Source organism: Balaenoptera musculus, chromosome 3, assembly GCF_009873245.2.
Source record: "Balaenoptera musculus isolate JJ_BM4_2016_0621 chromosome 3, mBalMus1.pri.v3, whole genome shotgun sequence".
NCBI classification, from domain to species: Eukaryota; Metazoa; Chordata; class Mammalia; order Artiodactyla; family Balaenopteridae; genus Balaenoptera; species Balaenoptera musculus.
In genome coordinates, this window is record NC_045787.1 from 167614239 (window position 1) to 167684913 (window position 70675).

The following is a 70675-nucleotide window of genomic DNA, read 5'->3' on the forward strand; positions in this document are numbered from 1 at the left end:
AGTTGTTAAAGAAATTTTTAATAAGTATATTTCAACATAATGGACTTCCCTGTAACCTCCTATATTGGGCTTGATGCATCTAACAAATGGTATTTTTTTTTAATTGAAGTATCGTTGATTTACAATGTCATGTTAGTTTCAGGTGTACAGCAAACTGATTCAGTTTTATATATATATATATATTTTTTTTTCAGATCCTTTTCCATTATAGGTTATTACAGGATATTGAATATAGTTCCCTGTGCTATACAGTAGGACTTTGTTGGTTATCTATTTTATTATTATTATTATTTTTTTTTTTTAAATAAGTTTTTTTTTTTTTTTTTTTTTTAATTTTATTTATTTATTTATTTATTTTTGGCTGTGTTGGGTCTTCGTTTCTGTGCGAGGGCTTTCTCCAGTTGCGGCAAGTGGGGGCCACTCTTCATCGCGGTGCGCGGGCCTCTCACTGTCGCAGCCTCCAGACGCGCAGGCTCAGTAGTTGTGGCTCACGGGCCTAGTTGCTCCGCGGCATGTGGGATCTTCCCAGACCAGGGCTCGAACCTGTGTCCCCTGCATTGGCAGGCAGACTCTTAACCACTGCGCCACCAGGGAAGCCCCTATTTTATTATTTTTAAAAATATTTATTTTGCTCCTCCAGATCTTAGTTGCGGCACACGGGATCTTCATCACCACGTGCAGGATCTTTCGTTGCAGCATGTGGGATCTAATTCCCAGACCAGGGATCGAACCGGGGTCCCCTGCATTGGGAGCACGGAGTCTTAGCAACTGGACCACCAGGGAAGACCTGGCCATCTATTTTATATATAGTAGTGTGTATCTGTTAACCCCAGACTCCTAATTTATCCCTCCCCCCACCCCCTTCCCTTTTGGTAACCAGAAGTTTGTTTGCTATAGCAAATGGTATTTTGACAAGAGGTTCCGGGTGACAAAGGGGCCCAACCAAAGGTATATTATTTATGGCTTTTGTGGGCCTCTTCCTCAACTAAAAAAAAAATTAAATTACATTTTACAACTGTGTTGGTATAAAGACACACATAATTCAGGCTGGATTATATTCATTTTCCTTTTTTTTTTTTTTCCTTTCTGATTTTAAGAGAAATGAAAACATTTTCTTGGGTCCCAGAAGTATGACGGGCTCTGAGCACCGTGATTTAACTATGCCCAATAGATATGTAAGCCCTGGGTTCAGGACCCCTGTGAATTTTATTTTATATATATTTTTATTTTTTAGTTACAGGCTTTAGTTAGTTCTGCTCCCTGTGAATTTTAAAACGTCATGTTTGCAGCTTCAAGATATGCCATCTTGGGAATTCCCTCGCGGTCCAGTGATTAGGACTCCGTGCTTTCACTGCGGAGGGCCCAGGTTCAATCCCTGGTGGGGGAACTAAGATCCTGCAAGCTGCACTGCGCGGCCAGAAAGGTATGCCATCTTACTGTCCCTTTTCCAACCACATGGGCGTCCCCAAATCCCTCCAGGGTGGCCATGATTCCCACCCCCGTCCCACCCAATTATCCCATCCCCTCTGTTCGGTGTCCTGGAAAACATTAATTACTAATTGAGATTAATTTAAACACTGTAGTTCTTTCTCACTAGACGGTGGGCTCCCGAGGGCTGTTGTCACCCTTGACCCCCGTTGTGGTCCCCAGCGCCCGGGCACCCCGGAGGTGCCAAAACGTCCCCTAAGTGGCAGCCGGCGGAGGGACAGAGGGCGTCGCTCGGGGCGTCTCAGGGACTTTCCCGGTCCCGCTCGGAAAGCGTGATCTCACCTCCTTCCTCCCTCCCCTCCGGACGCGGAAGGGGCGGTCGGAGGCCGTGCGCCTGGAGCCACCAGCGCGCCCTTCGCGCTCTGCCATCCCCTGGCACCGCCACTAGGCCGTCCGGCCACCAGCCCCAGCCCCGAGGACACGAGCGGCGCGGCCAGCCGCCCCCGGATCCCTGGTAGGTGAGGAAGGGGCGAGGGCCGGCTGGGGAGGGGCAGGGGACCCCCGCAGGCCTGCAGGGGGCCCGGCTGCCCGCGCCCCTCGCCAGGGTTCGAAGCCAGCTGCCCCGCACTGGGTGCTTTGGACGTCCTTGCGCCGCGTGTTCAGTGCTCACCGCCCCCCAATGCTCCAACTCCCCTCCCTGACCCAAGTCCTCCCCACCCCCCCAACTCTTCCCCAACACCCTGAATCCTCCCCAACATGACGTACTACCTTCCAATACCGCTTTCCTCCTCCGAGTTTCTGATTTCTTCCCCAAACGGGGCGCTCTCTCTGCCCCAGCCCCTGTTCTTCCTTCCCGGTGATCGCCACCCCCCACTGCCGCTCCCCCAGCTCCTCCAGGGCCCCGAATCCCCACTTTATCCAGGGGCTTCCGTGACCCCCCTCCCACTGGGGGAGCGCTCTTCCCTCAGCGGGTCCCATCCATCAGCTGAGATGGGTCTCGGGGAATCTTCAACCCCCCCCCCCCGCTCCCCACCCCTTCCCGTGGGGAACGGGGTTGGTTGGTACCTGCCCAGGAGCCGATCCAAGTCTGCCCAGGCCGATGGCACCACTCGGCTGGGCCCAGGACTTCTTCAGGGTACCTGTGCTCCTTTCCTCTCCTTGCGGCTGAAGCAGGGGTTTGGGGGAGGGGACACCACAGTGTGACCCAGGCAGGCTGAGGTCTGGGTTCCAGAGTTTGGAGGAGGGTTGGTAGGTGCCCCAGGCTCCAGAACCTGCCTGGGCCTCTGTGTCCTCCTCCGAATAAGGGCCATTCATTCATTCTTCAACAAACATTTATGGAGCACCTGCTGTGTGCCAGGAGACACTGTTCAGTACGCTGGGCACACAGTAGGGGCCAAATAGTGTCCTCATGGAGCAACAGGGAGCAAAAGTGTGACCTGTCACAGTAATGTGTGCCAAATGCAGAGGGTAGCTATCCGGTACCTTGGCCAGGCTTGAGGATACCTCAGATCCAGGCATGGGAGGGGTACTGCACATAGTAGGTGCTCAGTGAATAAAGGCAGGGGCCCTGCAGCCACGCTGCCTGGTTTACATTACTGCCCCTTTACTTTCTACCCGGGCAAGTCACTCTACCTTTCTGTGCCTCCCTTTTCTACTGGTAAACAGGCAGTCAAAATAGTCTTAACTCGCAGCGTTGTCCTTTGCTTTGCACAGTGCCCGGCACATAGTAGGTGCTCAGTAAACACTTATTTTTTAAAAAATATTTATTTGGCTGCCCTGGGTCTTAGTTGCAGCACGTGGGATCTTTGTTGCGGCGTGCGGGATCTTTAGTTGTGGCATGAGAACTGTTAGTTGTGGCATGCATGTGGGATCTAGTTCCCTGACTAGGGATGGAACCTGGGCCCCCTGCGTTGGGAGCGTGGCGTCTCAGCCACTGGACCACCAGGGAAGTCCCCTGCAACATTTCTTAATTAACCGAAAGGAGTGAAGTGTGCCCCTACTATGTGCCAGTCCTGGTAGGAGCCGATTAGGCTGTCTTCTTGGGGAGGGAGGATTCAAACAGAAAACATTTATTGGGTGCCTACTGTGTGCCAGGCACTGCTCTGTCCACTCACTGATTTATTCAGCCAATAAGTATTTATTTATAAGGTATACTTATTTATTTATGTAAGTATACCTACTGTGTGCTGGTCTCCAGAGATCCTTCCTGGAGATCACCACCTGGTCTGGATTCCATCATTGCTTGCTTGAGCCAATGGTCACCTCCACCCATGTCCCCTCCCCACCCTCTCTCCTGCCCTCACCACCCCACCCCTGAATCTGTCCTCGCTGAAGTAGCCAGAGGGCACCTGTGAGCACCTGAGTTAGGTCCCCTCCCAGCTCTGCATGTAGCTCTCCAGGGCTCCCTCCTCCATCTCACAAGGCCCTGCCCGACCTGCCCCGTCCCCTCCCTGCCTTCCCCTCCTCCCTCTCTCCCCCTCGCTCACTCTGCTCCAGACACGTGCCTCCTCGCTGTTCCTCCAACACATCAGGTCCAGTCCCGCCCCAGGACCTTTGGACATGCTGTGCCCACGGCCGGAAACTCTCTTCCCCCAGATCTGCACCTGAGTTGCTCCCTCACCTCCTTCAGGTCTCAGCTCCCGTGTGTCACTTCCTCCCAGAGGTCTCCCTTGATCTCCAGTTCTTGGCAGCCTTTCCCCCAGTCCTTGCCTTCCTCCCCAACCCTGGCTCATTTTCTTTTTTTTTTAAATTTATTTATTTATTTATTTATGGTTGTGTTGGGTCTTCGTTGCTGTGCGAGGGCTTTCTCTAGTTGCGGCAAGCGGGGGCCACTCTTCATCGCGGTGCGCGGGCCTCTCACTATCGCGGCCTCTCTTGTTGCGGAGCACAGGCTCCAGACGCGCAGGCTCGGTAGTTGTGGCTCATGGGCCCAGTTGCTCCGCGGCATGTGGGATCTTCCCAGACCAGGGCTCGAACCCGTGTCCCCTGCATTGGCAGGCAGATTCTCAACCACTGCGCCACCAGGGAATCCCCGGCTCATTTTCTTTTTTTTTTTTTTTAAACATCTTTATTGAAGTATAATTGCCTTACAATGGTGTGTTAGCTTCTGCTTTATAACAAAGTTAATCAGTTATACATATACAATATGTTCCCATATCTCTTCCCTCTTGCATCTCCCTCCCTCCCACCCTCCCCATCCCACCCCTCTAGGTGGTCACAAAGCACCGAGCTGATCTCCCTGTGCTATGCGGCTGCTTCCCACTAGCTATCTATTTTACATTTGGTAGTGTATCTATGTCCATGACACTCTCTCACCCTGTCACATCTCACCCCACCCCCTCCCCATATCCTCAAGTCCATTCTCTAGTAGGTCTGTGTCTTTATTCCCGTCTTGCCACTAGGTTCTTCATGGCCTTTTTTTTTTTTTTTTTTTTTCCTTAGATTCCGTATATATGTGTTAGCATACTGTATTTGTTTTTCTCTTTCTGACTTACTTCACTCTGTATGACAGACTCTAACTCCATCCACCTCATTACAAATACCTCCATTTCATTTCTTTTTATGGCTGAGTAATATTCCATTGTATATATGTGCCACATCTTCTTTATCCATTCATCTGTCGATGGACATTTAGGTTGCTTCCATGTCCTGGCTATTGTAAATAGAGCTGCAATGAACATTTTGGTACATGACTCTTTTTGAACTATGGTTTTCTCAGGGTATATGCCCAGTAGTGGGATTGCTGGATCGTATGGTAGTTCTATTTGTAGTTTTTTAAGGAACCTCCATACTGTTCTCCATAGTGGCTGTATCAATTTACATTCCCACCAACAGTGCAAGAGAGTTCCCTTTCCTCCACACCCTCTCCAGCATTTATTGTTTCTAGATTTTTTGATGATGGCCATTCTGACCGGTGTGAGATGATATCTCATTGTAGTTTTGATTTGCATTTCTCTAATGATTAATGATGTTGAGCATTTTTTCATGTGTCTGTAGGCCATCTGTATATCTTCTTTGGAGAAATGTCTATTTAGGTCTTCTGCCCATTTTTGGATTGGGTTGTTCGTTTTTTTGTTATTGAGCTGCATGAGCTGCTTGTAAATCTTGGAGATTAATCCTTTGTCAGTTGCTTCATTCGCAAATATTTTCTCCCATTCTGATGGTTGTCTTTTGGTCTTGTTTATGGTTTCCTTTGCTGTGCAAAAGCTTTTAAGTTTCATTAGGTCCCATTTGTTTATTTGTGTTCTTATTTCCATTGCTCTGGGAGCTGGGTCAAAAAGAATCTTGCTGTGATGTATGTCATAGAGTGTTCTGCCTATGTTTTCCTCTAAGAGTTTGATAGTGTCTGGTCTTACACTTAGGTCTTTAATCCATTTTGAGTTTATTTTTGTGCATGGTGTCAGGGAGTGTTCTAATTTCATACTTTTACATGTACCTGTCCAATTTTCCCAGCACCACTTATTGAAGAGGCTGTCTTTTCTCCACTGTATATGCTTGCCTCCTTTATCAAAGATAAGGTGACCATATGTGCGTGGGTTTATCTCTGGGCTTTCTATCCTGTTCCATTGATCTATATTTCTGTTTTTGTGCCAGTACCAAACTGTCTTGATTACTGTAGCTTTGTAATATAGTCTGAAGTCAGGGAGCCTGATTCCCCCAGCTCCATCCGGCTCATTTTCTTGATGGCTCTTTCCGTTCTCTGCAATGAACTACTTTCTCATTCATCCCGGGTCTCCCCCAACTAGACTGTGAGCTCCAAGAGGGCCGGGGGTCTGCAGCAGCACCTACAATAACTCTTGGCACACAGTAGGTGCTCAATTAATATTCCCTCTGTGCGTGAAGAGATTGCCCAAGAGTGTAGACAGGAGAGGAGGGGGCAGGCAGATTCCAGATTTGGTGAACAAATAAGAAAGAAGAGAAAAAAGAGATTCTGCCAGTATTTAGTTCTGATTTGTACGGTTTCTTATATTGTTATCCTGAACTCTCGCTCCGGACGAGGGCCACTCTCCTGCTGGTTTTACACACGAGGAAACAGACTGAGAAGACAGGCTCCACCAGCTGAGAGGTGGCAGAGCCGGGTCCCTTACCCCGGTGGGTGCTCCCCCGCCCCCACCCCGCCGTCCCTGGCACCCACTGTCAGGTGCAGAGTGGACTTTGCCCTGGAGGCTGTGGAAGGTGGGCAGAATGGAAGCCAGGTTTCCGGAAGGTTGGGGTGGCCGCTGGGCAGGGCAGATGGAGTGGACGGGGGACATGCCAGGGCACAGTGTCTGGGGAGGGGGCGCTGCGTTGGGGGCTCAGGCTGGTGGGCAGGGAGATGGAGCAGAAACACGGTGTGACTTTAGGCAATTTGGCAGGAGTGCAGGCAGGGGAGGGCCTGCCTGGCTGGTTCTTTTTTTCGTTTAATGTTTCTTTACGTGGCTGCGCTGGGTCTCAGCTGCGGCACGCAGGATCTTTAGTTGCAGCACGCAGATCTAGTTCCGTGACCAGGGATCGAACCTGGGCCCCCTGCATTGGGAGCGTATTTTTTTTTTAATTTTTATTTATTTATTTAATTTATTTATTTATTTATGGCTGCGTTGGGTCTTTGTTGCTGCGCGCAGGCTTTCTGTAGCTGCGGTGAGCAGGGGCTACTCTTTGTTGCGGTGCTCAGGCTTCTTATTGCGGTGGCTTCTCGTTGCAGAGCACGGGCTCTAGGTACACAGGCTTAGTTGCTCTGCAATATGTGGGTTCTTCCCAGACCAGGGCTGGAACCCGTGTCCCCTGCGTCGGCAGGCAGGTTATTAACCACTGCGCCACCCGGGAAGTCCCCGGGAGTCCACTGGACCACCAGGGAAGTCCCTGCTTGGCTGATTCTGAGTCTGGCTGTGAGATTTTCCACAAGCGCAGCCCTGAACCTCTGCTGCGGGGGCCTCCAGCTCGGGTGCTGCCGGGGGCAGACAGCCGTCAGGTACCCTAAGGCTCATGGAGCACTGAGGGTGTGCCAGGCACTGCTCTGTACCATTTCTACACGGATTAACTCATTCGGCCTACGGCAGTCCTCGCAGGAAGAGCTCATCCTTGTACCCAGTCCACAAAGGAGGAGACTGAGGCACCAATGTGCTTGTGGCCTATCCAAGATCACAGCCTGCAAGGCATACGGCTGAGATTTGAACCCCAAGCGCATGCTCCCACCCACTGCTCTCTCTTGCCCTGTAGCTGACTCATTTCGGGTGGGTGCCCCATAAAGGGGGCAGGCTGTGGCCAAGGGCAGGACAAGGGCAGCTGCCACTCTGTTCTTGCTGACCGTCTGGATTCCAAGAGAACCCAGAGCACCAGAGTTTTCACACAGCACCGCCTCTGTTCAGCGTTGGCAGCTAATTCAAATTTTCTTCTCACACTGCTGCCCGTGGTGTAGTTGCAGGAGTTGGTGAACTTTTCTTCCTTTTACCATTTTATTGACCTAGAACCTGAATTCAGAATAGGACACAGATCCTAAGTACTGAACTTGAATTTTCAGAGTGAACAGTGCGTGATGCAGAACTTAACGTCTGGCCCCGTTCATGCCCGTCCTTCACACTTTATCAGTTGTGCCCTTTATTCGTTAAAAATTGGAGGGTGCATGTCACCATGTGATTGATTTTCTCTCTTTTTTTAATTGGAGTATAGTTGCTTTACAATGTTGTGTTAGTTTCTGCTGTGCAGCAAAGTGAATCAGCTCTCCGTATACATATATCCCTTCCTTTTTGGATTTCCTTCCCATTTAGGTCACCACAGAGCATTGAGTAGAGTTCCCTGTGCTATACAGTAGGTTCTCGTTATTTATCTATTTCTTTTAACTTTATTTTTTTTGGCTGCGACATGTGGCATGCGGGATCTTAGTTCCCCGACCAGGGATCGAACCCGGGCCCCCTGCAGTAGGAGCGTGGAGTCTTAACCACTGGACCACCAGGGAAGTCCCCTTAGTTATCTATTTTATACATAGTAGTGTATGTATGTCAGTCCCAATCTCCCAATTTATCCCACCTGCCCTGCCCCCCGGGTGTCCATACGTTTATTCTCTACATCTGTGTCTCTATTTCTGCTTTGCAAATAGGTTCATCTGTACCATTTTTCTAGATTCCACATATATGTGTTAATATACATGTGTCTTTGTCTCTCTGACTTACCTCACTCTGTATGACAGTCTCTAGGTCCATCCATCTTTCTTTTTTTAATTAATTTTTATTGGAGTATAGTTGATTTACAATGTTGTGTTAGTTTCTGCTGTACAGGAAAGTGAATCAGTTATACATATACATATATCCACTCTTTTTTCAGATTCTGTTCCCATATAGGTCATTACAGAGCACTGAGTAGAGTTCCCAGTGATTTTTTTTCTTTTTAAGTTACTATACACGCAGCTGTTCCCAGGAGCCACTGAGAGGTGGAAAGAACAGTTGATCCGAGGGTCATTGCTGTAGAGGGAGATATCTGATACTTCAGGGAGTTTTGATATTTCAGTAAGTTTTGGCTGACTTGTGGTCCCACCTGATCTTCATCGATTTTATCCCATTTTGTTGCCGACAGCAAGTTCACATCAGAGATAGGAGAAACTATACACTTTGCCTTTCTCTTATTTTTTTTTAAATTAATTTATTTTATTTTTATTATTTATTGTTTGGCAGCGTTGGGTCTTCGTTGCTGTGCGAGGGCTTTCTCTAGTTGCGGAGAGTGGGGGCTACTCTTTGTTGCAGTGCACGGGCTTCTCACTGCGGTGGCTTCTCTTGTTGCGGAGCACAGGCTCCAGACGCGCAGGCTCAGTAGTTGTGGCTCACGGGCCCAGTTGCTCCGCGGCATGTGAGATCTTCCCAGACCAGGGCTCGAACCCGTGTCCCCTGCATTAGCAGGCAGATTCTCAACCACTGTGCCACCAGGGAAGCCCTACATACCTTTTCTCGTACTAATGCTTCAAGATCTGGTGTGTATTTTTTCAGATCTCAATTCAGATACTACATTTTTAACAGTTTAAGTGAAATCTGATCCTACCAAAACAAAGTTGTTTTTTTTTTTTTAAAGAGATAATAGTACTTACAGAATTTATTTTTTAATACATACAATTATATAAATGCATTGTACTTTACACACGGTAAAGCCTTGATAATTATTTTTTTTAAAATATCTATTTATTTATTTGGTTGCACCAGGTCTTAGTTGTGGAAGGCGGGCTCCTTAGTTGCAGCATGTGAACTCTTAGTTGCGGCATGCATGTGGGATCTGGTTCCCTGACCAGGGATCGAACCTGGGCCTCCTGCATTGGGAGTGTGGAGACTTATCCACTGTGCCACCAGGGAAGTCCCCAAAGTTGGGTTTAATGGGGGAACATTTTTTTTTTTTACACTGCCCCAGTTTTTCCATTTTAATGAATTAAATATGAATAAAATTTAATATTTACTTTCTCCCCGGTAGCTGTAGCCAAATTTCCAGTACTCAGTAGCCACACGGAGCTGGGGCTGCCATAACAAAGTCCCACAGGCTGGGGGGCTTAAAAACCAGAAATTTATTGCCTGACAGTCTGGAGGCTGGAAGTCCAAGATCAAAGTGTCGGCAGGGTTGGTTCCTTCTGAGGCCTCTCTCCTTGGCTTGCAGACAGCTGTCTTCTCCCTGTGTCCTCACATGATCCTCCCTCTGTGGGTGTCTGTGTCCTAGTCTCCCCTTCTTATAAGGACACCAGTCTTATTGGATTAGGACCCCACCCTTATGACCTCATTTTAACTTGATTACCTCTGTAAAGACCGCATCTCCAAATGTAGTCACATCCTGAGGTCCTGGGGGTTAGGGTTTTAACATCTGAACTTGGTGAGGGGGGAACCCAGTTGAACCAATAACAGCCAGTTATGCCCCGTAATAATTATATGGGCCGGAGAGACAGGCATCTGGTCTTAGGGTTACAAACATTGGTGCCATAGGGCTGTTCTGCCCGTCGTTAGCTGTGCAGTCTAAGTTTGCCCCTCTATGGAATGGGGGAAAAAAAAAAATCATATGCCTGTTTCGTAGCCCAGGTGTTGGCAAACTTTTCTCTGGAAAGGACCAGAGAGTGAATATTTTCATCTTTATGGGCTACGTGGTGTCTGTGGCAGCTACTCAGCTCTGCCATTGTAGCCTCAAAGCAGCCATGGACCCTGTGTAAATGAGTGAGCGTATCTGTGTTCCAAGAAAACTTTATTTACTAAAACAGCCCATGGGCCATACTTTGTGACCCCTTCCTAGGGAGTTGTGCACAGTGTCATCAGGGCAGGCTTGACCAAAAATCTGAAGGAAGGTAGGGAGTGAGCTGTGGGGATACATGGGGGAAACAGTGTTCCAGGCAGAAGGAGAAGCCAGTGCAAACGCCCTGAGGCAGGACTGTGCCTGGCAAGTTTGAAGGATAGCGGGAAGGCCAGTGGGGCAATTAAGAGATATGATATACTAGGTTGTATATTATATATACGTATACCCACTTTGTTGCCGTAAGTTGCCATATATTGATATCTGTTTTTGAAAGAAGCAAAAAAGTTTATGAAAAGAAAAAAGGAACTCTTCTCTGCAGTAATATATGGCTCATATTTAGTCTTTCTTTGTGGAAAAATAATTCAGGAACTAAGGAAGCACTTAAGCAATAATTATCTTCCTTCTTTTTATAGTTACGACTTTAGTACTGACTCTTTACAAATGAAACATGGAAATGTCAAGCTTCACTGTAGTGGATGGAATTTGTTTTGTTGCTTTGCTTTTGCCATATATTATATATAATAATATTATATTGTATACAATTTATATACCCATGGGACTGTCAGCTCCAAGAGGGAAGAGTATTCCTGTTTTAGTCTTCTCTCTGTCCTGATACATTCAGTGTCCAAGACATGGCAGATGCTGGAAAATTACTTCTTGAATGAATGAATGAATGCTGTATATGTATAACTTTCGCCTCTTCACACACTTCCTTTATTTATTATTTGCAACAAATATGTTCAGAGTTTTTACTCTGTGGATGGCACATTGGCTTTTTTTTTTTTTCTTTTAAGCTCACAAGGTCTCTTTAAAACATTTGAATCGATTGCTAACTTGACACAACTGAGCAGATTCCTGAAAATCTGCGTTTCTGGCTTCTCTTGAAAAGTTAGCAGATGTGGTCCCACTGAGCCCATTTTCCTTCTTGGCAGCACACATGAGGCAAGACCACGGCATTTAGACAGGTCGAGGTGGTTCTAGGTTTTCAGGTAAAAGCCCAAGTGCCCCCCTTTCCCCCTACTCAGGCCCACAAGTTCCTGCACGACCTGCCCTGTCCCCTCCCTGCCCTCCCCTCCTCCCTCTCTCCCCCTCGCTCACTCTGCTCCAGACACACAGGCCTTCTCGCTGTTCCTCCAACACACCAGGCATGGTCCTGCCCCAGGGCCTTTGCACGGGCTGTTTCCTCTGCCTGGATCTCTCTTCCTTCAGATGTCCCCGCTCTCTCCCCACGTTTATGTCCTGTCGAAATCTCTCTTGTCATCAAGACCTTCCTAAACTATGTTGTTTAAAACTGCACACAGGGACTTCCCTGGTGGCACAGTGGCTGGGACTCCACACTCCCAGTGCAGGGGGGCCCGGGGTTCCATCCCTGGTCAGGGAACTAGATCCCACATGCATGCCGCAACTGGAAGTTCACGTGCCACAACTGAGGAGCCCACGTGCCGTAACTAAGACCCGGCACAACCAAATAAATAAACAAAACAAAAAAAAACCCCAAAAAACTGCACCCCTCCCCCCCCATTCTTGGAGTTCATGACTCTCCTTCCCTCCTTGTTTCTCCGCGGCATTTATACTGTGATATACCATGAATTTCACTCATGTATCCGCCGATCATTTGTCCCCCCATATTAGGAAGTCAGCTCCATTCTGGGGTCTCTGCTATTTCCCCGTCCCTATCAGCATTTCAGTACGTCAGGCCGCTTCCATTTTCGAAACCGCCTGACAGCCGCTCATCTCCTTGCGTCCTTCCTCCGCGCCCCCCGCTCTGCCCCCACCCCCGCCACCCGCCCGGCACCACCTCTCTCTCTGACGCTTCTCGGCCACTTCTCTTCTGCCCACTCTGCTCGGTCACATCCCCGTCACACCTCTGGAACCTTCGACCTTGGTCCTGGGCCATTTGACATCCGCTCAGAATAAATTAAAAAAAAAAAAAAGCTGAGTCATTTGTACAGTGACGTCTGTGATTTATCAGCAAGGGGGGTTGATGGATGAATCAGCTCTTCATCTAGACCAGGGATCCTCAACGTCAGCGCTTAGCAACATCTGGGGCTGGGTCATTCTCTTGGAGGGCTGTCCTGGGCACTGTGGGATGTTGAGCTGCATCCTGGACCCCACCCACTCCATGCCAGGAGCACTTTTCCACGCAGTCGTGACAACAGAAATGTCCCCAGATGTCGCCATGTGTCCCCTGGGGGGATAGAGTTGTCCGTGGTGCAGATGCACTGTTCTTGTCTTGGGGGTTTGGCGGGTCCCAACGTGGGCACCAGCGGGGAACAGGCAGTAGGCCTAGATGAGGGGCAGAGAAAGTGTTCTTGGCCCCTTGGACTGGACGTGAGGCTATGCTTTTTCTAAGTCTGAATGTGACATAAATTGAGCGCCTGGGGATTTAAATTCAGGGGTTTGGGACGCTCTCCATGGTGTCTTTGTTCTGTGTCCTTGGGAAAGACCTTTTCTCTGTGTGTGTTTTCTTTCTTTCTTTTAAATTTTTATTGGAGTAGAGTTGATTTACAATATTGTGTTAGTTTGTGCTGTACAGCAAAGTGAATCAGTTATACATATACATATATCCACTCTTTTTAAGATTCTTTCCCCATATAGGTCATTACAAAGTACCGAGTAGAGTTCCCTGTGCTATACAGTAGGTCCTGATTAGTTACCTATTTTATATATAGTAGTGTGTATATGTCAATCCCAGTATCCCAATTTATCCCTCCCCGCCTTTCCCCCCGATAACCATAAGATTGTTTTCTACATCTGTAACTCTATTTCTGTTTTGTAAATAAGTTCATTTGTACCATTTTTTTAGATTCCACGTATAAGTGATATGATATGGTATTTGTCCTTCTCTGTTTGACTTACTTCACTCACTATGACAATCTCTGGGTCCATCCATGTTGCTGCAGATGGCATTATTTCATTCTTTTTTATGGCTGAGTAATAGTCCGTTATATATATATGTACCACATCTTTATCCATTCCTCTGTTGATGGACATTTAGGTTGCTTCCATGTCCTAGCTATTGTAAGCAGTGCTGCAATGAATATTGGGGTGCATGTGTCTTTTCAAATTATGGTTTTCTCCAGGTATATGCTCAGGAGTGGAATTACTGGATCATATGGTAGCTCTCTTTTTAGTTTTTAAAGAACGTCCATACTGTTCTCCATAGTGGCTGTACCAATTTACATTCCCACCAACAGTGTAGGAGGGTTCCCTTCTTCTCCACACCTTCTCCAGCATTTATTGTTTGTAGATTTTTTGATGATGGCCATTCTGACTGGTGTGAGGTGATACTTCATTGTAGTTTTGATTTGCATTTCTCTAGTAATTAGTGATGTTGAGCATCTTTTCATGTGCTTTTTGGCCATCTGTATGTCTTCTTTGGAGAAATGTCTATTTAGATCTTCCGCCCATTTTTTGGATTGGATTGTTTGTTTTTTTTGTTATTGAGCTGCATGAGCTGTTTGTATATTTTGGAGATTAATCCCTTGTGGGTTGCTTCGTTTGCAAATATTTTCTCCCATTCTGTGGGTTGTCTTTTGGTTTTGTTTATGGTTTCCTTTGCTGTGCAAAAGCTTTTGAGTTTAGTTAGGTCCCTTTTGTTTATTTTTGTTTTTATTTTCATTACTCTAGGAAGTGGATCAAAAAAGATCTTGCTGCGATTTATGTCAAAGAGTGTTCTGCCTGTGTTTTCCTCTAAGAGTTTTATAGTGTGCGGCCTTACATTTAGGTCTTTAATCCATTTTGAGTTTATTTTATTTTATTTTTTTAAGGGATTGGGTTTTTTTGTTTGTTTGTTTTAATTTAGTTAGTTATTTTTGGCTGGGTTGAATCATCGTTGCTGTGCGTGGGCTTTCTCTAGTTGCGGCGAGCGGGGGCTACTCTTCATTGCAGTGGGTGGGCTTCTCATTGCAGTGGCTTCTCTTGTTGTGGAGCATGGGCTTCAGGCATGTGGGCTTCAGTAGTTGTGGCATGCAGGCTCAGTAGTTGTGGCTCATGGGCTCTCTAGAGCTCAGGCTCCATAGTTTTGGCACACGGGCTTAGCTGCTCCACGGCATGTGGGATCTTCCCGGACCAGGGCTCGAACCCATGTCCCCTGCATTGGCAGGTGGATCCTTAACCACTGCGCCACCAGGGAAGTCCCCTAATTTCATTCTTTTACATGTAGCTGTCCAGTTTTCCCAGCACCACTTATTGAAGAGCCTGTCTTTTCTCCATTGTATAGTCTTACCTCCTTTGTCATGGATTAGTTGACCATAGGTGCGTGGGTTTATCTCTGGGCTTTCTATCCTGTTCCATTGATATCTATTTCAGTTTTTGTGCTAGTACCATACTGTTTTGATGATTGTAGCTTTGTAGTATAGTCTGAAGTCAGGGAGCCTGATTCCTCCAGCTCCATTTTTCTTCCTCAAGATTGCTTTGGCTATTTGGGGTCTTTTGTGTCTATACAAATTGTAAAATTTTTTGTTCTAATTCTGTGAAAAATGCCATTGGTAATTTGACAGAGATTGCATTGAATCTGTAGACTGCTTTGAGTAGTATAGTCATTTTGATAATATTGATTCTTCCAGTCCAAGAACATGGTGTATATCTCTCCATCTGTTTGTGTCATCTTTGATTTCTTTCATCAGTATCTTATAGTTTTCTGAGTACAGGTCTTTTGTCTCATTAGGTAGATTTATTCCTAGGTATTTTATTTTTTTGATGTGATTGTAAAAGGGATTGTTTCCTTTATTTCTCTTTCTGATATTTCGTTGTTAGTGTATAGGAATGAAACATTTCTGTGTATTAATTTCATATCCTGCAACTTTACTGAATTCATTGATGAGCTCTAGTAGTTTTCTGGTAGCATCTTTAGGATTTTCTATGTATAGTATCATGTCAGCTGCAAACAGTGACAGTTTTACTTCTTCTTTTCCAATTTGGATTCCTTTTATTTCTTTTTCTTCTCTGATTACCGTGGCTAGGACTTCCAAAACTATGTTGAATAAAAGTGGCGAGAGTGGACATCCTTGTTCCTGTTTTCTTTTTTTTTTTAAGCATTTTTAAAAATTTTTATTTATTTAATTTATTTATTTTTGGCTGTGTTGGGTCTTTGTTGCTGCACACGGGCTTTCTCTAGTTGTGGCGAGCGGGGGCTACTCTTCATTGTGGTGCGCAGGCTTCTCATTGTGGCGGCTTCTCTTGTTGCGGAGCACAGGCTCTAGGCACGCGGGCTTCAGTAATTGTGGCACGCGGCTCAGTAGTTGTGGCTCGTGGGCTCTAGAGGTCAGGCTCAGTAGTTGTGGCGCACGGGCTTAGTTGCTCCGCGGCATGTGGGACCTTCCCAGACCAGGGCTCAAACCCGTGTCCCCTGCATTGGCAGGCGGATTCTTAACCACTGTGCTACCAGAGAAGCCCTGTGCCTGTTTTCTTATCGACAGTATTGGAAGGAAATATTGCTGGCCCTATTCATACATTGATTCATTCATTCAACAAGTATTTGTTAGGTACCTGCTGTGTGGTTCCACAAACCCTCACCCTTTGATGCCCCCGGTGACTGGGAGGCAGACAGATGTGGAAGGTTTAACACACAGGAAAAGGTCACCCAGTGGCCAATTCTGTTGTGGGGGTACATGGAGAGATAGACTGGGATAGAGAACCGGGGTGAGCATGGAGGGCTCCCTGAGGTTGCACCATTGTACCTGGGGGCTAAGGATGAGCTTCAGGTCACCCAGGCAAAGGTCTAGGGTAAGGTGCTCCAAGCAGAGGGAACAGTGCATGCAAAGATCCTGAAGTGGGAACCAGCTTGGCATTTTTCAAGAAATGGAGAGAAGAGGAAAGAGCCTCCAAAGGGCTTAGCAGCAGTGTTAGGCATAGATCTGGCCCTCGCTCATGGTTAACTCATCATAGTAATAACGCGACCTGTATCAGTTAGCTATTGCTGCGGAACAAATTACCCCAGAACTTCGTGGCTTCAAAACAACAAACATTTATTATCTCATATAGTTTCTGAACATCAGGAATCTGGTGGCAGATGAGCTGGGTGGTTCTGGCTCTAGGTCTCTGATGAGGCTGCAGTTAGGCTGTCTGCCGGGGCTGCCTCATCTGAAGGCTTAACTGGGGCTGGAGTCTGAGATTGGCGCCCCCATGTGGCTGGAGGTGGGAAGCCTCAGTTCCTCCCCTCGTGGGCCTTTCCAGAGGGCTATTCACATCATGGTTTACCCCCGACAGAGTGACAGAGAGAGTGACTAAGAAGGAAGCCAGTGTCTTTTATAACCTAATGTCACAGGTGACACCCTATCACTTCTGCCATATTCTATCGATCTCACAGAACTCTGGGACAACGTTGGAAGGACCACCCAAGGCTTGAATACCAGGATGTGGCGTCACTGGGGGCCATCTAGGAGGCTGACCCTTCCTGAGTGACTTCCAGTCATTGGGCTCAGAGCTTTCCATACGTTAACGCAACTCAGCTCCCTGAAACAATCCCATAAGTGGGCTTATTATCATCCTTATAGGCAGTATAGTCTTGTGGTTACGCACATAGCCTCAGCCTCTAGAGCCAGACAGCTTGGGCTCAAATCCCAGCTCTGGGAATTCCCTGGCGGTCCAGTGGTTAGGACTCTATGCTTCCACTGCAGGGGGTGCAGGTTTGATCCCTGGTTGGGGAACTAAGATCCCGCATGCCTTTTGGACAAAGCAAACAAACAAACAAACAAATCCCAGATCTATCACCGGCTGTGTGACTTGGGGCAAATGACTTCACTTCTCTGGCTCACCTTCTTCCTCTGTGAATGGGGAAAATAGTAGCAGCTACCCGCTGGGTGACAGCAGGCAGGCGCCTCTGCTGTCCTCTTGCAGAGGAGGAGAGGGAAGGTGGTGGAGGTGAGAAGTCTTGCCCAAGGTCAAGGTCTGGTGATAGGTCTGGTGGGTTTTGAAGGCATGGGGTGGGGGGTTGTCTGGGCCGCCTCCCAGAGCCCCCTTTTTGGTGATAACCATATCTTTCTGCTTCACAGGTCTGCTCTGCAGCCCCCAGGGGACCTAGTACCCGTGAGCAGGTAGGGACACCGGGCCTGCAGCGCGGGGGGGCGGCGTGTGGAACATGACTTCATCACCCAGTGTTTCTCACGCCGCCGGAGGCCACACCCACCTGCGCCCATGGCCAGCACAGGCCCGTCCCTTTCTGGCGCCTTTGACATTCTAGGCGCGGCGGGCCAGGATAAGCTCTTGTATCTTAAGCACAAACTGAAGACCCTGCGGCCAGGCTGCCGGGGGGCGGACCTCCTGCATGCCATGGTGCTCCTAAAGCTGGGCCAGGAGACCGAGGCCAGGATCTCCCTGGAGGCCCTGAAGGCAGACGCTGTGGCGAAGCTGGTGGCCCGCCAGTGGGCTGGTGTGGACAGCACTGAGGCCCCAGAGGAGCCCCCAGACGTGTCCCGGGCCGTTGCCAGGCTGTACCACCTTCTTGCCGAGGAGAGGCTGTGTCCAGCGCCAATGCGGGAGGAGGCCTACCGCGCAGCCATCCGTGCTTTCAGGTCCAGGGACGACCCCCAGCTGGGGGAGCTCCAGGAAGAGGCACGAGACCGGTGCGGATGGGAGGTCCTTAGGGACCTGGAGGGCATCCAAACTCTCCACTCCGATCTGGGGTGCCTCCTGCCGTCCTCGGCATCACCCTCCGGGACCCGCAGCCATCCGCGGCCCATCGAGGACCTTTCGGACTGGAGCAGAGGGCATTCCCTGAGATCCACCGGCAGCCCCGCCTCCCTGGCCAGCAACTTGGAAATTAGCCAGTCGCCCACCATGGCCCTCCTCAGCAGTCACCACAGCCCCCACGGGCCCAGCAAGCTGTGTGACAAGCCCCGGCCCAGCCCAGTGCCCGAGCCTGCCCCTATGGGCTGCCAGGAGCCCGAGGAGATGAGCTGGCCCCCATCAGTGGAGGCTGCCAGGCCCCCGGCGCGGCCAAACAGCCCAGCCCCCAGGCTTCCCGAGGTGGCCGCAGATGCATGCCCCACCAGCCTGCACGACCCCCCGGAAGCTCCGAAAACCAGCACTCGCCACCCGGTGGAGTGCACGGATGTGCCAGCAGCTCCCAAATCTCTCCCCTCGCCTTCCAGAAACGCCTGCCCTGTCGCGGATCAGTCGCCAATCCAACTTTCAGAGGAAGACACCACTTACCCGTCGGCTCAGCCACGCCCACCGACTCCATCGACCCCCAAAACGTCCCCTCCCTTTTCGTCTCCATCGACCCCTCCTAAGGCTCACCCTACCGTCTCGAAGCCGGGGCCCCCTCCTCCTGAGCTGGAGTCGCCAGAGCAGAAATTCTATAACTTTGTGGTGCTGCACGCTGGCGCTGACGAGCACATCGCGCTGCGCGTGCGCGAGAGGCTGGAGGCCCTGGGCGTGCGCGACGGCGCCACGTTCTGCGAAGATTTCCAGGTGCCAGGGCGCGGCGAGCTGCACTGCCTGCAGGACGCCTTAGACCACTCGGCCTTCACCATCCTGTTGCTCACCTCCAACTTCGACTGCCGGCTGAGCCAGCACCAGGCGAACCAGTCTCTGATGAGCAGCCTCACGCGGCACGGGTGGCAGGATTGCGTGATCCCCTTCCTGCCCCTGGAGAGTTCCCTGACCCAGCTCAGCCCCAGCACGACCAGCCTGCTCAACGCCCTGGTGTGGCTGGACGAGCACTCCCCGATCTTCGCGAAGAGGGTGGCCAACACCTTCAAGTCCCAGAAGCTGCGGGCCCGCAAGGCCAAGTGGAGGAAGGAACAGGATATCCGGGCCCTGCAGGAGCAGAGCAAACACCTGGAGGGTGAGTGGCAGCAGGCAGCCGCGTGGAGTGCCGCGCACTCGGCTTACCTCCATAACTACCTGTCGTACCAGACGCAGATGGAGAAGCTCCAGGTAGCTTTCGGGAACTACATGCCATTTGAGACTCAGCTGCCTTCTGTGCCTCAGATGCCCTTTGGGGGACCGGGGACCCTGGGAGCCCCACCACCACCCTTTCCCACGCGGCCGGGCCATCAGCCGCCGCTCCTGCCTCCTTGGCTGGCGGGCATGCCCCCACCGGCCTTCCCGCAGCCCCCGGTGGCTTTCCCGCAGCCCCAGGCCTTCCCGCAGCCCCCGGACTTCCCACAGACTTCACCCGTGCACTCTCAGGGGCTGCAGCCCCTCATCATACACCATGCGCAGATGGTACAACTGGGACTCAACAACCACATGTGGAACCAGAGAGGGATGCAGGCGCCCGAGGACAAGACGCCGGAAACGGAATGACCAAGTGACTGGACTTGATGACCTCGGCCTTGATTCCCCATCTCCAGGGGTCAGTGGAACATGAGGTCGTTTGCTACTTTCAGGACACTGCCGGGAAAATTGACCACATGACTTTCTGGCCCTCGAGGTAGCCAGAATTGGATGTGTTTACAAATTCTCAGTCAATCCCTCCCTCTCTCTGGACCGTGGTGGTGGGCAATGGGTTGGAGGTATGGGTATGGTGTTTTAATTGTAATAAATATTTATTGAATGCTTTGACAGCGCCATTGTCCTCTGGGAGACGTCTGCCTGGCCATTTGTCAGGATAAAAACGTGGCTGCTATTACCATAAAAGGGACGGGAGCCAAAAGTTGTGCACGTTTGCTTTCATTTCATTGGTCAGGATGTAGTCACATGGTCCATCTCCGGCTGCAAGGGAAGCTGGGAAATGTAGTCTTCTGATGGGTCACGTGCTTTGCCAAAAGTGTTGGTTCTAATGCCAGAGAAGGTGGAGAGAAAAGACATTGTGAGTACATTTAGCTGTTTCTGTTGCAGCCCTTTTTGGGGGAAGCGGGGGTCTGCCTTGATGCTCCCACCAAGGCTGGGCTCTGATCACACTGTGTAATCTTCAGCAAATGCCTTCACCTCTCTGAGCCTCTGCTTTCTTATCTGAGAAATGGGTTTATGAGGCCATTGTTCCAAGGTCATCAGCAGATCGTGTGCGATAACAGTGAAATACCAGGGACAGTGTAAGTGCTCATTAACTTTGTGCCCGGTATGAAGGGGATTAATCTTTTTCAGGGTCTCAGACCTTTTGAGAGTAAGAATAGAATTAATATTTGTTGAGTACTCACCGTTTATCCGTCTTGGAGGCTTTAAATCTAAACCTTTTTTTTTTTTTTTTTTTAATTTTTGGACTCACTGCATGGTATGCGGAATCTCCCTGACCAGGGATCTCCCCAACCAGGGAATCGAACCCGCGCCTCCTGCAGTGGAAGCGCAGTCTTAACCAGTGGACCACCAGGGAAGTCCCATCTAAACGTATTTTAATCCTCAAAAATGACCCCCCCACGGTAGAAGCTTCTGTTGCTGGTCCCCATTTTACAGATGGGGAAAACCGAGGCAGAGAGAGGTGAATTCTGGTCCCCAAAGTCACACAGATCAGAAGTGGGGAGATTGCAGTGAAGTAGTCGGATTTCCAAGGGAGGGAATGAAGGCCAGCCCAGGAAGGGCGTATGTGGGCCAGGTGAGCCGGGAAGCTGCAGGCCTCCTCTCGCCCAACAGCGTGATTTGAACACTGACTTAACATGTCCTTTCCTCCTCCACCAGCCACCCCAAAGGGCGGGCCTGGTGTGAGTCACCCAGACTGTCACGCACCGCTTACTATTTTAGTCACTGACTCAGATTTTGTCGAAGGTCTGCTTCCGGCTTCCCTGCCATGACATGAAACTTGGGGAGATTGGATTCTCCGGGTGGGGTTGTGGAAACAGACAGTTTCTTTTCTTTTCTTTTTGGCCACTCTGGCGTGGCTTGCAGGATCTTATTTCCCCGACCAGGGAACGAGCCTGGGCCACGGCAGTCTCAACCATTGGACCACCAGGGAATTCCCAAACAGACGGTTTTAGATCACTAAGGCTAGAGTCAGCTGCAGTTAACAGGCCATTTTTGCAGTTGACCAATATTTATTGAGCTCCTACTGTGTGCCAGGATTGTCCCAGACACTGGGGTGCAGTGGGGGCGAAGACAGATGTGAACAGTCCCCTGCTCTCTTTTCAATCGCAGGTAGAGGCGGAGGGACGGGAGCGGTGAATGAATCATCAAATGAGGAAGCAAGATAATTTCAGAAACTGAGGAGACTTCAGAAGAAATAAACTGGGCATGCACAGTGATGGGGGTGCCTCAGGAGGAAGAACTTTGGCCCAGGTGGCCAGGAGGGCCTCTCTGAGGAGGTGGCATTAGAGCCAAGACCTGGAGGAAGAGCTTGGGAAGGAAGGGTTAGATCTTCTGGGCAGAGGAAACAGGCAGTGCAAAGGCCCTGGGGCAGGACCGTGCCTGCATTGTTGCATGAACAGCAGCAAGGATGGGCAGAGTGAGTGAGGAGGAGAGAGGGAGGTGAGGGCCGGGAGGGGATGGAGCAGTTCGTGCAGGACCTTGTGGGTCTCAGGGAGGACTTGGGCTTTTACCCCCAGGGAGGTGGAGCCCTGGAGGACTGTGGGCAGAGGAGGGGCGGGGCCTGACTCAGGTGTTCATGGGCGCCCTCTGGCTGGGGCGGGGAGGGCAGACTGGGGAGCAAGGGTGGAAGCTGGGGGCCCAGAGGGGACTGGTCCAGGCCAGTGAGGATGGGGGCTGGACCGGGTGGAGGCAGAGGAGGGAGAAGTGGGCCCATTCAGAATGTGTGCCCCTATTTCATCCCTGAGATGTTGTGAGTGGCAAGTCACAGCCCTTTTCTGGGCCTCATCTTTCTCACCTGTACCATGGACGTAGTGACGTCCAGTCTGGAACTCCAGTACCTACATGTCCCTGTGTCAACCCAGTATATTTATTTATTTTTATAAATTTATTTATTTATTTATTTTTAATTTTTGGCTACATTGGGTCTTCGTTGCTGCGCGTGGGCTTTCTCTAGTTGCGGCGAGCGGGGGCTACTCTTCGTTGCGGTGCACAGGCTTCTCATTGTGGTGGCTTCTCTTGTTGCAGAGCATAGGCTCTAGGCGTTCAGTAGTTGTGGCTTGTGGGCTCTAGAGCACAGGCTCAGTAGTTGTGGCACACGGGCTTAGTTGCTCCGCGGCATGTGGGAACTTCCTGGACCAGGGTTCGAACCCGCGTCCCCTGCATTGGCAGGCGTATTCTTTCTTAACCACTGTGCCACCAGAGAAGTCCCCAACCCCGTATATTTAAAGGATGATCATTTTGAAAGCCCTGGGCTGAGGGCTTTACATGCTGGATGAACACACTTAATCCTCTCAACAGCCCCAGGAGCTAGACACAATGTTCCCAATTTACAGATGAGGAAACTGAGGCCAGGAGGGGTGACATCATTTATCCAAGGTCACACAGCTTATATAAGTAGCCTTCTGGGGCAGAAGGAGCCAGGCATCTCTCTACTGGATTCTAGCCCATACGGAGACTCTGCAGCCTGTTAATTTATGACCTCCATTTTTTATTTTTATTTTTATTTTATTTTATTTTTTGGCTGTGCTGCACAGCATGTGGGATCTTAGTTCCCCAACCAGGGATCGAACTGGTGCCCCCTGCACTGGAAGTGCAGAGTCTTAACCACTGGACTGCCAGGGAAGTCCCTAGATTTTTAAAATTCTTTGAAATATTCCCGTTCATTTTGTTACTTGTTAATTTGTGGCTCCTCCACTACACCCTGCCCACCCTGAGAGAGCTGGGGGCCCATGTGTCTTGGTCACTGCAGTATTTTCAGAACCCAGCACAGGATGTGGCACACAATAACTGTTCAGTAAAGTGAATCCTTCTGACAAATTATTAGTGAGCACCTACTGTGTGCAGACCATGCTGGGTGCCCTGGACACAGACCTGGTCCCTGTCCCCATGGAGCTCACTGAGCAGTGAGTGGAGAGGACATGGATTCCTCCATCCATTTAGCCAACCAACATTTATTGAGCTTCTACTGTGTGCAGGCCCTTGGGCACAGGGATGACTGAGTAGTCACCCTCTCAGGTGACCTGAGACACCCCCATTCTGTCCTCTCAGGGCTCACTGTCCAGTGCCAGAGACAGAGTTACGGGGAGATCAGGCCTGTGATGAAGTGTAGGGGGTTGTGGAGGCCCAAAGTGGACCTTTGACCAGCCTGGGGGGAATTAAGAGAATCTTCTGCAAGGAGGAAGTAAGCTGACACCCGAGGCCTAAGTCGGAATGAGCCATTGGTGGGGAAGAGTGTCCCTGGGGGTGGGCACAACATGGGCAAAGGCCTGGAGGGGAGACCACGTAGGGAAGGGCTTCACACACGGCCACAATTCCTGCTGCCCCAGCGCCCCCTGGTGGCAGCACCACCTCGGAGGCCAGCCTGCCCCACATGGCCCCGTGGGCCTGGGGTATTTCCTGGAGAAGTCTCATGTCCCCTCTTGGCCAAACAGCCTTAAAGAAAAATAGGGGAAAATGTTTTGAAAAGTTTCCCCTTTTTTCTTTGTATATTTTAGATGTGTGACTTTTTTTTTCTTGGCCACGCTGCATGGCACGTGGGATCTTAATTCCCTGAACAGGGATGGAACCCGGGCCCTTGGCAATGGGAGCACAGAGTTCCTACCACTAGACCACCAAGGAATTCCCTAAAATCCGTTTTAAATTGCACTTCTCTAATCCTCTCCTCTGCTCTGACTTACTTTATATAAGATAATAATAATAACAAGCACAAACACTTCGAGAAAACTTACTATGGGCCAAGGATCGCTCTAAGAGCTTTAGTGTAATCCTTACCACATCCTTACAATACCCTTAAGAGGTGGACTTCATTATTCCCATTTTACAGATGAGGAAACAGGCTCAGAGAGGTTAAGTAATCTGGCCAAGGTCACACAGCCTATAAGGAACAGAGATTCTAATGAAAAATATAACATGAATTTTTTTTTGGTTATGAGAATTATGTTATTTTTTAAGTGTACACTTCAGTGGTTTTTGGTATATTTCACTATATTGTGTAATCATCACCACTATGTAATTCCAGAACATTCTCGTCACTCCAAAAAGAAGCCAAGTCCCCATTAGCAGTCACTGGGCATTCCCCTCCTCAGCCCCTGGCAATCACAAATCTGCTTTCTGTCTCTGTGGATTTGCCTATTCTGGATGTTTCATATAAATGGGATCACACACTATGTGGCCTTTGGCGTCTGGCTTCTTTTATTCAGCAGAACATAAACTTGCATTCCTAGGCCACCCCCATTATCAGGAGCACTGGTCACCACTCTGTATGTCATTCTTTTTCATGGCTGCATAGTATTCCACCTCCAGAGAGCCCCTTCATAACCAGTATGAGAAACACCCTTGGAACCTTCATTGCTAGAGCAGAGGGGTGCCTAGGGGTCAGTTAGGCAATCCACTGCAAAGCAGAACAAAACTATGAGAAATCCTACTTTTATTTTTATTTTCTGGTTGCACCATATATACCCGGTGTGCCCAGGCTCTCGGGTCAGTGAGATTATCAATCAACAAACACACATCTGGGCAGAGTTATTTGCCAGGGTGCTGGTGTGGAGGTTTGCAGATGGCCCGCGATGAGGCAGTAAGCGTCTGTTTATTCTCTTTCTTCTAGAAGCATCTGCTTCCTGCCAGGGCCTGGTGCTTGTGCTGGGCCTTTGCCAGGGGTCGTTGTGACACTGGAGCTCAAGGTTACCCTCACCCAGACCCCGGCCAGGCAGGGCCTCGGGAAACTGAAAGTCCAGTGGAGGCAGAAGGAGGAAGTTTCTGCAGGCTCTGCAGCCAACACCCACCTCCATGCCCCACTCCTCTGCCCATGCTAATAAAGGGCCTTCTGGAAGGTAGGGTCACCCCTGAGAAGGGCCAGGGTGGGATTTTTCCTGCAGTGTTTGCTCCAGTATCACCCCTCTTTCCTCCCAAGGCTGCAGAAACTGCCCTGGTCAAGGTCATGGGTACCTTTGAGTTGTTAAGTCCAGCGGTCACTTCTCTGTCCTCCTCCCCCTCTCGGAGGCGTCTGACCGGGCCAGTCGGCCTCCTTCTAAGAACTGCATTCTCACATGGTCCCTGGGCCCCATACCCCCCCCCCCCCCCCCCCCCCGCCCCGCTCTCCCTCCCACCCACTTACCCACCCACCCACCCACCTCTCCTGAACCCCCTCGGGCTTCTCCCCTCCCCCACCCCACCCCTCCCCTCCCTGGCGGCCTCGTCTATGCCCTCAGCCCTGTCTCCAGCTCGGACCTCCTCTGAGCTCCAGACTCAGGGTGCAGCTGCCCCTCTATGTCTCCACTTGGGGGGTTCACGGGGGTCTCACACTCAACACCGCCACGTGGTGTCTGACCATCCTCGCTAACCTGCTCCTCCCACGTCTCATCTTTGCTGACGGAAGCTCTGTCCTGGCAGTTGCTCAGTGAGAACCTGGGAGTCACCCTAGACTGACCTGTCAGCCAGTCCTCCTGCTTCTGCTTTCAAAAAACTGTGCAGAATCCACCCACTTCTCTCCCCTCCTCTGCCCCTACCTGGACCAGCGCGGTCAGCTGCACCCTGGTCCCTGGACTCCCATCCTCGTCCTCACAGTCTGTCCTACCTGCAGCAGCCACCAGAGGGCGCCCGTGAGCACCTGAGTCTGGCTCCGCCCCCTCCTCTGCCCACGGCCCTCCAGGGCTCCCACCTCTTTTGCGGTAAAAGCCCAAGTCATCCCTGTGGCCCACAAGGCCCTGCACGACCGGTCCCGTCCCCTCCCTGCCCTCCCCTCCTCCCTCTCTCCCCCTCGCTCACTCTGCTCCAGACACACGGGCCTCCTCGCTGTTCTTCCAACACTCCAGGCGTGGTTCTGCCTCAGGGCCTTTGCACGTGCTGTTCCCGCTGCATGGTGTCTTTCCTCCAGATTCCTCCATAGCTCCCTCTCTCACTTCCTCCAGATCTTTGCTCAAATGTCATTCTCTCAATGGAGGCTTCTTTGAGCCCCCCATTTAAAATTCATTTACAGTAGCACCCACCAATCCCCCTGATTCTGCTCTATTTTTTTTTTAAGATTCTTTTATTTATTTGTTTCATTGGTTGGTTGCTCTGGGTCTTAGTTGCGGCACGTGGGTTCCTTTGTTGTGGCAGGTGGGCTCCTTAGTTGCAGCATGCAAACTCTTAGTTGTGGCATGCATGTGGGATCTAGTTCCCTGACCAGGGATCAAACCCAGGCTCCCTGCATTCGGACTGCGGAGTCTTATCCACTGTGCCACCAGGGAAGTCCTGCTCTATTTTTTCATAACACTTAGCACTTTTGGACAAATATAAGTCACTTATTCATTGCACACTTTGTTATTGGCCTTCTTCGCGAGGACACGAATTTTGTCTGACTTCACTGCTGGATCTTGGGACTGGCACACAGTAGGCGCTCAATAAATGAACAGGCATACCTTGTTGTATTGTGTTTCACTTTACTGCCCTCTGCAGATATTGCGTTTTTTCCAAATTGAAGGTCTGTGGCAACTCTGCGTCAAGCAAGTCTATCGGCGCCATTTTTCCAACAGCATTTGCTGCCTTCGTATCTCTGTGTCACATTTTGGTAATCCTTGCAAAATTTCAAACATTGTCATTGTGAGTATATTTGTTATGATGATCTGTGATCAGTGATCTTTGACATTACTATTGTAATTGTTTTGGGGCACCAATTACTATTGTAATTGTTTGGGGCAGATGGTGAACTTAATTGATAAATGTGGTGTGTTCTGACTGCCCCACCCACTGGGTGTTCCCCCATCTCTCCCCCTCTCCTTGGGCCTCCTTATCCCCTGAGACACAACCATACTGAAATTAGATCAGCTAGTAACCCTACAATGGCCTCTAGGTATTCCAGTGAAAGGAAGAATCACACGTCTCTTTAAATCAAAAGCTAGAAATGAGGGACTTCCCTGGTGATGCAGTGGTTAAGAATCTGCCTGCCAGTGCAGGGGACATGGGTTCGATCCCTGGTCCGGGAAGATCCCACATGCCGCAGAGCAACTAAGCCCGTGCGCCACAACTACTGAGCTCGTGAACCACAACTACTGAAGCCCACGTGCCTAGGACCCGCGCACCGCAGTGAAGAGTAGCCCCCGCTCGCCGCAGCTAGAGAAAGCCCGCGTGCAGCAATGAAGACCCAAAATAAATAAATAAATAAAATTTTAAAAAGAGCTAGAAATGATTAATCTTAGTGAGGAAGGCATGTCAAAAGCTGAGACAGGCCAACAGCTGGGCCTCTTGCTACAAATAATTAGCCAAGCTGTGAATGTAAAGGAGAAGTTCTTGAAGGAAATTAAAAGTGCTACTCCAGTGAACACATGAATGATAACAGAGTGAAAGAGCCTCCCTGCTGATAGGGTAGAGGTTTTCGTGGTCTGGATAGAAGATCAAACCAGCCAGAACATTCCCTTAAGCCAAAGCCTCATCCAGGGCAAAGCCCTAACTCTCTTTGATTCTATGAAAGCTGAGAGAGGTGAGGAAGCTGCAGAAAAACGTGTGAGGCCGGCCGAGGTGGGTTCATGAGGTTTAAGGAAAGAAGCCGTTGCCATGACATCAAAGTGCAAGGGGAAGCAGCAAGTGCTGGTGTAGAAGCTGCAGCAAGTTCTCCAGAAGATCTAGTTAAGACCATTCAGGAAGGTGGCTACGCTAAGCAGATGTCCAGTGTAGATGAAACAGCCTTCTATTATTGGAAGAAGATGACATCTAGGACTTTCATAGCCAGAGAGGAGAAGTCAATGCCTGGCTTCCAAGCTTCAAAGGTCAGGCTGACTCTCTTGTTAGGGATGTCAGCTAGCAAGCTGCAGCTGGTGACTTTCAGTTGAAGCCAATGCTCATTTACCATTCCCCAAATCCTAGGGCCCTTCGGAATTATGCTCAATCTACTCTACCTGTGCTCTGTAAATGGAACAACAAAGCCAGATGACAGGACATCTGTTGACAACACGGTTTACTGAGTATTTTAAGCCAACTGTTTTAAGCCCCTGTGGTCCCTCCCCCCCACTCCCCGCCATGTCCTCAGCCTGCCTTTGTCTGTGGAAAAACTTTAGCCAAAGAATAAGCTTATTCAGAGAAGTGAGAAAATGCAGAAACAAAGGAAAACAGTCCAACAAGACTAACTAATAATAGTCATTAAGCATAGTTAAGGACTTTTAGTTCCTTCTCAAGGGCTATAGATAATATTTTGAGCCCTATCCCGTGAGCTGTCTTGTAGAGACTGAAACCTCCACCAGGTGGAAGAAGTTAACTACATGATGACCAGACTGTGGCCATGACATAAGCTGCCACAATTCCAAGAACTGGCCTCAAGGAAATGGGAGAAAAACGACCCTGGAACTGAAGATTAACTGTACTTAAAGTAATCAAGATGATGCAGATCAGACCACCGCACGATCAATTTCAAGATGACTGTCAGAGCTGCCTGTGCTGTTTCTGCATGTAGCACCCTCCCTCCATCTATAAAAGCTCTTGCCCACTGATTGTCAGTGGGGGGCGAGTTGGCCTTTGGACAGTCGCCCCCCGCACCGTGGTTGCCAGTATCCGAAATAAAGCAAACTTTCCTCTCCACCAAACGTGCCTCTTTATTGGCTTTTGAGCTGCAAGCAGCCATATCCCATTTTTGGTTACACTACGGCTCATAGAAAAGGGTTCCTTTCAAAATATTACTGCTCATTGACAATGCACCTGGTCACCCAAGAGCTCCGACGGTGATGGACAATGAGATTCATGTTGTTTTCATGCTTGCTAACACAATATAGGGAAGAAACTTTGTATTCTATTACAAGTTAATCACTAAAGGGATGTTGCCTGTCAACTTAAATTATACATAATGGCCCATCTCTGGGAACCCGGCCTCCCATGAGCGTTAAGCTAAAACACCTTAGTTCAGCTCGCAGGAAACCTCCTGACCAGGCCCACCTGTGAGCGGCTGCAGGCAGGAAGAAATTAACACAACCCAGAACCAGAACTTTACCCCCGCCCCTTCTAGTATAAAAGAACCCAGAATTCTAACTCGGGGAAGGTGGTTCTTTGGGACACTTGTCAGCCATCTTCTCCGTCTGCTGGCTTTCCGAGTAAAGAAGCTATTCCCTTCCCCAGCACCTCATCTCTTGATTTATTCGCCTGTCGTGCAGCGAGCAGCACAAGCTTGGATTCGGTAACAAAACAACATCCGTGCTGCAGCCCATGGAGCAAGGAGTCATTAAGACTTTCATGTCTTATTCTTTAAGAAATTCATTTTTGGGAATTCCCTGCAGTCCAGTGGTTAGGACTCTGCACTCTTCATTGCCCGCGGGTTTGATCCCTGGTCAGGAAACTAAGATCCCACAAGATGGGCGGTGCAGCCGAAACCAAAGGAAAAAAAAAAAGAAGTACATTTCGCAAGGCTACAGCTGCCATGGATGGTGATTTCTCTGATGGATCTGGGCAAAATCAACTGAAAACCTTCTGGAAAGGATTGACCATTCTAGATGCCATGAAGACCATTCGTGATTCATGGGAAGAGGTTAGAGTATCAACATGAACAGGAATTTGGGAGAAGTTGATGCCAACCCTCATGGATGACTTTGAGGGGTTCAAAACTTCAGTGGAGGAAGTCACTGCAGATGCTGTGGAAACAGCAAGAGAACTAGAATTGGAAGTGGAGCCTGAAGATGGGACTGAATTGCTGAAATCTCAGGATAAAACTTTCACAGGTGAGGAGTTGCTTCTCGTGGATGAGCAAAGAGAGTGGTTTCTGGAGATGAAAGCTACCCCTGGTGTAGACACTGTGATGACTGTTGAAATGACAACAAAGGATTTAGGATATGACAGAAACTTAGTTGATAAAGCAGCGGCAGGGTTTGAGAGGACTGACTTCAGTTTTGAAAGAAGTTCTGCTGCGGGTAAAATGCTGTCAAATAGCACAGCACGCTACAGAGAAATCGTTCATAAAAGGAAGAGTCAATTGATGCAGCGAAGTTCACTGTTGTCTTTTTTCAAATTAATCAACTAATTAATTATTTTACTGTTGTCTTATTTTAAGAAATCGCGGCAGCCACCCCAGCCTTCAGCAACCGTCACCCTGATCAGTCAGCAGCCACAGAGGCCAGACCCTCCACCAGCAAAAAGATTACGGCTCGCTGAAGGCGCAGATGATGATTAGCATTTTTTAGCAAGAACGTATTTTTAAATGAAGGTACGTACATTTTTTTAAAAATTTTTATTTACTTATTTATGGCTGTGTTGGGTCTTCGTTCCTGTGCGAGGGCTTTCTCTAGTTGTGGCAAGTGGGGGCCCCTCTTCATCGCGGTGCGCGGGCCTCTCACTGTCGCGGCCTCTCTTGTTGCGGAGCACAGGCTCCAGACGCGCAGGCTCAGTAGTTGTGGCTCACGGGCCTAGTTGCTCCGCGGCATGTGGGATCTTCCCAGACCAGGGCTCGAACCCGTGTCCCCTGCATTGGCAGGCAGATTCTCAACCACCGCGCCACCAAGGAAGCCCAGTACGTACATTTTTTTAAAGACATAATGCTATGGCACACTTAGACTACAGTGTAGCGTAAACATAATTTATATGCACTGGGAAACCCCAAAATTCATGTGACTCGCTTTATTCTGATATTCACTTTATTGCTATGAACTGGACCTGAACCCACTGTATCTCTGAGGTCTGCCTGAATCTGAATTATCGCCTAAGTCTGTTTTTATCTTTAAAACAACCTCTTTTTAAAATTATTTATTTATTTTTATTGGCGTATAGTTGGTTTACAGTGTGTTATTTTCTGGTGTACAGCAAAGTGATTCAGTTATATATACGTATGTATATATATTTTTCACATTCTTTTCCATTATGGTTTATTACAGAATATTGAATCTAGTTCCCTGTGCTATACAGTAGGACCTTGTTGTTTATCTATTTTATATATAGTAGTTTGTATCTGCTAATCCCGAACTCCTAATTTATCCCTCCCCCACTCCCTTTCCCCTTTGGTTATCATAAATTTGTTTTCTATGTCTGTGAGTCTGTTTCTGTTTTGTAAATAAGTTCATTTGTATCATTTTTTTTAGATTCCACATATAAGCGGTATCATATGATATTTGTCTTTCTCTGTTTGACTTACTTCACTCAGTATGACAATCTCTAGGTCCAACCATGTTGCTGCAAATGGCACTATTTCATTCTTTTTTTTATGGCTGAGTAATATTCCATTGTGTGTGTACATATATTTATTTATTATTTATGTATTTATATATGACATCTTCTTTATCCATGCATCTGTCGATGGACACTCAGGTTGCTTCCATGTCTAGACAATTGTAAATAGTGCTGCCATGAACATAGGGGTGCATGTATCTTTTTGAAATTAGACTTTTCTCCACATATATGCCCAGGAGTGGGATTGCAGGATCATATGGTAGTTCTGTTTTTAGTTTTTTAAAATTTATTTATTTATTTATTTATTTTTGGCTGCGTTGGGTCTTAATTGCTGTGTGTGGGCTTTCTCTAGTTGCGGCGAGCAGGGGCTACTCTTCGTTGCGGTGTGAGAGCTTCTCATTGCAGTGGCTTCTCTTGTTGCAGAGCACGGGCTCTAGGTGTGCAGGCTTCCTTAGTTGTGGCACATGGGCTCAGTAGTTGTGGCTCGCGGGCTCTAGAGTGCAGGCTCAGTAGTTGTGGTGCACAGGCTTAGTTGCTCCGCGGCATGTGGGATCTTCCTGGACCAGGGCTTGAACCCGTGTCCCATGCATTGGCAGGCGGATTCTTAACCACCGTGCCACCACGGAAGCCCTGTTTTTAGTTTTTTTAAGGAACCTCCATACACTCGTCTACAGTAGCTGCATCAATTTATATTCCCACCAACAGTGTAGGAGGGTTCCCTTTTCTCCACACCCTCTCCACCATTTGTTATTTGTAGACTTTTTTTTAAATTAATTTATATATATATATATATATATATATATATTTTGGCTGTGTTGGGTCCTCGTTTCTGTGCGAGGGCCTCCTCTAGCTGCGGCAAGTGGGGGCCACTCCTCATCGCGGTGCGCGGGCCTCTCACTATCGCGGCCTCTCTTGTTGCGGAGCACAGGCTCCAGACGCGCAGGCTCAGTAGTTGTGGCTCACGGGCCCAGCCGCTCCGCGGCATGCGGGATCCTCCCAGACCAGGGCTCAAACCCGTGTCCCCTGCACTGGCAGACGGACTCTCAACCACTGCGCCACCAGGGAAGCCCCTGTAGACTTTTTAATGATGGCCATTCTGACCAGTGTGGGGTGATACCTCGTAGTTTTGATTTGCATTTCTCTAATAATTAGTGACGTTGAGCATCTTTTCATGTGCCTATTGGCCATCTGTATATCCTCTTTGGAGAAATGTTAATTTAGGTCTTCTGCCCATTTTTCACTTGGGCTCTTTGTTTTTTTGTTATTGAGTTGTATGAGCTGTTTGTATATTTTGGAAATTAAGCCCTTGTCAGTCGCATGGTTTGCAAATATTTTCTTGCAGTCCGTAAGTAGGTCGTCTTTTCGTTTTGTTTATGGTTTCCTTTGCTGTGCAAAACAACCTCTTGATCCATGTTCCCTTCTTGCCTGTGGGTGAATGGTTCCATTCATTCATTCTGCCATCCATTCATTCATTTACTGAACAGTGTGTATTGGCACCTACTGTATGCCAGGGACGGTTTCAAATCAGGGGACACTGTTGATTAAAGCAGACCCTGTTCCTACCCTCTTGGGGCTCACAGATCCGTGGGGGAGACATTAGACTAGGCTGTTAACAACCGAGGTGGTCCGGGGTGTGATGGGGGATGGTAGGGGGAGGGGTGAGCGGCTGTGGGAGGCTTCCTGGAAGGCATCACTCCAGGGAAAAAGGGTACTCCAGGTGGGGAGGGGGGAGGCACAGACTAAGGGTTGGGAGGAGCCAGTGTGATCCCACCCTCGTGCAAGACCTGTCCCCCCACCTCCCCCAGAACAGGACGCTTCCTTTATTCGTGGGGACCCAGAAGATACTGCGATGAGCATTTGGTGCCACCAGGGGGCGCCGTCGGACAACAGTTCCTGCCTCTCCTCCTTACCCCACCCCGGGCTGGCGACGGTCTTCCTCCTAAGAGAGCCCAAAGGGGCAGGACCCCCAGAGAGTGCCAAGTTCCAGGCCATGCCAAAGGCCGCTCTCCCTGATTACAACCTCCGTAAATAACAACAACCGCAGCTGTATAAATATGCCCATTAACTGGGTGTTTGGAAATCCTTCAGTCGAATGCTGTTGGGAACCAGAGCCCAGAGAGGGCAGACACCTGCCTTAGGTCACACAGCAAGTCCTACCCCTGCCTGGCCTACACAGTGTCTCCTCCCAACCCCAAATGCCCCTGGGTGGGGATCTTTATTTTTAACCTGGTCAGTGGACACCGCCTTTTTATAGCCCTGGGAGGCGCCCAGGGTTTCCAATTTCCAAAGGAAGTTTTTTTAAAAATTGTTCTCTTCCCAAGAAAAGGAACTGCCTGACCTCTCAGAGGGGCCTGGCCCAATCTCTTATTTTCCCTGAGGCTCCCCGGGGTCCCTCAGACCCCTCACCAGGTGCTATGCCCATTCCCACCCCTTGCTGGGTCTTAAGAGTCCCCTTCCGTCATTTGGGGCCATCATGCTCTCTGGCAGCCTCCGGAGGATTCCCAAACTTTGCTTACCTGTCTAACTGTCCTCAGCATCTTTGCTGGCCATCTGCCCTCTTGTTTACTTAATTTCTTTCCTATTCATTGAGTCCTTTTTTTATTTTTAAAATATTTATGTATGTATTTATATATTTTGGCTGCACCAGCTCTTAGTTGCGGCATGCAGGATCTAGTTCCCTGACCAGGGATCAAACCCGGGCTCCTTGCATTGGGAGCACGGAGTCTTACCCACTGGACCACCAGGGAAGTCCCTCCTTGAGTCCTTTAATATTTTTCTTTAAACAGGTTTAAAAAACAGCTCTTCCCCACCCCCCCGCCCCGGAATTAGATACTGGTGATGGTTGCAAAACCTTGAGATTATACTAAAGCCACTAATTGTACACTTTAAAATGATCAATTTTATCTCAGAAAAAGATTGTAAAAAATACGAACTTGTCTTTATTTTTAAACTTGGGTCATTTTCAGGATTAACATCTGTGAACTCACATGTTGGGAGCAGGGGGCCTAGTGACGCTTTGTTCTTCAAGACACATTCAAATAAATACATAACTACTTAAATTTTTTTAAAGTTCATCTGTGTATGGGACTTCCCTGGTGGTCCAGTGGGTGAGACTCTGCACTCCCAATGCAGGGGGCCGGGGTTCAATCCCTGGTTGGGGAACTAGATCCCGCATGCCGCAGGTAAGGACCCTGCATGCCGCGACTAAGACCCGGTACAGCCAAAATAAATAAATAATAAATAAATATTTTTTAAAAGGCTCATCTGTGTATTATATGTATAAATGAGTGTGCAGGCAGTAGGTGCCTATAATTATGACAGCTACACTGAACATTTACTGTGTGCCAGGATGTTTTCATGGGTAAACTCATTTAATTCTTCATACAATGCTGGTAGGAAGCTGCTACCATCAACACCATTTTACAGAGGAAACTGAGGCTCAGAGAGGGGAAGTGACATTCCCAAGGTCATGTGGCCTGTGTCCTAAAGCACCACGCCACATCCAATGAGCATGTTCATTCTGAGTGAGGAAACTGGACTAAATCAGAGGATTGACTGCAAGGTGGTGACCCCGGGGCAGAATCTGGAGCCCCACCTCATCTCCACCAGCACATGTGTTTCATTCAATTCTATTAAACTTTTTAAAGAACCAGCTTTTGGTTTCATTGGTTTTTCTCTATTGTTTGCCCATTTCTATTTTATTGATTTCCACTCTTCATTCTTTGGGTTTAATTTGTGCTGATTTTTCTAGCTTCCTAAGGTGAAACTTTAGATCAGGCATTGGCATGCTTTTGCTGTAAAGGGCTAAACAGTAAATATTTTAGGCTTTGGGGGCCAGATGGTCTCTGTTGCAATGCGATTCTGCCATTGCAGCATGAAAGCAGCCACAGGGAAGGTGTAAGCACAGGAGTGTGGCTGGATTTGGCCCATGGGCCATAGTTTGCAGATTTTGTTTTTCTTGTCTTCTAGTGCAAGCATTTAAAGCTACACATTGTCATCTAAGCACTGCTTTAGCTGCACTGCACACATTTTTCATATGTTACGTTGTATGCTCCATTCAAAGTACTTTCTAGTTTTGTGTGTGACTTCTTCGACTGAAGCTGGGTCACAGCTGCCTACCTGCCAGCTCACTCACCTGTGTTACCTGCCTGCCCTGAGTGATGGCTGAGTTTAAGGCTCTTTAGAAGTCAATGTTAAGCTACTTCAGCAACTCAAAGGCCTACCTTCCCCGGGACTGAAAGCCTTCTATTAGTCAACACATACTGATTGAGCTCCTACTATGTGCCAGGCATTTTCCTAAGTACCAGCTATACAGTGGTGAATAAGGCAGCTACAGTAGGGCTCCCACTAGGCCCTAGAGTCACCCCGAGTCAGGAACTCTGCTCCATTTCTCCACAGCCTGTTAAACAGCCCCACCATCCATCTACTTACTGGCTCCGGCCAAAAAACCTAGGAGTCATCTTAGACTTCTCTCCTTCCCCAAACCAATTCATCAAGTCTTGCCAGCCTTACTCCAAAGTGGATCTGAAATCTGTTCACTTCTCTCCATCCCACGGCCTCTCTCTAATCCGTTCCTCCAGCTGTAGCCAGTGATCTCAAGGCTTAAATCAGGCCATGTCTCTCCTTGGTGTGAAACTCTGCCATTGCTGCCCATAGCCCTGAGGGTAAAACCCAAGTTGCTCTTTAGGGCCTAAAGGCCCTGCACCATCTGCCTGTGTCCACCAGCTCCTCCTGCACTCCCCTCACTCACTCTGATCCAGCCACACAGGGTTCCTTGCTCTTCTTGGAACAAGTCACGTGAGTTCATTTACTCATTCAACAAATGCTTAATGAACTACTGTGAATTAGGCCCTCTTCTAGGTGCTGGGGACACAGTATGGAATGAGCTTGAGTAGCTGACATTCTAAGGAAGGGACATGATGAAAAAGCAAGGAAGGAAACAAAGAAAAAGATGATGAGGACTTCCTCAGCAGTCCAGTGGTTAAGACTTCACGCTTCCAATACAGGGCGTGCAGGGTCGATCCCTGGTCGGGGAACTAAGATCCCGCGTGCCGCGGTCAAGAAATAAATAAAATAAAATAGAATTTTTTTTAAAAAAAAGAAGATGATGACAGGTGTTAAGATTTTAAGGATTAAGAAGTAAGTACACAGGAGGATGTGGTGGAGGCTGTCTGGGCCTTAGTTTTTAATGATGATCTGGGAGGGCTTCACGGAGGAGGTGACATCCGATGGAGACCTTTCCTTGATGGGCTTTTAATAGGAGACATCAGGACTCGGGTCAGGGGGAGAGGGTTGCACTGGGGGATTTCAAATGTCCCGTCCGGTGTTGAGGGTCACTGTCTCTTTTGCAACCTACTAGAAACGCAGGTGCTGGGGTCAGGGGAGGGAGCACTTCTCCCCCACCTTGCAGGAGGGGTGGTGCTGCCTGCATCTGGTCTGGGTCTTGCCTAACACATGTTGTGGCAACCACTGGGTGGAATCACCCTTTGTCCAGTCCTAACTGAATTTCCTGAAGGAATCCATACCCTCACCCCTTCTCCAGGGACACAGAGTTAGTGCCCTGCAGTGCCAGCCAAGTGCCACCTTCCCAGGGGCTGGTCATCTCACCTTTTGGGCCTGTGATGTGAGCCCCTGAGCAGTGCTATCTTTAACCTCGGGCCAGGACGCTCTGCTCCCTGTAAACACTGCTCAGATGACAGTCCTGGAATCCCATGGGGGCGACAGGCTCCGTCCGTGGCAAAGCCATCGGGGCTGCTCCCAAGTTGTTAGAGGGAGACTGGAAGCCCCAGAGGCAAGAGGCATTCGTTCATTCACTCACCACATGGGTCACTCAGTGGGGACCGACACAGACCCTCCCGGGGCTCCAGAAGCTCTGAGAAAGGCATTAACCAAGTAGACAAGCCAATGAGTAGAAAGAACTTCAGACCCTGATTTCAGTTCTGCAGAGGCAGGAAGTGGGGTGGGGAGTGACAGTGAGTAGGGGCAGTGGCTCCCACTCGTGGGGTGGGCTGCACACTTTGACACCCTCAATCCTGGGCCTCAGCCTTGAGCCCGGTGAGCTTGGGCAAACCCCACTCCCTCTGAGCCCTGGTCTGCTCATCTGTCAGCAAGGTGGGTCACCATCCTGGCTGTGTGGCCTCGGGCAGGCAGCTGGCCTCTCTGAGCTTGTCCTGTCACTGGTAACTTGCAGGTAATCACTGACCCAGGTTGAGTCAGCCAGCACAACCCATCCCTGGGCTACTACGACTGGTCCAATCCCAGTGAACATCATGGACCTCGGCTGGCGTCTGCCATTCCACTGGCTGCCACGTCGGGACCCAGGAGGAAGCAGATCATTGCTAAATTCTGAGCTGCTGCATCAACCCTCACCGGAAACCTGCCTGAGCTTTAAGATGGCTTTCTCTGGAGAGTCTCAGGCAAAAGTCACAATTCTCAGGTGTGAGCTTTTAAAGAAAGCATGTGGCCCAGATCGGTTTCCCTCTTTGGCGACTCCCGACGAATACGATCTCTTAATAGCCTCAGTTTCCCCCATTTGCAAGATAGGAATAATGGTACTTATTTTCCAGGGCTGCTGTGGGCAGCCCACCCAAGCACACAGAATGGTGCCTGCCATCCAGTCAGGGCTCAATAAATGCTGCCGGTGTACATGTTTCCTGAGAGCATCTGCTGACTCAAAATCCACTCTTTCAGGGCGACAACCATATATTCACACCGTAGCTGAGTGGGTGTTAGCTGGTAAGTGTGGTTGGGCCCCAGTGAAACCAGGAGTTGGAGCGACCACAGCACGGTCTCCCCACTGTCCCAGGAGGTGAGGAGGCGGGGGAGATGACTGGCCTCAGGTATAGCTGGCTCAATCCTCCCCCCTGCCTCCAAGGGGGCTCAAACCCTGCCTGGCACACAGCGGGCCCTCAGGAAATACTCAATGACCCACCACCAGGGCACTGCTGTTGGGGAGGGTTGACACTGTGAATGTGGGAGAAAAACAATTTAACCAGCGAGACGGCAGGACAAAGGGAGGGGTAGGGGCACATCAAGTTCATGCACAGACCTCCTGGGCCAGAGGGTCCATGGGCTCCATCGGGGGTCTCCGCGAAGCAGGGCTGAGCTAGGGGCCTTCCTGTTTCCTGAGCCCTTCCTCGCCTTTCCTGAGGGTCAAGCCATCCTCTTTTCTGTGGCAACCCTCCTGAAAAGCAGGGCTTTTGACTAAGTCAGTGGTTTTGTTTTTTTCTTGCAGTAATACATCTTCCTAATGCACTCTGACACAAAGCCCCAGGACACAAACCGAAACTCGGGTGGGAGCCATTAGCCTTTACGTGGACCTTCTACACCTGGTGGCACCCTCTCCCTGCCTTCTCCCCCATCTGGCCCGTGCGGGACTGCCAGGCGGCCCTCTCCCCGTGTCATCCTTTTAACAACATCAGCAAGAGACTCGCAATGGACACTGCCTCGTTTCTTTATTCCGGCCTTTGGGAGGGACAGTGACAGCATTTCCCGCCTTGACGGAAGGCGAAACCTGGTCTTTCCTTGTAAAGAAAGAATGTCCTAACTAACACTGCAAATCCAAACGAGACCTAGGTCCCTCAGTGGGGCGGGACATCCAGGGACCCGATGTGGCTTCTGGAGGCTTCCGTGCAGCTGCCCCTCGACAAGGCTGCGGGAGAGGCGCGGGGTGGGGACGACCTCTCTCCTGAGCCCGCGGGCGGCTGCTCCCGTCCTTCTGCTCCCCCAGCATGCCAAGATCACTCTCCTGCTGGCGGCGGGGCGGATGGAGGACTCCCCCGAGGGAATCTCGCTGGGGCGGGTTCTCTGGCACGAGCGCTGGATCCCCCGAGGGATGGGAGACCAAGACTTTGTACCACCGTAGCTGGCAACCCAGTCCCGACATCCACCGTCTCACCTAGCTGACTCAGTGGGTTAACAGTGCACTTGGCGTTGTCTCAGGGTCACCTGGATCCAGTTCCCCAAGCAGCTAAAAAATGGCTACAGCCACTTGGCTTGCTCGCCACACACCTGGTGCCCTCCAGTGTGATTTGTGAGGCAGAAGTGACCTGCAGTTTTAACTTGGAAATCGTGAAAACCAAAGCCCAAACCAACCACGCTAGCTCTTGCTGGGTGGGAAGCGGCCGGCAAGCCCGGCTCCTTCAGTGCTGGCCGGCTCCTCGTTTGGAAAATTACTTCTCCTTCTAGTGTGAACGGGAAGTCGGGCGGCCCAAGTAAAAGGCAAACGAGTGAAGTGTTCAGAAAGGTACCGGCACCCTCGTTTTGGGGACTGAGAGGCCGGGATGGCCCCTCCCTCTGTCAACGCTTCACCCAACGAAGCTCACTCCTGCCGGCCGTGTCGGGCCGTGTCGGGCACGACAAAACCCTCGCTGCGTCAAGTGAATTTAGCGAGCCCGACAAACCAAAATCTTAAAAAAAAAAAGTATATGGCAGCAAAACCTCAGGACTCCTAAGCCACACCTGTAACCTGCCCGCTTGGTAAATAAACGGAACACCAAACCACAAAAGCTATGCAAAGGGCAGGCCGCCCAGGCAGAGAGCCCGGCCCACAGCAGGGCGGAGGGAGCAGGTGCAAACGTGCTGTAGGGGGCAAGTCTCCCACTCCCCCCCCGCCCGGGGACCCCCAGTCCTAACACTGCACTGGGCGGCTGGGTCTATCCAGCCACGTAAGGGGCAGAGGCCGGACCCGACTCTCCGTTTCTTCTTGCGTTTCTAGCAGGGGAGGATGGCGATGGCTTCAATCCCTCTGCCTCCGGGTCAGAAGGCAGACCCTCAGACCCTCAGAAACCCAGGCAGACAGGACGTGCGGGAGGTTGAGCGTCTTCTCCCTGTTGAGGATGGGCGCGCGCGCAGGCTCCTCGAGAAAGTCCGTCCTCCTAGCGCGTGATCCTGAAGGCTTCTAGCACCGACAGCTCGCTGACTCCTTTCCCCTCTCCCTGCGGAGGGCAGGGGGCCGTGGAGGCGGGAGAGCCCTTCCCCCATCCCAGCCACCGGAAGTGCTCCCCTGCGGGGGCGGGGACAGGTGCGGGCCCCGCCCCTCCCGGGTTCTCCTCTGCGCCCTGTCAGTGCAGCTCGATGAAAGCCTCCAGCTCCTCGGGGATGAAGCCCTTGTAGGGGATCTTGTTCTTGTCCAGGGCGCGGGCCGCAAGGCACTGCAGGGTCACGTAGTTGAAAGGCTGAATGGTGCTCTTGGCTAGCAGCTTCTCGTCCAGCAGCTCGTAGGCCGTCTTCTTGAAGGCGTTGGTGGCGTCCATGTGGGCCCCCGCCTCGATCAGGGCGTTCATGATCCCCGGGCAGTTGTTCTGCGCCGCGATGTGCAGCGGGGTGTTGTTGTCAAAGTCCCGGCTGTCTGGGTCGGCCCCGCAGTCGAGCAGCACCTTGACCACCTGGAGGGAGGGGAACCTGCCCACCGGGTAGCGGCCCACGTTCGTGGTCTCCGCGTCCACGGCCATGTGCAGAGGGGTGAAGCCGTTCTTGCCGCGGGGGGCGCACTTGAGCAGCCGGTAGACCTTCTGGTGCTTCAGGTGCTCCTGGTCAGGCGTGCACTCCACTTTCTCCAGCAGGTAGAGCAGGTGGAGGATGATGGCCAGGGCCTTGGTGAACTGGGCCGAGTCCCCGGGCTCCTTGGGCAGCTGCAGGGCCCGCTCCACTTCCCGGACTCCTTTGCACAGCACCCCCATGAGGTCTGCAAAGCCGACTGGCGTGCCTAGGCTGCCCTTGGCCGAACGGTCCTGGAGCACGTAGGAGAAAAGTTCGGCAAAGGAGAGGAAGCTGCTGGCGGTCATGGGGCTCAGAGGCTCGAGGTTGTTCTGCTGCATGTCTAGGGCGTACTTCCACAAGCGGATGCAGCGCTCGAAGTTGCCTGAGTCGGCGTACACCGCGCCCCGGTACCGAATATAGTAGGAAGTATCTGGGTGGGAGGGACCCAGGATGCGCTCTCGGATCAACAGGGCCTGCATGCGCATCTCATCCGGGTCGGTGATGAGCGCCTCCAATTCCTCGGCGGTGTTCACCTCCCTGGAATAGTCATAGGCGAGGACCAGCTGCGGAGGCTCGGGTTTGGGCAGATACGCGCCCCCCTGGTGACGAAGCTCCATGGCCCGTCTCCAGTGTTTCAGGGCCCCGAGCAGATCTCGCTTCTTATCCACGTAGGTGGCTCCCAGCAACTCCAAGGCTTCCACGGCGGCTTCCCGGCTGGTGGGGCAGCAGCTCTCGTACGATTCCCCGCTCAGGGATTCTTCTGGGGAGGAGCTGCCGCAGCGGGCGCCCTGGGGCTGCGCGCACGCCGGGCTGGAGGAGGGGCCTTCTCGGGCCAGCCCTGGCCTCGCCTCCTCCCCAGCGGGCTGCTCCTGGATAAGGTACTCCACGATGTTGGTGTGGCCCGTCACGCTGGCCGCCAGCAGCGGGGTCATGCCGTAGCCGTCCCGTTCCATGCGGGCGTTGCACCCGAGCAGCAGCTGCAGGATCTCCAGGCTGCCGGACTCGGCGCAGTCGTGCAGGGCCGTGTTGCCTTTGGCGCTGCGCCGGTTCACCTGGGCGCCCTGCTCCAGCAGGTAGCGGGCGATCTCGCGGTGACCCTTGTAACAGGAGATCATGAGGCACGTGTGCCCGTGCCGGTTGGCCACCTCCAGGTCGGCCTGGTGCTCGCCCACCAAGTAGCGCACCACCTCCAGGTGCCCGTCGAAGCAGGCGGCGCGCAGGGGCGTCGAGTTGGTGCGCGTGGTGCGGTTCACCGAGGCCCCGCGGCGCAGCAGGCTCCGCACCACGTCCAGGTGGCCGGCGGCCGAGGCGGCCCACAGCGGCGGAGCACCCTCGATGGTCTCGCCATCGAAGTGCACCGAGCCGCCCGCCTCCACGCTCGCGCCGCACCGGTCCACCAGGTACTCGACCACGTCCAAGTGGCCGTAACGGGCGGCGATGAGCAGCGGCGTCCCCCCGCTGGCCACCTCGCCCGTCAGCTCTTCCAGCTCCTCCCGGCTCCGCCCGCTGAGCAGCTTCTGAAGCAGCTGCAGCTTGCCGTCGCGGGCGGCGTTGTACACGGCGGTGTGGAGGTCCATGGTCCGGGCCTCCGCCAGGCCATGGGCCGGCCGCCGGGGTACTGGGGGACGGGGGGGACGGCGGACTAGCGCCCGGAGGAACCCGGTGCAACCTTCACCGTCTCCCCCGCCGCCATCTTAGGGGCTTCTGGGGCGGAACAAAATGGCTGCCGCGACCTGGTTCCGTTGGCGACTGGAAGGGTGCAGGGAAATGTAGTTCTCTAAGCCGGCACACTCCATGAAACAGAAAAGGAACGGTAAGGTATTAAAACTACAACTCCCAGAAGATCGAGGGCCAGCGGCGGCGAAGTGGTATCACGATGCATGGCGGGAACGGCAGTTCCAATCACAGCCAATTGTGGCGGAAACTCGCCCCTCGAGGACTACCACTCCCGTCATGCAATGCTATCGCCATGGCTTGTGGGACCTGGGAATGTGTGGCTACGTACTTCCTGTGGCTGTCACCGTACCGGAACCGACAGGAAACGCAGACGCAGGCGAAAGGAGTACGTTCCGCAAAAGGCAGGGAGAGCGACTCGGAGCCAACCAGGAGCGAGAGCAAAGGCGAAGCCAGGCGAGTGGTCCGATTTGGGCTTCGCGAGGCCGAGCCGCTCACCGGCAGGGGACGCTCGGGAGAGGCAGGAAAGGGGGGCGGGGTGGGGACGTTAAGAGAGCAGGGAGTACAGGTGGCCCTAAGGGTCAGTGTCCGGCGCTCGTTCACTTCTCATTCATTCGTTCATTCATTCACACACTCATATGTTTATTTGCTCACTCATTAATACCCTATTAAAAATTTAGTTTTCCTTCCTTCAACCCTCAACATCCTCAATACAAAATCTAAATTAATTTGCCCAGCCCTTGGTCATTTGGCTGGGGAACTTCTCCAGTATCATTGTGAGTAAACCTCTGGGGTTGGGGGGCTTTGAGAATCTCAGTTACTTGCTCAAGGGCACAGGGCAAGTAAATGGCCTGGTCGGGATTTGAACCCAGGCAGAAGTGGCTACGTAATTTGCAGGGCCCGGTGCAATAGGAAAATGTAGAGACCCTTGTCTAAAAGTGATGAACTTCCCAACAAAGACAGCAGGGCATTAAACCAAGCGTGGGGCCCTTCTGAGCGTGGGGTCCTGGGTGACTGCACACGTGGACACCCCCGTGAAGCCTGAACCCCACCTCCAAAGTCAGACCCTTACCCCCAACACTGTCTTGCCTCCAATTTGCTGCTGCCTGCTCCAGGGTTATTGAGGATTACTGGAAAGATGAAGGAGGTTGCAGTGTCCAGGAATGTTTGAGAAATGCATGGTGTTCTCTACCTCCCGACTTTTGTGTGTGCTGTTCTCTCTGCTTGGAATGCTGTTCCATACCTTCTTCACTTGGCTACATCTTGGGCCTTCTTCAGGTTTCAGCTGAGACTTCAGGTCTTCTTGGATGATTCCTTGACCTGGCGCTTACTGGGTGCCCTCCCTGGCACCATTGACGTTCTACTTCCTGAATCTTAGAGAAATACTCTGTTTTAGTCAGTTGAGGGTGTTGTAACAAATACCACAGGCTGGGTGGCTATATTAGTCAGGATTCTCCAGAGAAACAGAACCCAATAGGAGATAGGTAGACAGATATGTTACTGAACTCAGGTTCAGCTGCTCGCCGCTCAGAAGCTAATACTCTAGTGGCAAGTGTCAGTAGAAAGGAAAGATGCTTTATTCAGAAAAGCCAGCAATTTGGGGAGAAGGTGGACTCATGTCTGGAGACCAACTCCAGAGATTCTGCTCAGCCGTGACAATTTTTAGAGGGAAAAAGGGGGAAATCTCAGTTAATCATTACGGTAGGAGGTCAGATTCTTTGTCCTTTTTCCATTGTGTGCAGACTGCTGACTTCTCCTGATCTTCTTTTGGATGCTGTCTTGCACGCGTGGTCCACCTGCAAATTTGCTATGGGGCAGCTGAGGTTAGAGAGTCAGTCATTCTTTTTTTTTAAGATAGATTTTATTCATTTTTAAAATTTTGTTTATTTTTGGCTACGTTGGGTCTTTGCTGCTGCGCATGGGCTTTCTCTAGTTGCGGCGAGCGGGGGGCTACTCTTCGTTGCGGTGCGTGGGCTTCTCATTGCTGTGGCTTCTCTTGTTGTGGATCACGGGCTCTAGGCGCGCAGGCTTCAGTAGTTGTGGCACGCAGGCTTGGTAGCTGTGGCTTGCGGGCTCTAGAGCACAGGCTCAGTAGTTGTGGCGCACGGGCTTAGTTGCTCCGCGGCGTGTGGGATCTTCCCGGACCAGGGCTCAAACCCGTGTCCCCAGCATTGGCAGGCGGATTCTTAACCACTGCGCCACCAGGGAAGCTCTAGTCAGTCATTCTTTAATCCTTCATTCTTACTCCTTTTAATCTAGGAAAGGAATCAACAGGTTAGGCAAGGCGTTGTGTACATTCAGTAAAGCAAAAATCAGGAGTTAGAGTAAATGTTACCTAGTGATCTCATTTTTATGATTAAGGTTTAAGGGGAACAGAAACAGACAAACAGGAAAGGGGCCAAAGAGCTGCTTACAAATTCCCACTTGTCAGACATCATTCCATTTCTGTGGGATTAAGGGCAAAGGTCCGTCTTTCGTAACTTCTTCATGCTGACATAGGACGCTGTGTTTTCAGAGTGGAAGATGTCGACATGGGTCTGTAGCATCTCTTTGCTGACAATTTTAGTCTCCTGCTTACATATAGGGGCAGAGCAAGCTATAATTATTCTAATGCCCACACAGATATAGATTATTATGAGCAATAATGATAATCCCATTCTTTCATCGGACACTGAGTCTGTGACTCTAGTGTCCTAATCGTTAACTGCTTGAGCCCGCTCTTTTGTGACTCAGGGAGGCCTGGGAGACTTCAGCCTTTCCACAGACAAGACGCAGGGGACATAAAGGGGCCTTTGTATTTGGGGAGGGCCCTGCAGGGTTCTGCTCAGTTTCATATCTATCTATCTATATGTATATATGTGTGTGTGTGTGTGTGTGTGTGTGTGTATATATATATATATATATATATTAGGAATTAACTCATGTGATTATGGAGTCTGAGAAGTTCTATGATCTGCCATCTGTAATCTGGAGAACAAGCAAAGCTGGTGGTGTCATTCAGTCCAAGTCTGAAGGCCTGAGAAGAACCAGGAGCTCTGATGTCTGAGGGCAGGAAATATGGATGTCCCAGCTCAAGAAAAAAGAGAATTCACCCTTCCTCCACCTTCTTGTTTTATTCAGACCTTCAGTGGATTGGATGACGCCCACATTGGTGGGGGCGATCTTCTTTTTCTTAGTCTACTGAATCAAATGCTAACCTCTTCCAGAAACATTCTCATAGACACACCCAGAAATAATGTTTTACCTGCTACCTGGGCATCTCTTAGCTCAGTCAAGTTGACACATAAAATTAACCATCACAGTGGCTTAAACAACAAACGTTTATTTCTTACAGTTCTGGAGGCTGGAAGTTCAAGATCAGGGTGGCAGCATGATCAGGTTGTGATGAGGGCTCTCTTCCTGGCTTGTAGACAGCTGCCTTCTCACTGCGTCCTCACGTGGAGGAGAGAGAAGGAAAGAGAGAGAGAGAGAGCTTTGCTCCCTTCATCCCTTTATAAGGGCATCAATCGCATCCTGAGGGCAGAACCCTCATGACCTCATCTAAACCTGATCATCTCCCAAAGGCCCCAACTCCAAATACCATCCCGTTGAGGCTTAGTGCTTTAACATATCGGGTTCTTTTTGGTGGGGAGGTACAAACATTCCATCCATAACATACTCCAAAATGACTTCCTGAGATTCAGGGCTTGTCAATGGAATTCCTGAATTGTTGAACATAAAAGAGGGAGAATTGAGGGACCTCCAAGGAGCAGGGGGTGAGGACAGACCCCCTCCCACAGGCTTGGTGGGGCAAGTTTCTTTTGGAAGCAGGGGAGCATGCCTGAATGTGGGGACCAGAGGCAAAGGCAACTGGGAATGCCCTTTGATTCATAAATGGTGCTTTGAGGATTTGAACCCAGGCTGTCTGTGCCCATAGCCACAGCACTGTAGGTCCTGATGAACTTATATCCTTTACGCCATTGAGTGCACTTAGTTTTGACTATTTCTGATTGCATAAATGTTACGTACTCTCATCAGGAAATGCAGACAAGCAAACGAGAAAGAAAAATCATGAAAACCCTTCCTAGCGTCCTCCAGCCAGAGACAAAACCGTCAATGATCTACAAGCACTTCTTTCATTTTGCATCTTTCTGGTCACAAATCTGAATTTCTTCCACTCTTACCTGCCACGGACTGTTGAAAAGAACACCTTCGATTAATAACAGCTCTTTCAGGGGCAAAAACAAAAAACAAATGAACAAACAAAAACCCGCACCATGATAAACATACACATGGCTTTTAGTTAAACATAGTTCAATTTTTTTCTGGTTCCTGAAACACAAAAGCATGGAAAAGTGATCATTTTGGGGATCGAGGAAATACAGGTGTTATACTACCTGCTTTTTGACAGTATAGCTTGAATATTTCCCATGGTACCCCCATGGTACTCAACAGGTACCATGTTTTAGGTAGACAGTCTCCTGTTAGTAGACATTTATTGCGTGCCCACTAGGTGCCAAGTACTACTCTGGATACTAAAGCTACGATCATGAACAAGAAAGACAAAATTCCCAACCGTGGCAGAGCTGACATTCTAATCACATTTTTTCCCGATAGTATTTTTCATGGCTGTATAGTATTCCATGGTGTGGACTTGTGCCACGATTTATGTAGAAAACCCCCAGCTATTAAAACCTCCACTCTAGTGCTCATGCTGGTAGCTAAATTTTTGTGTTTTCTTTATTTTTCTAGATTGGGGTAAAAGATACATAACATAAAATTAAGCGTACGGTTCCATGGCATTAAGTACATTCACATTGTTGGGCAACCATCCCCACCATCATCTCCAGAACTTTCTCATCTTCCCAGACTGAAACTCTGTCCCCATGAAACACCGACTCTCCATCCCCCTCCCCCAGCCCCTGTCCCCACCATCTACTCCCTGTCTCTATGGATGTGACTCCTCTAGGGACCTCCTGTGAGTGGGATCAGAGTGTATATGACCTTCTGTGTCTGGCTTCTTTCACTGAACATCATGTCCTCAAGGTTCATCCATGCTGTAGCTTCTATCCTCTTTAAGCCGCTATAGTTGTGGATTTTCTGACACATAATGGGAATGTGTCCTAACCGGCCCAATCTTAGGAGGGAGAGCTGGGGAGAAGAAGGCCGGAATGGGAATGAGGTTGGGGATAATTGATAGGGCAAGATAGCAGAGGAATTTGGGAGGGGCATCCAGAAAGTGGGAGGAGTTCCCCTTGCACTCATCTACCTTCCAGAGAAGAGACTGAGAACAGGATGTGGGGATGGAAATGGGGAGATTTGGGGACCCCCCACGTCATGGAGTGTCCCCAGCTGTGCTCCGCTGCAGGCAGAGTAAAGACACACGCTCACAGCAAGTTCTAATTTCACTGGTCCGGGCTCCCAACTTCGTATCAGGACCTCAGTCCTGTTCAAAATTCTCCCCTCCAGGCTGTGCTGAAGCTGGTGTGCCCTGGCTTACAAGGGCCAAATTTTCAAGATTTCTGACAACCAGAGATTAAGCCCAGCCAGTACTGAACATTAAATTATAGAGATTTAACACTTAACAGATCATAAAAAAACAAAGGTGATACGCAAATACTCATCACGTCCTAATTATTCACTAAGTATTACTGTTATCTATGCTTTCGAGGTAACTTATGCCTATGAAGGTACATGGCGGAAATACCATATGATGGTGTGGACCTGCCCATCTCCTCCCAATTTCCCACTCTCTGATGCCATCAGGTGGCTAGAAACCATCCTTGATGGGGTATCTGCATCCTCACCAACCCTCCCCTCCAAGGCCCCCCGACCTTGCTCTATTTTTTTCCCACAGCACGTATCAGTTTGCAACCTAACTTCCTATATCACTGACGTGTTTACGACCTTTATTCTCAGTGTGCTTGCTTACCATGTCAGCTCGGACAAGGCAGGGATTTTGATCTGTCATGTTCACTGCTGTGTCCCAGTTTCTAGCAGCGCCCGGCACACAGTAGGCACTCAATAAATATGGGGATGTGAATAAAGGGGTCACTCCAGGAAGCGCATTTTAACCACAGCTCCACCCCGCCTAATGTTCCGTGGCCCGGGCACCATCCACCTTCTCCTCCTTCATTCTGATTTATTTCTGACGCCCCGCAGGCTTCCAGGGAGGCAGCCACGAGGAGACACGGTGGGGGCCGCTACTTGGGCCGTGACTGCGCTCCACCCAGGCGGCGGCCCCCTCCCCAGCCCCTCTGCATCTGGGGAGCCTGTTCTCCCAATGCCTGTCCCCGCGCCAGGCCCGGGAGGCTGCAAACGTCCGGCCCCCATGCGCCGGCACATCCCGGGCCGCCCGCCAGGTGCGCATCGCGGGGCGCCAGCAGCTGCGGCGTTTCCCCTCCCGCGCAGCAGCCTAAGCGCGGCAGCCTAAACGCGGCAGCCGATGCGGGGCCACGGCCCAGCCACCTGCGCGCTCCGGGCGCACCAAGAACCAAGGAGGCCACGGGGACCTCGCGCATCAAGAACCGAGGAGGCCACGGGGACCTCTAGGGCCGTGCCCAACCCCAGCTGGGGGGCTTTTCATCGTAGGGTGCTTTAAAATCTTTTTATTTATTTATTTATTTATTTATTTATTTATTTATTTATTTATTTTTGGCTGTGTTGGGTCTTCGTTTCTGTGCGAGGGCTTTCTCTAGTTGCGGCAAGTGGGGACCACTCTTCATCGCGGTGCGCGGGCCTCTCACCATCGCGGCCTCTCTTGTTGCGGAGCACAGGCTCCAGACGCGCAGGCTCAGCAATTGTGGCTCACGGGCCCAGTTGCTCCGTGGCATGTGGGATCTTCCCAGACCAGGGCTCGAACCCGTGTCCCCTGCATTGGCAGGCAGATTCTCAACCACTGCGCCACCAGGGAAGCCCTAAAATCTTTTTAATGAGAAAATATTTTAAACATTCAGGAAAATAGGGAAAATAATATGACAGACCCCCCAGATAGCAATGCCAAAGAGTAGGCGTCCTCATTCATCCCATAAATATTTCATGAGGTTACCAGTGTGTCTGGCACTGTTTTAGGAGCTGGGGTAGAACTGGGAGAAAAATAGAGCAAACCCCCTTCACTCTGGAATCTGGTTCAAGGTGGGGTGTAGGGGAAGGCTGGTAAGAAATTAAATCAGTGTATTCATTTGCTAGGCCTGTGTTACAGGCTGAATTTTTGTGCCCCCCCCAAATTTATTTGCTGAAATCCTAGCCCCCAAAGGTGATGATATCAGGAGGTGAGGTCTCTGGGAGGTGGTGAGGTCATGAGGGTGGAGCCCTTCCTGATAGGATTAGTACCCTTATAAAGAGACCCCAGAGAGCTCCCTTGCCCCTTTGCCCAACGAGGACAGAGCAAGAAGACGGTGCCTATGAACCAGGAAGGGAGCCCTCACTGGACTGTGCCGGCACCCTGATTTTGGACTTCGCAGCCTCCAGGACTGTGAAAAATAGATTTCTGTTGTTTGTAAGCCCTTGGGTCTCTGGTATTTTGTTATAGCAGCCCAAACTGACTAAGACTTACTGGGTGGTTTAAGCAGCAGGTGTTTATTGTATCACATTACAGAGGCTGGAAGTCCAAGGTCAAGGTGTTGGACGGTTGGTTTCTCCTGAGGCCTCTCTCCTTCCTGTTCCTCCTCCTCCTCCTTCCTTGCTAGTTTAATAGGTGTTTGTGGCACTTTTGAAACATGGCCCCCACGTTCACTGACCCTTCTCTCATCGAGAGGCATGGTCTGTGTCTGCTCCACTTGAATGTAGGTGGGTGCGTGCCTGCTTCGATCTCTACGGTAAGGCAGAAGTGACGCTGGGATTTCTGAGGCTAGGACAGAAAAGGGCACCAGCTCCCCCTGGTTCTCTTGAGGTGCCCCATCTGGGAAGTCAGGCACCATGAAAGAAGTCAACTACCCAAAGACCATCATGCTGTAGGCACGTATAGACCCTCTGGTCCACTGTCCCAGCTGAGCTCCACCTTCCAGCCCTCCCCTCCATGGTGTCCCCTAGGTGACTGAGGCCATCTAGGACCTTCCAGACCAGCCATCCACCTGACCCCACCCACAGGCCACAGAAGCTGAGTCTGCCCAGAGTCCTGACCTGAGACATACAAAAATCAGTGAGATATACAAAAATGATTGTTCTAAGCCTGTACATTTTGGAGTAGATTGATGCAGCAGCAGTAACTAGAACAGCGTTAAATGTAGCTTGTGGCTTTAATTTGCGTGTCTATAATTACCGAGCAAATCACACAGTTCCCCTGAGAGTTTGTTTACTGTCTGCTCGCTCTCTGGGGCACTGCCTGTTCATCGGGGAATATGCCATAGTTGAGTTTCTAAGAAATAGCCTGGATATGTCTCCCCTCCCCGAAGGGACAGATAGATTGATTTTGTTTAGCACAGCCTGAGGTACTGGTATATGTCTTCATCTCATTCATGCAGCCATGCTGATTTATATTCTAAGCACTTACTACGCGCTGCGCCATGTGCTGGCAGCTGGGATGCAGCAGTGAGCAAGACACACAGCGTTCTCAGGAGCCAGGAATCTGGTGGAGGGAGAGAACTTAAGTCAGGGTGTGTAGGCAGGGATGCGGGAGCCCAGGGGACCCATAAATTGTGCCTGGCTGGGGAGGGAAGGAGGAAGTTGAGAGAGGCTTCATTCATGGACAGGGGTTTTTCAGGTAGAGTGTTTGAATGAAGCAGTGTTCCAGATCACTCTGGTTGTCCATTTTGGCTTAACAAACTACCCCAAGCTTAGTGACTGCTGGGGACGGAATTGGGTCCTCCCCAAATTCTTACGTTGAAGCCCTAACCCCGCAATGTGACCGTATTTGCAGATACAGGAACCACACAGCCTTGGAAGTCACTCAGTGTCACTTCCTCCCCATTCTCTTTGCTGGACGGAAGTCACCAAGTCTTGCCCACTCTAAGGGGAGAGAAGCAGACACCACCCTCTCAATGGAAGGGAATTAGGTGTGGGAGGGATGTCAATAAGTTTGTAGGTATGTTTTGTGCATTTGTTTGTTTGGTTTTTTTGGTTGCGCTGGGTCTTAGTTGCGGCAGGCGGGCTCCTTAGTTGCGGCTCGCTGGCTCTTTAGTTGTGGCATGTGAACTCTTAGTTGTGGCAGGCATGTGGGATCTAGTTCCCTGACCAGGGATTGAACCCGGGCTCCCTGCATTGGGGAGTCTTAACCACTGCGCCACCAAGGAAGTCCCTGTTGATATGTTTTAAAGTCACACACACACACACACACACAGTTGCAAAGATAAGACCGCAGGGTAGGCGCTATGCATTCAGTGCCTCATTGAATCACCCCACATCCACAAGACAGCAATTCAGGTAATTTCTCCGCCAAAGATGAGGGGACACTCCCTTCTCCTTAAAAGCCCTCAAATTAATCACAAAATTGGTTCTTTTTGTAACACAATAAATGAGAGAGTCAGAGTTAAACACATCTATCCAAAGGACGTTTCAACAAAGTCCTCTTAATTTTTCCCTCAAGACAAGACATTGCTGAGTAATAAACAGACGTCATTCTCACTACTTTCCTAGCTGTCTATGGTGAAGTGGTTTTTTTTTATAATTGCGCAAGTCTTAACTGTAAAGACCACCCCCTGGCATATTAAAGTGCATTACGTGCATTTAGTATATTCACAGTATTCTGCAACTGTCATCTTTATCTAGTTTCAAAATATTTTCATCAGCCTCAAAGACAACCCCATCCCCATTAGCAGTCACTCCGCACCCTCCTTCCCCAGGCCCTGACAACCACAAATCCACTCTCTGTCTCTGTGGAATTGCCTGTTTTGGACGTTTCATGTAAATGGAATCACACACTGTGTGGCCTTTTGTGTCTGGCTTCTCTCATTGAGCATCATGTTTTCAAAGTTCATCCACATTGTAGTGAGTGTCAGTGCTTCTCTCCTTTTCATGGCTGAGTAACGTTCTGCCATATAGATGGACCGCATTGTGTTTATCCAATCATCCATTGATGGACACTTGGGTCATTTCCACCTTTTGTCTATTGTGACTAGTGCTGCAATAAATATTCGTGTATAAGAATTTGAGTCCCGGGCTCCCCTGGTGGCGCAGTGGTTGAGAGTCTGCCTGCCAATGCAGGGGACATGGGTTCGAGCCCTGGTCTGGGAAGATCCCACATGCCGCGGAGCAACTAGGCCCGTGAGCCACAACTACTGAGCCTGCGCGTCTGGAGCCTGTGCTCCGCATCAAGAGAGGCCACGATAGTGAGAGGCCCGCGCACCGCGATGAAGAGTTGCCCCCGCTTGCCGCAACTAGAGAAAGCCCTCGCAGAGAAATGAAGACCCAACACAGCCAAAAATAAATAAATTAATTAATTAAAAAAAAAAAAAAACAGTTGAGTTTACCTCAACTGGTAAACCAGTAAAAAAAAAAAAAAAAAAAAAGAATTTGAGTCCCTGGTCTCAGTTCTTTGGGTATAGAGCTAGGAGTGAAATTGTGGGCTAATATGGTAATTCTATGTTTAACTTTTGGAAACATCACCACACTGTTTTCCTGTGTCTGTGATTTTTTTTTTTTAAACAGCTTTACTAAGGTAAAATTCACATACAAGAAACTAGATATATTTAAAGCACACAATCCTGTCATCCACAAATAAAGGCAGTTTTGCTTCTTCCTTCCAAAGAAAATACTGTTCACCGTAGGTTTTCATAGGTATCCTTTATTGGGTTGGGAAAATTCCCCTCTATTACTAGTTTCCTGAGACTTAAAAAAAATCAAGAATAGATGTTGGATTTTGTCAAATGCTTTTTCTTCACGTATTGAGATGATCATGTAGTTTTTCACTTAGTTGTTCATATAATGAATTACTTTGATTAGTTTTCTTTTTAAAAAAAAAAGATTTATTTATTATTTATTTATCTTTATGGCTACATTGGGTCTTAGTTGCGGCATGTGGGATCTTCATTGAGGCACGCGGGATCTTTCGTTCTGGCGCGTGGGCTCTTCTCTAGTTGTGGCGCACGGGCTCCAGGGCGCATGGGCTCTGTAGCTTGCAACTTGCAGGCTCTCTAGTTGAGGCTCGCGAGCTCAGTAGTTGTGGCGCGCGGGCCGAGTTGCCCCGCAGCGTGTGGGATCGTAGTTCACTGACCAGGGATCGAACCTGCGTCCCCTGCATTGCAAGGCGGATTCTTTACCACTGGACCCAGGGAAGTCCCTACTTTGATTGGTTTTTCAAATGTTAAGCCAACCTCGCCTTCTTTGTAACTTTTTATTTTGGTATAATTTCAAACATATAGAAAAGTTGCAAGAAGAGGTGAAGTATTTTTGCATATTCTTTACTCAGATTCCTCAACTGTTTGCATTTCGTCACATTTGCTTTATCATGCTCTCTCTTTCTCTCTCCCTGTATATACACTACTGTATTGTATAGTCTAATTATATAGACTATTGTCTATATAGTATATATTTTTGCATGTAACATATTGTAAGTGTATAAATATATTATCCATAATATTCATATTATATAATACATAATATTTTATAACATAACATGATGAAATATAATAATGTGTTGTAAATACTATATTACATGTTATGTATACATATTATACATAATAATATATAAAATAATATATAATGTATAAATATACATTCATATAACATATAAAGTAAAAAATATATATACAATGTATATGTAATGTTTCCTGGACAATTTGAAGAAATAAGTTGGAGTCTTGGCAACCTTTACTCTGACGTCTGTCAAATATCCCTTCTCTGCCCTGAGGAGCATATTCTGTGTAACCTGTTGGGTCACTGTTAGTTAATAAGTCTCACCTAGTCAAGCCCTCTTAACCATTTCCACCTCAGAGCTTTCTCCATCCCCTGGGTTGGCTAGATACATGTCTGGGAAACCTGGGGTGACGTGGAGACCCCTGGGACCACCTCCTCCCCATGCCCTGTCCCTTCTGCTTTGCTTTGCACGTGTGCCTGTTGTGTGCTGTTTCCGTCTGTCCCTCCCTCCCTCACTGGGCTGGGTCTGGGCCGAAGAGAGGGAGCTCTGAGTGTACCCAGGGGTGTGAACACCGAACACCAACACGGCTGTCCGCTTGGGTCTGGGCTGGGCACCGGCTGGGTTCCCGGGATCCAGAAAGGCAGAGATGGAAGGGGACAGATTCCAGAGCCAGATGTGGGTTGGGGGAGGAAACTCAGCCATCTCCTTGTGATGCTGCCTGCCTGTTGTCATGGAAACCCAAGCCATTCTCTTTTGAAGGACCCATTAAGGTGCAGGATATAATCAGCGGTGTCTCTGGCAGACCCCCACGCTCGCTGGTGGGAGGCGACCACCATTTGAACAGCAGCCCCTGGATGATGAAGCATCTGAGTTCCGCCCTCACCATCTGTGTCCAGCACTGGCTGGAGACAATGCGCTGTGTGACCATAAGTCTCTGCTCCTGTCAGCACTTCAGCATCCTCCCCTGTGGAAATGACAGAGGGACACGTCACAATTGCCATGTTGTCTCTGCGTACCAAACTATGATAGGGGTGTAAGGTAGTGGTTCAACATGCATATCCTGGCCACAGAGTGCCCAGATTCATCTCCTGACTCTGCCGCCCACTAGCTGTGCAACCTTGAGCAACTTGCTTGACCTCTCTGGACCCCAGTTTTCTCTCCTATAAAATGAGGTATAATGATGGTACCTACCTTATAGCAGGTCATGTAGCTAAAGCTATCAAAACAGTGTCTGGATAAAGAAAATGTAGTATATTCGTGCATGGAATATTATTCAGCCATGAAAAGGAACAAAGCACTGATAGGCTACAACATGGAGGAACCTTGAAAGCATTAAGTTCAGTGAAAGAAACCACACACAATGGGATGCGTGGTGTATGATGCCATTTATATGAAAATTCCAGAATAGACAAATCCACAGAAACAGAAAACAGACTGATGGTTGCTGGGGACTGTGGGGAGAGGGAAATGGGGAGTGACTGCTTAATGGGAATGGGGTTCCTTTTGGGGTGATGGAATGTTCTGGAAGTAGGTAGTGGCGATGGTTCTGGACCTTTGTGAATATACTAAGTGCCACTGAATTGTCTCTTTAAAATGGTTGAAATACAAATTTTATGTTACGCGTATTTGCTTTATAAAATTTCAAGATTTTTTTGATGGTGTGATACACACAGTGACACTCAGATCAAAGAAAGACAAAACTCTTTATGTTACTTGGAGCTCCAAACTAGAGGATACAGGGCTTGCACTGAACAGGGTAACAGCAAGCTGCAGCTGTAGTGGGGTTAGCTAGGTTTCCCAGGCTTCCTGGGATTGGCTAATTTGAATAATTTCTTGGGTTCCAAGACCATGGGGCTGTCCCTAGTTGCCTGGTTCCTGGCCCTGGGGCAATCAAAGCAGGTGTGTGGTGGCCCTTAAGTATGAGAGCTGATAAGGGAGGTGGTCCAGGTGTGGACTTAGGCAGTTTCTCAAGAGGAACTGATCAGCCTCTGTCCAGGGCTCAGAAATGGGTGCCTCCCTCCCTTCCTTTCTTCCTTCCTTCCTTCTCATTTATCTATCAATCCATCATTTATCCACCTTTATACTTTTGTCATCATCATTTCCTGAGCACTTACTGTCTGTGGTACCATGCATGTACATACACTATCTCCTTGATCTTTACAACAGCCTGAAGAGAGAGGCCATAATCACCCCACTTTACAGACAGGGAAACTGAGGCTGAGAGAGGAGAAGCACTTGCCCAATGTCCCTGCTCAGCATCCTTCACCTCCCTGCCCCACTGCCCATCACAGAATAGAAATTATTTTAGCACCCACCTTCCTGGTGCCCAAAACATTGCATGTGGGTCTCCAGCCCTCACCATCCTACAAAGACTTATTATAATGCCAAGAAACAGGCACCAAGGTTGGCTAATTATTATTATTTTTAATTTATTTATTTTTGGCTACATTGGGTCTTCATTGCTGCGTGTGGGCTCTCTCTAGTTACAAGGAGCGGGGGCTACTCTTCGTTGCAGTGTGCAGACTTCTCATTGCGGTGGCTTCTCTTGTTGTGGAGCATGGGCTCTAGGTGCACAGGCTTCAGTAGTTGCAGCACGCAGGCTCAGTAGTTGCAGCATGCAGGCTCTAGAGCACGCAAGCTTCAGTAGTTGTGGCTCGCGGGCTCTAGAGCGCAGGTTCAGTAGTTGTGGCTCATGAGCTTAGTTGCTCCGCAGCATGTGGGATCGTCCCGGACCAGAATTGAACCCCTGTCCCCTGCGTTGGCAGGCGGATTCTTAATCACTGCGCCACCAGGGAAGTACAAATTTGGCTAATTTTAACTTTCAACCCAAATAGTGCCTCAAAGGCACAATCTCATATGGTCCCCATGAGCCTCTGAGGCATTTCATTCCTGTAGTGGATAACTCCATATTTCAAATCCCCTGTCTTCTCACAAGTGCTTTTAGCTTTTGGAACTGTGTTGCTGCCACTGTGGGCTGGATTGTCTGTTTTATTTGTTCTGCCCTTGTATGTCTCTCCAGGGTCTTGAAGCAGCCGCCAGGACATGGGTGTGTTTTAGGTAGCTCTACCCACTAGCTCTGCCATGTTGCCCATTCGTACGCCTTCCCTCTTCAGGAGCTTATAACGCTGTTTTGAAATATGAGCCTGGATATACAGGCTTATAGGAGGTCTCAGGTGGAAACTGGCTTGGAAAATGTGAACAACATTGGATGGATTTACAACTGTTTGAGATATCTGTAGCAGAGATTGCCAGCTGTCCTCAAAAACTGTTCTTCCCTTCTTTCTCATGTCACTAGAACCCCCAGTTTTTATCTGAGCATATCTGGCGGTGTAAAAGATAGACAGTATTTTAACAAATGGCGCAGCACACCATGGGGGTGAATGTGACACATTAAGGATAGCAGAGCAACAGTATAGAAGGAGTCCAGGTCCTGCCATCATGGAGCTCCATACCAGCCCTGAACTGCATACACTCAGTTATGTGACATAAAATAAATGTATTACATTTTTTTTACTTAAAGAAGTTGAGTTGGGGGGACTTCCCTGGTGGCGCAGTGGTTAAGACTCCGCACTGCCAATGCAGGGGGCCCGGGTTTGATCCCTGGTCAGGGAACTAGATCCCACATGCATGCCGCAACTAAGAGTTCACATGCCACAACTAAGGAGCCCGTGAGCCACAACTAAGGAGGCCACCTGCCACAACTAAGGAGCCTGGGAGCCACAGCTAAGACCTGGCACAATCAAAAAAAAAAGAGGAGTTGAGGTGGATGTTTCATATAGTAAAATGCATAGACCTTAAGTGTACAAATCAATGATTTTTGACAGTTGTAGACACCCATATAGTTGCTACCCTAATCAAGATGGATAATGTTTTCAGAACCCTAGACAGTTCCCACGGGCCCCTTTCCAATTGATTCCTACCCTCCCCCAGGGGCACCCAAAATTCTGATTTCTATCAACATAGATTAGTTTTGCCAGTTTTTGTTTGTTTGTTTGTTTGCTACACCGTATGGCTTACGAGATCTTAGTTCCCTGGCCGGGGATCCAACCCGTGCCCCCCTGCAGTGCAAGTGTGGAGTCCTAACCACAGGACCGCCAGGGAATTCCCAGGGAATTCCCTGCCGGTTCTTAAATGCCATATAAATGGAATCATGCAGTATGTAGCCTTTTGTGTCCGACTTCTTTTGTTCAGCATGACCTTCAGTCATCTAGGCTGCTGCTTGTATCATCAGTTTGTTCCTTTCTTTTTTTTTCTTGCCCATAGTGTGGATATACCAGTTTGTTTATCCATTTGCCAGTTAGTTTTTGGCTATTCCCAACAAAGCTGTTGTGACTGTTTTTGTAAAATTTGCTCTGTGGAAATAGATACTCTTTTCCCTTCTGTGTAGATCTAGGCGTAGAACTGCTGAGTCAAAGGGAAGAAAATAGGGACTTCCCTGGTGGTGCAGTGGTTAAGAATCCACCTGCCAATGCAGGGGACACGGGTTCGAGACCTGGTCCGGGAAGATCCTGCATGCTGCGAAGCAACTGAGCCCGTGCACCACAACTACTGAGCCTGCGCTCTAGAGCCCACGAGCCACAACTACTGAGCCCACGTGCCGCATCTACTGAAGCCCATGCGCTCTAGAGCCTGTGCTCTGCAACAAGAGAAGCCCGGCCACCGCAGTGAACAGTAGAAGAGTAGCCCCCACTCGCCGCAACTAGAGAAAGCCTGCACGCAGCAATGAAGACCCAACACAGCCAAAAATAACAAATAAAATTTAAAATAAATAAATAAATAAATAAATAAAATTGGAGAATTCGGGGACTTCCCTGGCGGTCCAGTGGTTAAGACTCTGTGCTTCCAATGCAGGGGTTGTGGGTTCGGTCCCTGGTCAGGGAGCTAAGATCCCACATGCCGTGTGATGTGGTCAAAAAATTTTTTTAAATATCGGAGAATTCAAGCAAGAGATGGTCGTGAGTGAGCTAGTTATTGAGTGTCGCTGGTGGGGGAAATGATAGGCAATTACGCTTAGCAGGGAGGGGCCAGGTCATGCAAGTTGTGTGAGGATATTTGAATTTCATCTTGCAGGCAGTGGGAGTCTTGGAAGGGTTGAAGGCAAGGGTGGGACTTGATCAGATTTGTGTTCTAGAAAGACCCCTCACTGTATGTGGCAAATGAATTGGCTGTGTGTGTGTGTTTTGGGGGAGGAGGGAAGAGACTATGAGATGACCAGGCAGTGATGGAGGTAGGGGGCTGGAGACGAGGACAGATTTGATGAGAATGACTTGCTTTGGGGCATATGGGAGGGGGAGGGGGAGGGTCTCTGGAATGTGGAGAGCCTGCCACATGATGGGGGCATGGAGGGAAGGGGCAAGTTGGGGGTTGGGTGGATTGGGCGTTCACCTTGACATTATTAATTTGGAGTGATGGTGAGACACCTAGGGAGAGATATTCATAGAAATACCAGGGCAGTACCTCCTGTTTCATTGGTGTCCCTAAAGGGCAGTATCTGGGTGCCTTTTCCTATCTGAAAGCTCTCCCGTTCCCAGAGAACAATTCTAAATATACCAGAAAGTCTCTCACAGTTAGCCTTAACCCAGACATTGAACTCTCTTTCCACTCCTCATTCATGAGGAGCCTCTGGCATTTAGGTGTCTTGTAATCATATTTTCTCTGCTTGTTAATGGACCCACTGAGGCAGTACTCCCGGGAGAGAGAAAGATTTCGTTTGTCTGGGGCTGAGGAGGGAGACAGGGGTTGCCAGAGCTAATGAGGAATCAATGCCTCATAATTGCTAATTAAACGAGCCTGGCTGTCTCCTGGGGCATTAGTTGGTTGGCCGGCCCTTGAGTGTCCACAAATTTAATTATACTTCCCAATAAACACCTGCAGCAACCATCACCCCGTGGTATCTCTGTGGGGGAGACCGAGGAGAAGTAGGGTCTTCACGTGTGTGCCGAAACCATCAATTCATGTATTGATTGATGTATTGGTTTATTCCCTGATGCCTTTATTGAGTCAACAAATACTTATCGAGCACCTGCTGTGTACCAGGCCCTGGATTGGGTGCCGGGGACTCAGCAGTGAAAATACAAACACAGTCTCTGCCCTCATGGAGCTCACAGTATCATGGGGGAGACAGTTCTGTAAATAGATAACACAAAAATAATTAGACTAAGTGCCAGGTGGAAGATATCCCGGGTCTCTGAGAATGTATAATATAGGCTTGACATGGGGAACGGTGAGGCAACAAAGAAAGTTTCCTTTGATGAAATGAGGCTTGGATGAGGAGGCAGAATGTGCCATGGGGCACTCTGGGTGGCGGCATCCATTCCAAGCTGAGGGAACAACAAAGGCAAAGGCTGTTCTGAGGCTGGGCTGAGCCGAATGTCATGTCTGTGACTTGATTAGGGTGTCACAGAGAATTGGGGGTGAGCCTCAATGATGCCACAGCCCACCTACTAGACACAAGTTTACACGTGTCCTGTAATTGGTCCATGGAACTGATGGTAGGGTGGGGGGAGAAAAAAAATCATTCCCCAGAACTTTTATTGAAAAGTCTCCCTAGAATCCTGATCTAGGGAGGCCTTCAAAGGCCGTTCCCTCATTGATCCTCCAGGAAAGTGTAGTGAGATGGTTAAGAGTCCTGGGTTCAGAGTCTGATATTTTGTAGTTCCAGGCCCGTGGGGGCATAGGAGTGACATGGCCAACACCACACATCGCTGTATTCATGGGGTGCATGCCCCTATTCTGTTCCCTCCCCTGCCTTTGTTCTGTGGAATTAGTCAGCCCAACCCCTGGGTGGAAGTGATTCCCGCCTGAGCCCCCAGCCCTCACACTTGCTTGTTCGTCTTGGGCGGAGGTCGACGGGAGTCCACGCTATGAGGAAGCTGTGACTTGTTGTCATAGTACATCAGAACAACAAAATCACTAGTCTTCCACACAGCACTAGACCACAACCGTTCCAGTCGTCTTCGCCACCCCCTGCCCCATGTCTGAGATCCCCACCCAGCTCTCTCCCCTCACCTGAGCTAAGCCATAACACCTGTTCTCCACTGCCCCCTGTTTCCCGTTCCTGGTCCTCCTGGAGAGAGGCAGGGTCCAATCTCCAAGGGCCCAACTCCCACCCAGCCATATCAGAAACATGGAATTTGGAGTTGGACAGATGTGGGGTTGACTTGCAGCTTCCCCCTTGGGCTGAGAGCCCTTGGGCTTGTTACATCCCTGCCCCTCTCTGGGTCTCAGTTTCCTCACCTGTCACCTGAGTGTAATAACACCCATGTCCTGGGGCTGAAGATGGCATCATATAATGTATGTAACATGCTTGGCACAATGCTTCTCACAGAAGTCTGGAAAGAGCACAGTAATGCCATCTTGGCAGGCGCCTGTCCCCCCTCCGTCCTACGGATTGGCCATTTCACCTGTTGGGAATTACAGATTTTTTTCTGTGTGCGGTTTCATCTCACCTGCTTATCTGGAAAACAATTCGTTGAAAGATCCATTAAATGAGGGTCAAGTCTCCAGAAACGTCAGACACTTCAGACCACCCTCTGTTCCCCCGTCAGGGGACAGGGGCTTCCCGGTACCAGGGAAGTTGTCCAGTGTCCTGGTTCTGAAATGAAGTCGGCTCCGGGAACCCCTAGGAGCTGTCCGGAGCCCTGGTGCTGAAGCAGATTGTGGCTCCCTTCCTGGACCCCGAGTGGCGCTGTCCTGAGTCTCGGTGCTGAAATAAATAGCAGTTTCCTTCCTTGTTGCTCGGAGAGCTGTCCTCAACCTCGGTGCTGAAGAAAACTTGATTTGCTTCCCTCTCTTCCCCAGCTCACCCTAGTCCCCTCTGTTCTTCTCCCTCTTGGGAACTCCCCTCCACTACAATTCTTTCCCCTCCGATCCTCTTCCAGGTGCGCCTCCCGGCACAAGGCGGGGGAGAGACGGAGAGGTCATAACTAGGACTCATACCTGCTCCTCACCTAGTGGCATGTTTCCAGAACTTACCTCCCAGGTAGTCAGCGCGGTTGGTCTCCGTTTTCCAGACCGTCAAACTTCACAGTCTTTGTCGCTTTCTGGGAAACTGTCCACGCGCTGACCTGCAAACCAGCCCCATTCACAGGGACCCGGATCCCTCAGACCACCCCTCCCCCCACGCGGCTTCGGCCCTTCCCCTGTGTGCCTCACCTGCTTCCAGTCTTGCAGGCGGATGCAGGTGTCCACTGGCTGCCTAGGCGGGGACTTGCGCTTTTATGGGCTTCAGGGGAGGCGGGGCGCCGGGAACCCAGGGAGGGGCTTCCCCAGCCTGCCAATGGGACTCCGCCTCGAATGCAACTCCAAAGATTACCTCATAGGTTGTGGCCTCAGCTTCAGAATAAAAGTCTGGCATCTGCCCAAAACCTGGGTTAGGGGTTTTCTGGAGGGGGAGGGGACGCTCATTGTGTTCCTCAGGGTCTTCCCACAGGGTCCAACCCCCTCCTAGGTCTCTGAACTCCGTGTTGGCTCAGGGACGCTGGCCAGTACCTGCTTCTCCCCATCCCCAGTTTGTGCTATTGCTGGATCAGGAGAGAGAAAGCTGGTAAACTGTGTTGGGGTAAAAACGGCACAGTGCAGAATATTTAAGTCCAGTTCCAGATAGGGAAACTGAGGTCTGTGGGACTGGAGGGCTTAGAGGAGGCTGGGGCCGAGGTGAGACTCTAGCCTAGATCTTTTGATTCCTTGATTCAAAACCCAACTCATAACTTAGTGTATTGTTTTGCTTTATGGAGCAGGCTCTGAGCCAAAAAACACACGAACTTGGGTTCAAACTCAGATTTTTCTCCTCCTTGCTGTGGGTATTTGGGTATAATCAAACCTCTTTGTGCTTCAGTTTCCTCAGTTGTGAAATGGCAACGATGATAGTAACTTCTCAGAGCATTGTGATGAGGAATTAATGATATGGTGTGGATTGCATGTTGAAATAAATAGTCAGGACTGGGGCTAGGGTGAAGGAGGCACTGGCCTCAGGTGCAAAATTTAAGGGGCTACAAAAAACCCCTCAGTAATCAAGATAAATAATATTTCAATGTAATGTTTTAAGAAATCAGAATTAATGCAAAAAATCCACAATGAACAAAATACCAAACTTTAAGTAAAGACAGGATCGGCATTACTAATTTTTCCTTTTGCCTCAGGCTCCAGTGCAGCTTGGCATGGCACTAGAAATAATCTGAACATGATAAGTTTCCCAATAATGTAGCTATTTATTATTTTCTGAGACATTCCACTCATTTATTTACTCAACAGACTTTTATTGTATTAGACACCAGGGACATATACATGAATTCAGCAACCAATCTTGCCTTTAGGGAGGGTGAAGACATGAAGTTATAACTATGCTCAAATGTAGTATGTGTGACAATAGAGGGATTTGTGTCATAGCTTGTGCTCTCCCTAGTATGAACGTCCTCTGAAGGAGCTGCTCATTTTGTGGAATTTGAGCTCACAAGTGAGCTGCCTGTAGATCACCCATGGATTCAGGAGCAACAGATAAGTCACCTAGCGTTTGTCAGCAAAGTGCCAAACCAAAGATTAGCCCCATCTACACTCTGGAGGAAAGTTCAATCAAACCCATAAGGATACGTGCAGAAGCTGTAGGGAATCCTAACACATAGTAGGTACTCAACACATTCACTGTCAGCTATGTGACTTGTGGGAGCTCATCTGAAACACTCTGGCTTAATTCTTCCATCCTGCCTCCCATGCGGAGGCCAGTTCTGGCTTCCCAGCTCCGAAGGAGGAGCAGGGAGCCTGCTACAAAAGGAAGAGGAAGAAACAGGAATGCAGCCTGGGGGTGGCTGCCTCATTTATTTGTTTCCCTCTTTAAAAAAAAAAAAAACTTTCTATTTTTTTTAAAAGAAATTCACACCCACAGGAAAGTTGCAAGAACCAGGCAATAAACTCTCATATCATCTTTACCTAGATTCACCCACCCATCCTTAACATTTGGCCACATTTGCTTTCTCTTTGTCTTTTTCTCTATAGAGATCTTTGCCTCTGTTCTAATCATGTAAATTGCAAACACAACTGCCCCTTCATCCTAAATACTTCAGCATGCATTCCCCAAGATCAAGTCTGCTATGTAACTTAATGCAACGATCTCAACCAAAAAGTTAAAGTTGTTACAACACCACTGTCTAATCCAGAGTCCATATTTCAGTTTCACCAGTCATCCCAGTCCTGTCCTTTATGGCATTTCTTCCCAAGCCAGGATCCAATTCAAAATTATACATTGCATTTCATTGTCCCGTCTTCCATCTCTTTTGCAGAGGGGTGGGCTTTGTAGTAACAAGAAGACTCAGACCCCAGGCTCTTCCTTTCATCCCTGAGATTTGGCTTCGTCACTGTCTTCTACAAGGCTGTGCAGTGTACACAGGGTCTGACCCCCCCTTACTTACAACAAGAGTTTGTTTACAGGATTCTTAAGTCCCCTCCTCCTCCAACATTCTGGAAAGATTTGGCCAGATCTGTTCCCCCCACCCAAGCCTACTTTATGTATTCATTTACTCCACAAAAAATTTTTTTTGAATATCTGCTATGTGCCGGGCACTGGGAAATACAACTGGGAACCCAGCTGATGTGATTTTTCGCCTCCATTTAGTGCAGAAGATAATAAACAAGTAAACAAAGGAACAAGATAACCTCACACAGCGATGACTGCTATGAAAAAAACAGACTGGGGGATTGTGATAGTGCAGGAGTCAGCAAACTTTCTGTAAAGGGCCAGAAAGTAAATATTTTCAGCTTTGCAGGCCAGCCGGTCTCTCTCGTGGCTACTCCCCTCTGCTGTTGTAGCTCAAAAGCAACCTTGGAGAATATATAAATGGATGAATGTGACTGTGTGCCAATAAAACTTTATTTGTAAAAACAGTTGCAGCTCATTTGGCCCAAAGCCCACAGTTTGCTGGCCCCTGTGGTAGACTGGAATTGGCTGGTGAGAGGGACATTGCTTTAGGCTGGAGGTTGGGGAAGGTCTCTCTGGGGTGGGGCCATCTGAGCTGAGACCTGAAAGGTGGGGAGGCGATGACTGTGGGAAAATTTAAAGGACAAATATGGGTTGAAGGATCAGTTGGTGTAAAAGCCCTGGGGGCAGGGGTAACGGCCCTGATGGATGTGTTGGAGGATGATCAAGGGTGGTAATAGATTTAATCAGAGAGAAATGGCCAGGAGTCTGGTCACTCAGGACAGGAGCAGATCACAAACACAGAAAAACCTTTCCCCCTTTCTTTCTCTCCCTGCTCAAGCTTTTACTCTGTGCGGGGCTCTGTGCCCAACACTCTACATGCCAAGTATTCCTAAGGCAACCCCGTAAGATAGCTACCATTGTTGCCCCCAATTTACAGATGAGGAAACTGAGGTCCAGAGAGGCTAAGAAACTAACCCAAGGCCACCCTGAAAGCAAGTGAGCAAGCAACAAAGCTGGGATTTGAACACAGCTCTGACTCTTGGTTCCAAAGCTCATGGTCCTCACCACTTACCCCAACATTGCCTTCTTTTGGGGTTCCCCCTCATACCTCCGGGAGAGCAGAGAACGTCTTTACACCTAGAATTTTGAGATTCTCCTGCCAATTCTTCCAAGCTGCAGAGCAGATATGAAATGCCCCATTTTACAGATGTGGCAGAGGCAAGCCCCTTCTCCACAGACTGCAGTGAGTGGGGGCTGGAGCTGGGATGGGGACCCCGGTCCGCTGACTCCCAGATCTAAGTTCTTGTCAATGTCCATTCTGTTCCCTGTTCCCTTCCAGAGGTCCTGTATGCATATTCGAATTTATACATCATCCTACACACACACCTTTTATGTTTTTAAACTTTTAAAGAATCATAAAGCAGACATATTGAGGTATAATTTATATACAGTAACATTCACATTTTTAGGTATATAGTTCTATAAATTTTACGTGTACAGTTCTATAAATCTTTTTCTTTCTTTCTTTCTTTTTTTTTTTTTTTTTTGGCTGTACTGGGTCTTAGTTGCAGCACGCAGGATCTTCGTTACCCCGTTTAAGATCTTCGTTGAGACATGCAGGATCTTTTAAGTTGCAGCATGCGGGCTCTTTAGTTGCGGCATGCGGGCTCTTAGTTGCGGCATGCGGGATCTAGTTCCCTGACCAGGGATGGAACCCGGGCCCCCTCCATTGGGAGTGCAGAGTCTTAACCACTGGACCACCAGGGAAGTCTCCAGTTCTATAAATCTTGACAAATACATAGTCATGTACCCAACACCATAATCAAGATACAGAACAGTTCCATCATCCCCCAAAGTTCCCACTGCCCCCTAATTAGGGTGGGGGTGTGTAGTCTATCCCCTCCCCCACCCATAATTCCTGGTAACTGATATCTATCATCACAATTTTGCCTTTTCCAGAACGTCATTTAAATGGAATCACATAGGGGGGCTGGGGGGACGCTGCAAAAAAAAAAAATGGAATAACATGGTGTGCAACTTTCTGTGACTGGTTTCTTTCACCAGCATAATACGTCGGAGATTCACCCATGTTGTTGTGTATGTTGGGAATCAGCTCCTTTTTTATTACTGAGTAGCATTCCACTATGTGGATGGAGTACAGTTTCCTTAACCATTCACCAGTGCGGGGGCGATGGGTTCAGGGACATCTCTAGGTTTTGGAGATAATGAATAAAGCTGCTCTAAACATTCATGTACAGGTGTTTGTGTGGACAATATGTTTTCATTTCTGTAGGGTAAATACCTAGGAGTGGGATGGCTGGGTCACCTGGTAAGTTTGACTTTATAAGAAATTACCAAGGGACTTCCCTGGTGGTCCAGTGGCTAAGACTCTGTGCTCCCAATGCAGGGAGCCCAGGTTCGATCCCTGGTCAGGGAACTAGATCCTGCATGCCGCAACTAAGACCCGATGCAACCACATAAATAAATATTTAAGAAAAAGAGAAATTGCCAATTTTTTTTTTCCAAAGTGGCCACACTGTTTGGCATTTCTGTGAGCAGTGGATGAAAGTTCCAATTGCTCCACATCTTCGTCAGCACTTGGTGTTGTCAGTTTCTTTTTCAGCCACCTAATAAGTATGCATTGCCTTCTCTTCCTTTTTTTTTTTAATACATAAGGAAGCATTCTATTCATACCTTGCAAAATGCTCTTTTTCACTTAATAGTACGTGTAGAAGAACAAGACATAGTCTTTTTTAAATTAATTAATTAATTATTTTTGGCTGCATTGGGTCTTTTTTTATATATAAATTTATTTATTTATTTTTGGCTGCATTGGGTCTCCGTTGCTGCACGCGGGCTTTTTCTAGTTGCGGCGAGCAGGGGCTACTCTTCGTTGCTGTGCGTGGGCTTCTCATTGCGGTGGCTTCTCTTGTTGCGGAGCACGGGCTCTAGGTCCTCGGGCTTCAGTAGTTGTGGCATGTGGGCTCAGTAGTTGTGGCTTGTGGGCTCTAGAGCGCAGCCTCAGTAGTTGTGGCGCACGGGCTTAGTTGCTCCGCAGCATGTGGGATCTTCCCAGACCAGGGCTCGAACCTGTGTCTCCTGCATTGGCAGGCGGATTCTTAACCACTGAGCCACCAGGGAAGCCCAGGAACAAGACATAGTCTTTGACAAAATGTATAGTAAGAGAGATAGACAGTCCCAGGCTATTACAGCTCCAAGCGAACAAAGCTGTGATGGAGGAGACTTGGGGCACTGTGGGAACCCAAGGGAGTCACCTGCCCCCATCCAGGTCGAGGAAGGAGGGGTAAATCAAGGAGGGCTCCCTGGAGGTTGCAGCACTGTCTAAACTGAGACCTTAGGCTGAGGAGGAGCGAGCTGGGTTAAGTTGCAGGAAGTGTGTTCTTGACAGCAGGAACAGCATGTGCAAAGGCCAGGAAAGAATCTGGACTTGGCACATTTGGAGTCAGGACCACTGGTTGCAGAATCTTTCCTCCTCTTGCCCCGTTGTGCCTGCCTTTGGATCTGACTGGTCCATTTAATCAGATGGGGTGACTTTCTCTTGCAAACACTGGCACCTTAGGAGGCTCCATTCCACCTTCCAGAATCATCATAGCTGGCATTTAAAAATCACTTAATGTGCCCTTGCTAATTTGAGCTCTGCCTTTGTCATCTCGCTGGGAATCTCAGCTTCAAGGAGAGTCCCCTTTGTTCAGTTTTCTCTCCCTGGGTCCCCAGGATCTGCAACATTTGCCTGTATCCCAGGCAGGTGCAGGTGGGCAGAAATGAATGAATCTCTTTAGAAAATGTTCCCCAGGAGACTCCAGTTAGGAATAGTAGCTAATTATCTCTGGGGATAATAAGCCAGCAGTGAGTATTAATTAATAGCTCATCACGGCAGAAATAAAGGTTTAGGAGTGAGGGTTAAGGGTCTGGGATGATTCTTCCTCCCTGTCCCCTGCCTTATACACACACACACACACACACTCAGAGGCACACACACGCAGCCCCTTCCTCAGCCGTTACTATAGAGACCTCCTTCCTGCCACCCTCATGAGCATTTACAAATCGGAGAATGCACAGATGGTGGCCTCAGCAGGCCTGTTGTTCTCTCTTCTAAGGACAGTTCCTGGAGCCCCAAGGATTAAGGAAACAGGGCTACTCTGGACAACATCTGCCTAGAGCCCTGAAACCTGACCCTCAAGCCCAGGCAGGCGGAGATTAATGGAGGCGTTTACCCAGAAGGGGCAGAGCGCGCAAACAGGACCACACACAGGTTGCCCTCCCCACCTGAGGCCGCCAGGGAATCCCTAATGAAGGTCTCAGTCCTGAGGGAGAATCACCCCAAAGGTCAGGCAATTTAACACTTCAGACCCTGTGACAGAGGGGAGCATCTTGCAGTGTGTGTCCTGGAACTATTGCAGTAATATGACCTAGTGTTTCCTGAACATCTATTTTGTGCCAAACACTGCCACTTTATATGTAATAAGTACATACTGGAGAACTTTATGTATAATATAATTATGATGATACTAATGCTTAATTATCTGTCATTAACTGTACGCTTAGAGCTTTAAAAGGATAAGGATCTTGCCCATTTTAATCCCCACTGTATTTCCCAGTGCTCGGAATTGATAGCCATTGAGTGAATGAATGATCTCATTTACTCCTCACAGACACTGCAGAATAACTGAATCCCATTTTTCAGATGTGGAAACTGAAGCCCAGAGAAGTGGAGAGATTCCCCCAAGGACACGCAGCAAGTGGGGAGCAGAGGAGGGATCTGAAAGGAGGTCTTCCTATTATAAAGACCGCCCCCCCCTTTGATGAGGCCCAGAGAGGGAAAGCAACTTTCTCAAGCTTACACAGCATGTCAGGGACCCAGCCAAGATTAGAATCTGCTTTCCCACCCCTCTCTTGGACGCTCTTTTCCTTGGCTCTCCCATAGTTCCTTTCAGTCCTAGCACCAAACGCAATGTCTGGAACACATTGGGCCCCAATAGATATTTGTGAGTGATGCTGTGGGTACCAGGTTGGGGCCTTCCAGAACCTTCCAGAACCCTTCTCAGATTGTTATCTGCTCTGATCTTACACCCTTGCCCTCCAGGAGGCCAGAGCTTGGAGTTTTGTTCCTGTTTAAAAGATGAGGGGAAAGGGAAACACAGAGAGGCCAGATTGCTCGCTTAATGTTACACCAAGAGAGGGTGGTTGGCTGGGGCTGGATGTCTCCTCCCGTGCCATCCTGACGCTCCCTTGAACGCCTCCTCTCTCAGTATCTACCTGTTTTCAAAACCAATTTTCTATTTATTGAGCACCTACTAGGTGTGGGATCTCTCTACCTCATCATATCCTCACATTAACATCCCAAGCTCCCTGCTATTAACCCCCTTTCCCAGAGACAGAAGCAGGCACAGAGAGGTTGAGACACTTGCCCAACCACGCCAGAGCAGGGAAGAGGAGAGGGCTGCCATTTGAAACCAGAGTCCCCATGTGTAGCCACATTCCGTGGTTGGTGTCTGTGTCCTGAGTGGGACCAGCCCCTGGTCTGTGAAGGGTGATTCTTGAGCTGCCACGTCGAGGGTGGTTCTTGGGCTGCCAAGCTGCCAGTCTGTATAGACCTGGTTTCCTCTCCAGCCCTGAGTCTTGGAAGGACCCTGAATGAACACCGTGTTCTCTCCCTTCTAAGCTTTCGGACGTGCTTCAGAAACGGTATTGATAAAATTTCCGGTACAACCCTCCCCTGCAACTGTCCTTCCTCTGACTGCTTATCCTAGTGGCGGAGGAGGGGACAGGAACAGAATTCCTGACAGTCACAGTGGTGGAGGGCAGCACATCCGTAGCTGAGGCGGAGAAAAGGTGTGCGTGTATCAGGGAGGCCTCTTTGAGGCTGGGCTGTTTGTTCCGGGACAGGAAAGGTGAGAGTCAGTCAGCGGAAAGAGCTGTCCAGGCAG

General features: G+C 49.4%; 2 protein-coding genes and 2 long non-coding RNA genes across 5 annotated transcripts; 2 read left to right on the forward strand and 2 right to left on the reverse strand.

Moving 5' to 3' along the window:
- The first annotated feature begins 1808 nt into the window (after positions 1 to 1808).
- TICAM1 (toll like receptor adaptor molecule 1) lies at positions 1809 to 20163 on the forward strand. 2 transcript variants are annotated; one of them, XM_036848001.1, is made up of 2 exons: positions 1809 to 1946; positions 17649 to 20163. In XM_036848001.1, the coding sequence occupies exon 2, from the start codon at positions 17791 to 17793 to the stop codon at positions 19906 to 19908; it is 2118 nt and encodes a 705-aa protein (XP_036703896.1). In that variant the 5' UTR covers positions 1809 to 1946; positions 17649 to 17790; the 3' UTR covers positions 19909 to 20163. The 2 variants fall into 2 exon arrangements, with proteins under 2 accessions (XP_036703896.1, XP_036703895.1); XM_036848000.1 differs by having other exon boundaries at positions 1809 to 1942.
- Positions 20164 to 38042: 17879 nt separating this feature from the next.
- On the forward strand, positions 38043 to 39209 carry LOC118892937. Its single transcript, XR_005019376.1, has 2 exons — positions 38043 to 38107; positions 38238 to 39209. It is a non-coding gene; the product is annotated as an uncharacterized LOC118892937 (long non-coding RNA).
- Positions 39210 to 39318: 109 nt separating this feature from the next.
- On the reverse strand, positions 39319 to 42864 carry FEM1A (fem-1 homolog A). Its single transcript, XM_036848002.1, has one exon. The coding sequence runs from the start codon at positions 42726 to 42728 to the stop codon at positions 40734 to 40736; it is 1995 nt and encodes a 664-aa protein (XP_036703897.1). The 5' UTR covers positions 42729 to 42864; the 3' UTR covers positions 39319 to 40733.
- Positions 42865 to 61786: 18922 nt separating this feature from the next.
- Positions 61787 to 62523, reverse strand: LOC118893201. Its single transcript, XR_005019432.1, has 3 exons — positions 62471 to 62523; positions 62291 to 62382; positions 61787 to 62021 (listed from the first exon to the last, which is right to left on the reverse strand). It is a non-coding gene; the product is annotated as an uncharacterized LOC118893201 (long non-coding RNA).
- Between the last annotated feature and the right edge of the window lie 8152 nt (positions 62524 to 70675).

Excerpts from the sequence above, each read along its gene's own strand:
- FEM1A (XM_036848002.1), bottom strand. The coding sequence starts at position 42,728 with ATGGACCTCCACACCGCCGTGTACAACGCCGCCCGCGACGGCAAGCTG.
- TICAM1 (XM_036848001.1), top strand. The coding sequence starts at position 17,791 with ATGGCCAGCACAGGCCCGTCCCTTTCTGGCGCCTTTGACATTCTAGGC.